The sequence below is a fragment of the Tinamus guttatus genome, unplaced genomic scaffold (genome assembly GCF_059628265.1).
Source record: "Tinamus guttatus ecotype Peru unplaced genomic scaffold, ASM5962826v1 Tinamus_guttatus_pri_ptg000498l, whole genome shotgun sequence".
Lineage (NCBI taxonomy): Eukaryota > Metazoa > Chordata > Aves > Tinamiformes > Tinamidae > Tinamus > Tinamus guttatus.
The window spans coordinates 359,482-431,570 of record NW_028289032.1 but is presented as its reverse complement, the minus strand read 5'-3'; the positions used below and the strand labels follow the sequence as shown (position 1 = coordinate 431,570).

The 72,089-nt window shown below is 43.4% G+C and overlaps 1 protein-coding gene and 1 pseudogene across 1 annotated transcript; one reads left to right on the top strand and one right to left on the bottom strand.

The window, feature by feature from the left end:
* Nucleotides 1-16,136: 16,136 nt before the first annotated feature.
* Nucleotides 16,137-30,540, top strand: LOC104572803 (protein-lysine 6-oxidase-like). Its single transcript, XM_088533426.1, has 6 exons — nt 16,137-16,770; nt 17,163-17,271; nt 18,530-18,667; nt 21,019-21,175; nt 30,149-30,244; nt 30,395-30,540. Exons 1-6 carry the CDS (start codon nt 16,137-16,139, stop codon nt 30,512-30,514), a joined length of 1,254 nt encoding a protein of 417 aa, XP_088389552.1. The 3' UTR covers nt 30,515-30,540.
* Nucleotides 30,541-38,882: 8,342 nt separating this feature from the next.
* LOC104577673 (serum response factor-binding protein 1-like) lies at nt 38,883-39,451 on the bottom strand (annotated as a pseudogene).
* Nucleotides 39,452-72,089: the final 32,638 nt, after the last annotated feature.

Genomic DNA, 72,089 nt, shown 5'->3' with positions numbered 1-72,089 from the left:
CTGGCTCAAATTTTGTCTTCCCTTCCATCAAAGACTTGTCTAATCACTGTAAAGACTTCCAGCTGAATTAAAATAATTCCAAGCTGAATAGCTTGAGTAATTAGAGAAACCCCATCTTGCCTCCATCAATGCAGCCAAGACTCTTCATTGTCCCCCACTCAAGAGCTTAAATCCATGAAGCACTCCAGCATTCACACACTTTTGGGACAGTAGAGCCCACAAAGCCCTTGACTGCTACAGATAAAACATTCCCTGCTGAAGGAATACAGCTATGGATCACAAACAGACTGCTGCTTTTAGAAAACACTGTGGAAGTGCCCTCTTGTTAGAGGCATTTCCTGTTTAAGAATGGTACTCACAGCATGATATATCCTCTACTCAATAAACCAAACACACCAAAAATAGTATAATTTAAAGAAACACATCTTTGTCATGAACCTGGTGAAAGAAAAAACATTTCTGTGTCAAGCCAAAAGAAGCACGATGTGTCTGACAGCTGGAATGAAATACTACCCTTTCCTTTGTGCCCAATGTGACTATAACAGAGTGCCAATACAGGCAACAAGGGCAGATATTATACAGAAATGCACTGGGGGAGGTGTTTTAACATGCTATTTCAAAAAATGTTATTGTGCTACACAGCAGAATCAGTGCCAAAGCACATCAATAAATGGGTTAAACACATAAAGGAGGTAATACCCACTTTAACAACATAGAGGGCACTTTTTATTATTTTACTTATGCTGAAGTTTTTTTAAGTAGTCAGTGACTTATTCAAAATGTATGACAAAATGTAATACATGTCAACCAGCAATGGAGGCTTCCTGAAATGATGAAAGAAACCATATCTCATGTATGTTTTCACCTTCAGGCTTGATTCCCTGCAGCTGGCTGTTATATAATGTGTGACCAATGGGACTTTTCCCAGAGCATTTGTACTTATTGTTGCAATTACTCAAATCAGCTGAAGTGGATGGCTTCACACACACACACACACACACACACACACACACACACACACACGAGTTATGGATACCAGCTCCTTTTCTTTTCCAAGTTATCAAGCTGTGTGATTTGTTGTGTAAGTAAGTGAAATGAGAAGTAATATAATTGTTTTGTTTATTAGAGGAACACTCCTGGCCCCAGTCCTGGTAGACTGTTAATTCAGACTGGGAGAGATACCAGCATTCTTTGGTGAAGATAGTTTCCAACACAATCAATGAGGACCACACCTCAGTGGTCCTTTCATCTTTAGAATGAGAATTCTATCATCTGAAGATGGATATCTTCAGAAGTCAAAGGTTCATTTTCTATTCTGCAGTGCAAAGCTATGTAAACCCTGAAGATCTAGCCTTGTTCGTTTCTCAAATGTAAGGAGATTCCCAGGGGGAGCCAGATCTGTACTGTCTCACCTCCTTTTGGCTGGGAGAATGCACATGACCTGAGGAAAGAACAAGGGCACTATCTGTGATTACTGGGTTAGTTCCTAGGGGCTGTTGGCAGGCAACATATACTACAGGAACATGGAGGCTGTTATAATTTACATCAGGTAATTCATTCAAATGCAACATTTACAAAGCAGGTTTCAGATGTCAGTACAGGAAATTCTCTACTAGAGCGTGGGGTTTTAGCTAGCTCTGATGGACAAATGTGCAATCATCACTCACCCCAGAAGATGGGAGAGGGCTCTCAGTCTCGAGTCTCCTCAGGCGTCGTCCCAACGCAAGGGGAGGAAAGGGGGATCAGCGCATCAACTGATCCAGGATTTATGATGGATTCTTCCCTCTCACTTCTTAGTCTCCTCAGGCAGTGTCCCAGCGCGAGGGGAGGGAAGGGGGATCAGCCTGTCAACTGATCCAAGAGTTACGATGGATTCTTCCCTCCCCCTTTTCATCCTTAGTTCACCTTTTATACTTTTCTTTACATGCAGGTGGAGCTTGAGTGACTGGAGTCATACTTAATATTGTTATTGATTGGTGAAAAAGTTTCTCGCTTTCATTTAAAGGTACAGTCAATGGAAAATCTAGAGCGCATGCTCAGTGAGGGGTGGTCGTACCTCAGAGGCGGGTAACTTTTGGGATGGAGGTGTGGTTTTCACATTATAATGAGCAAAGTTCAAGCAAAGTTCATCTGAAAGGAGTGATTTGCCACCTGTGCTGGCTCAGCACCGGACATGTTATCATATATCTCCCATTAGACAGCCACTGGGTGGCTTAGCAGCAGCCCAGCACAGGGAGCGCAGCAGAGTTTGGCTGTGGTGTCTTCACTCCGCTCCATCCTCCGTTACTCCCCTTTGCAACTGCGAGGAGGGCAGATTGTGTTGCCTAGGGAACTGTGGAGGAGCAGAGTCCGTGCGTACCAATCATCCTGGAAGAGGCAACTGTGTATCACCCCAAGCAAGCTTTTGTAATGCCAAAACTTCTGTTAGGCCCTAGTTTTCCTCTCCGTTCCCCGTTTTCAAGCAATTCTTCCACAAGTAGTAACAAACACTCACAACAGTGCAGCTATTAACCATTCTTTCAACATGGTGTTGCATCTCGCATGGAAATACACAACTTCCTATCTCAAGACTGAAGTATGGCTTCCATGTCAGTCTCGGCAGAAATCAAATGAAGAATTGGAAAGTTGATAGCTGAAGGTGATTGCTTTTGAGCTCCAAACTCACTGTGGGTTCTGTGAAACAGTAGTCATAAAGGCAAAAGACTAGAGAGGTGCTGAGAGGTGCTGGTGAAACCAGTGCCTGCAGGAACTCAGGAGGAGGCAATAGCACTCAAAGAGATCTCAGAGGCATTCACAATGTGACATCCCCTTCCCTCAACAAAACTGCTTGTTCAACTTTCAGAATCACATATCGAAAGCATTGACCTAATGGTGTGTATCACTGCACTTCAAACACTACCAAGGTAGAGCTATCACTCACATCTCCAGTTATTCTGTCATGAGCTTCTCTACTCAGCTTGCCAGCCATGATGATAACCTGCACCTGTGCTGCTAATAGCTAAAATTATGCCTGTAAAATGTACAAAAAGCCAGAACACAGGTTGACAATAACCTGTGCCAGTTGTGATGGTGAGCTCTGTGGCAAGATTTGTCACAACAGGGATTCTTCCCCCCTGCCCCCGCCTCAGCCCCCTGTTTCCTGCTGATATAACACACCTAACTTGAAAGACATGAAAAATGTTTTCCGGTATTTCAAAATTATGACATTCCATCCACTTGCACATCGAAGTGTGCTGCTAAAATTATACTGTAAAATGTACAAAAAGAACATGGGTTGACATGCAAAGTTTAATCATATTATGCAAATGAGTATTCAATTTTAAACGGTAAATACAATGCTTCTCTAATGTTTTAGTTAACCAGTTGAACCAACCAGTTCCAATTCAAGAAAAACACATTTTTGAAAAGCAGGCCTGAAGATCTTAATCAGGCTAAATGAGTTTGAAGACTTCAAAAACAGGACATTAATGAAAGAACCTCCAACTGCATAGTGTATGCTATTATATACTGCATAGTAAATAGGATATGTGAAATGGTATAGTGTAGCAACTTGAAAATGTCACAGTGCTTAAGTTACCATATAAGCCTCAAAAAGCCCCACATCTTCAAGAGCCATAGCAAAAACTGTGTAGTTGACTAACAAAATAGTTCAGTGGACCCTTTTCATTAAAGACTACCAGCACTTGGTAGCTCGAGGAACAGAGACTTGTAAATACAGTTTCTATCTACATAGATAATAAGAATCTATATTGATCTATGAGTTGTATCTACATGGCATAGACCTGGAATAAACATCACACCATACACAAGTTAGGCTTCCAGACACTACCTCCTGACAACTGACACAGCACACACTTAAGCTTTGGTTGAGGTTTTGTAAGCATACATTTGGACCCTACATACATAGGAATCTGTAGGAATAAGTAATAGGAAGGAAGGTTGGCCAGGAATGAAAATAATAATGCTGATTGCTTGAGGGATAAAAGGATTTTCTGAGGCCAACCATTAGAGGTTAACAAGGTGGTGGTTTCCCACAAATGGTGCCCAACGAGGGGCTTAACCTGGAGGATAAAAGAAGCTCTAGAATATTGTGCAGGTGAGCCTCAGAACCTCTAGAAGATTTTGCGGAGAAGCAAAGTCTACAGGATAAAAGGGAAACAACATAAGTGGTAAAAATCTCTAAGCTACGCGGGATGGGTGTGGGCTGCAGAAGCTCTGGACACTTGAGAAGGCAGGCCGAGGAAGCTCTAGCCACGCAGGAGCGTGGGCCATGTAAGCTCTGGACACTAAGAACAAGTGTGGGCTGGGGAAGCCCTGGACACGTGGGGATACGCGGGAGGGAAGTGAGGGCCGGGGAAGCTCTGGACACGTGGGAGCAAGTGGGACCACGCGGGGATGGGGGAGTGAGGGCCAGGGAAGCTGTGGACAGGTGGGACCACGCAGGGATGGGGGAGCGTGGGCTGGGGAAGCTCTGGACAGGTGGGATCACGCGGGGACGATGGAGTGAGGGCCGGGGAAGCTCTAGCCACGCGGGAGAGGAGTGAGGGCCATGGAAGCTCTGGATACTCGGGACGAATGTGAGTTTTAGAAGCTCTGGACACTGAGGAATACGCGGGAGTGTGCGCCGAAGAAGCGCTGGACGCTCGAGAAGGCGGGCCGGGGAAGCTCTAGCCATGCGGGAGGGGTGTCAGGGCCATGGAAGCTATGGAAACTCTGCAATATGCGGGTGTGTGCACCGAAGAAGCTCTGGACACTAGAGAAGGCAGGCGGGGGAAGCTCTAGCCACGCGGGAGAGGTGTGAGGGCCATGGAAGCTCTGGACACTCAGGAATATGCGTGAGTTTGGGGTGAAGAAGCTCTGGATACTCGAGATGGCGGGCTGGGGAAGCTCTAGCCACGCGGGAGAGGCGTGAGGGCCATGGAAGCTATGGAAACTCTGTAATACGCGGGAGTGTGGGCCGAAGAAGCGCTGGACATGCGAGAAGGTGGGCCGGGGAAGCTCTAGCCACGTGGGAGAGGAGTGAGGGCCATGGAAACTCTGGACACTCGGGACGTGGGCCCAGGAAGCTCTGGACACTCAGGAATACACGGAAGTGCGGGCCGAAGAAACTCTGGATACTCGAGAAGGCAGGCCGGGGAAGCTCTAGCCACACGGGAGAGGAGTGAGGGCCATGGAAGCTCTGGACACTCGGGACAAGTGTCAGTTGTAGAAACTCTGGACCCTCAGGAATACGCAGAAGTGTGAGTTGGGGAAGTTCTGGACACTTGAGAAGGCGGGCTGGGGAAGCTCTAGCCACATGGGAGAGGAGTGAGGGCCATGGAAGCTCTGAACACTCGGGATGAATGTGAGTTTTAGATGCTCTGGACATCAGGAATACGCGGTATTGTGAGCCCGGGAAGCTCTGGACACTAGAAAAGGTGGTCGAGGGAAGCACTAGCTAAACGGGAGAGGAGTGAGGGCAATGGAAGCTCTGGAGACTTGGGACGAGCATGGGCCCAGGAAGCTCTGGATACTCAGGAATACGCGGGAGTGTGGTCCGAAGAACCTCTGGATACTAGAGAAGGCAGGCCGGGGAAGCTCTAGCCACGCGGGAGAGGAGTGAGGGCCATGGAACATCTGGACACTCAGAAATACACGAGAGTGTGGGCAGAAGAAGCTCTGGACACTAGAGAAGGCAGGCGGGGGAAGCTCTAGCCACGCGGGAGAGGTCTGAGGGCCGTGGAAGCTCTGGACACTCGGGACGAGTATCAATTGTAGAAACTCTGGACCGTCAGGAATACGCAGAAGTGTGAGTTGGGGAAGCTCTGGACACTTGAGAAGGCGGGCTGGAGAAGGTCTAGCCACGTGGGAGAGGAGTGAGGGTCATGGAAGTTCTGGACACTCGGGACGAGTGTGAGTTGTAGAAGCTCTGGACACTCGGGAGCAGTGTGGGCCAAAGAAGTCCTGGACACTCAGGAATACGCAGGAGTGGGAGTCGTAGAAGCTCTGAACACTCGGGAAGGTGGGCCCAGGAAACTCTAGCCACGTCGAAGCGAGCCTCAGAAGCTTTAGTTACAGAAAAAGTCGTCGTCGTGGTCGTCTTCGTTTTCTCTCTGTTTTCCCACAGGAATCAAATCCCACATTGGCATAAGGGTACAGGATGGGCCCAGAAAAACAAAAAGGATCAGTCAGATATTACTATATTTGTTTAATCAAATTATTTCTTAGTGTTTTTTATAGTGATGCACAAGCTTTTATGGCTTGTGTTTAGTGAAAGAATTTCACTATTGAGGACTAAGTTCATTTTCATTACTCAGTTCAAAGAAGTGATTAGGCACAGGGAGTTCCAGAGAGGTTTTCATTTGAATCTGTTTTCTTAAAAAGCAGTATAATTTTGCTTCACACTTAAGTGGGATAGATTTTCTTGAATTCTGTATTTCTGAATTATATCAACTGAAGTGGGTTGAAGTGATTTCATTCTATCATCTGGGGACCTGACACACTCAGCAACATGATAGGATCATGCAAGAAAAATACTTAGTGGGGACATAAGCCCCACAATGAGACAGACCTTACAAGTCTGGAAAACTCTCCCAGAAGTAGCCTGAGGAAGTTCTGCATCTGGGACTGGCAAAGGTAATGGTGTCAGCTTCATTGTTTTGTTTGTTTGTTTTTGTTGTTCTCATTCCATATATTCTATCTTCTGTGCAGATTGTGTCTCTGTTGCAGTCCTATTTCCTGTCACCCCAGAGTCTCTTCACCTTAAGCTTCATTCCTTTGTCCTTGATGCCTTTCACATCCTCTCCTTTCAAATTCATACAGATGCTATTCCATCTATATCCCTTTGTCTTTACATTTTTCTTACAAAACAAATTTGTTTGTTTCTTTACTATTTATTTCCAGCAAAAAATAAGCTTAACATTATAATTATGTCAATGATGTGACCTTTAGAGATGATTACTCTTTTCTCTGTTGTATCAGTTTGTTGCATTCTGTGTCTGTCTTGACCATTTAGATAGTTAACCTTTTGGAACCGAGACTGTGTTCTTATATGTTGTTCCTTGTCATCTTACTCTCTTGTTCCTCAGTCAATCTCATAACTGATGTGCACAGAGCAATATTGATACCAGGGCATGCAAGGTCTGGGGACCCATCCTAAATCTCTATTATTTACAAAAGGAAAATTTCTGGCACTGTCAGTTCAAGAAAAATGTTGACAGTCTACAGAGGGTTGAGACACATCATTAGAGGATTAAAAAATCTACCTGGTAAGTGAGACTCCAGGAGCTCAGACTACTTATCAAAAAGATTAAGAAGTGGCTGACTGTCAACCCGCACATACCCAGATTACAAGTACTTCTTCCCAGATAGAAGAAAGGGTCGAATGACTGGAATTTGGTGCTAGACAAACTCATATTAGAAATAAGGCAGAGAACAGAGATTTTTAAAAGAACACAAAGTTTATCAAGATTTGCTGTAAACTGTCTGTGAAAGAATATTTATAAATTAATCATGGATTTTAAAAATCCATGAAATTCTGATGGCAAGAACAGTTGGTCTGGGATAGGATTTTTACCTGGATAGGATAGGATTAACTGGATTTGGAAGGTAAATCAGACTCTAAACTTCCATTTGGATTAGACGGTCTTGAGAGCAGCAGTGAGAGTGTTCACCGGACACAATCTGAGCAGTCTTGAATGGAAGAGAAGCTACCAATCTGGTCAGAAAGAGGAGATTGATTGCAAACCAGGTAATTCTTTCTCTTTCTTGTTTTTCCCTCTAGCCCTAAGTGGAGAAATATATTCCTATGCTAGCTTGTAGGACAGGCAAATGTGTGTGGTTAGCAAACTGACTCAGGTTAATTCCATGCTCTATTTTTGTAATACATCTAATTTAAACCAAGTTATACTAACTACTGTCTATTTATACCAGGTCTAGAGTCCAGAAAGGCTTAAAGAAAGGGCACCTCCTGATGCAGCTTGTGACAAATGCAGATTTTTAAGACCTCTTCTGCTGTTCCCCTCCAACTTTTCAGGAGCACTGAGTATGTATTAGCTTGGGGGAGGCAGTAATATTTCAGGAGCAAGATCAGAGCATAGACTGCCACACCAGGCCTTGGCCGTGACGTGCTCCATTGGGCAATCTGGGTAGGTTGCCTTATAAAACAGACCCCAATAGAGCAGCCTAGATTCAAGTGCATACAAAGAATGCACCACTGAAAAGGGGCGAGCACCATCCTCCTCATTGTCTCCCTTGAGGTACTTAAAGACACCGATTAGATCCCCTCTCAGCCTTCTCTTCTCCAGGCTGAACAGGCCCAGCTCCCTCAGCCTCTCCTCATAGGGCAGATGTTCCAGGCCCCTAATCATCCTTGTAGCCCTGCGCTGCACTCTCTCCAGCAGCTCCACATCCCTCTTGTACTGGGGAGCCCAGAACTGGACACAATACTCCAAATGCGGCCTCACCAAGGCTGAGTAAAGGGGCAGGATCACCTCCCTCGACCCGCTGGAGACGCTCTTCTTAATGCACCCCAGGATCCCATTGGCCTTCTTGGCCACGAGGGCACACTGCTGCCTCATGGTCAACTTGTCGTCCACCATGACACCCAGGTCTTTCTCCGCAGAGCTGCTCTCCAGAAGGTCGGTCCCCAGCCTGTACTGGTGTCTGGGGTTATTCCTCCCCAGGTGCAGGACCTTGCACTTGGCCTTGTTGAATTTCATAAGGTTTCTCACCGCCCAGTTGTCCAGTCTGTCCAGGTCCCTCTGGATGGCAGCGCAGCCCTCTGGGGCATCAGCTACTCCTCCCAGTTTGGTATCATCAGCAAACTTGCTGAGGGAGCACTCTGTGCCTTCATGCAGGTCATTGATGAATAAATTGAACAGGACTGGACCAAGGACTGACCCCTGGGGGACCCCGCTAGCTACAGGCCTCCAACTAGACTCTGCACCACTGATCACCGCCCTCTGAGCTCTGCCATCCAGCCAATTCCTAATCCACCTCACTGTCCACTCATCTATCCCACACTTCCGGAACTTGCTCAGGAGGATGTTGTGAGGGACGGTGTCAAAAGCCTTGGTGAAGTCGAGATAGACGACATCCACCGCTCTCCCCTCGTCTATCCAGCCGGTCATTTCATCATAGAAGGCTATCAAGTTAGTCAAGCATGATTTCCCCTTGGTGAATCCATGCTGACTACTCTTGAGCACCTTCTTGTCCTCCACATGCCTGGAGACAACAGCCAGGATGAGCCTTTCCATCACTTTTCCGGGGACGGAGGTGAGGCTCACTGGCCTGTAGTTGCCTGGGTCCTCCTTCTTGCCTTTTTTGAAGACTGGTGTGACATTGGCTCTCCTCCAGTCCTCTGGCACCTCCCCTGCTCTCTTTCAAAGATGATGGAGAGTGGCTTAGCTATGACCTCTACCAGCTCACGCAGCACTCAGGGCCCATGGATTTGTGGATATCGAGTTTCCTTAGGTGCTCTCTGACCCAATCTTCCTCTACGCGGGGCAAGTCTTCCTCTCTGCAGGCTTCTTCTCTTGTCCCTAGGGCCTGGGGCTCTAATGGGCTGCCCTTGGTAAACACCAAAGCAAAGAAGGCATTCAGCAACTCTGCTTTTTCTGTGTTATTTGTAACCAGGGTACCCACCCCATTCACCAGCGGACCCACATTTTCCCTGATCTTCCCTTTGCTGTTAATGTATTTGTGGAAGTTTTTCTTGTTGGTTTTAACACCCCTTGCCAAATTGCGTTCCAGACGTGCCTTAGCTTTCCTTGTCACATCTCTGCATTCCCTGACTACGTTCCTGTATTTCTCCCAGGGGACCTGTCCTTTTTTCCACATTCTCTATACCGCTACCTTCTGCTTGAGCATTGCCACAAGCCTCCGGCTCATCCACGCAGGTCTCCTGCCACCTCTGCCTGCCTTCCTACACACAGGGATGCACTGTTGCTGCGCGTGGAGGAAGTGCCGCTTGAACACTAACCAGCTCTCTTGGGCCCCCCTACCTTCTAGAGCTCTAGCCCATGGGATTCTTCCGAGGAGGTCTCTGAAGAGGCTAAAGCTGGCCCTCCTGAAGTCCATTGTTGCAAGGCTACTTAAAGCCCTGCCACCTCCTCGTTGGATCCTGAACTCCACCAACTCATGGTCACTGCAGCTGAGGCTACCCCCCACCTTAACACCTCCTACAAGTCCCTCTCTGTTAGCACGAGGTCCAGTAGCCCACCTCTCCTCGTCGGCTCCTCCATAACCTGCGTCAAAAAGTTATCGTCGACGCTCTGCAGGAACCTCCAGGACTGTTTGTGCCTGGCTGTGTTGTCCTTCCAGTTGATGTCGGGGTAGTTGAAGTCCCCCATGAGAACCAGGGCCTGTGACTGTGAGGCAATATCCAGCTGACTATAGAAGGCCTCATCAAGCTACTCATCCTGGTCAGGTGGCCTGTAGCAGACACCCACAACAGTGTCTCCCACATTAGCCTGCTCTCTAACCCTTACCCACAAGCTCTCAAATCTCATCATCCACTCCCAGGTTGAGCTCCATGCATTCCAGTTGCTCTCTCACATAAAGAGAACCTCCAACACCTCGCCTTCCCAGCCTGTCCTTCCTAAAGAGCACATAGCCTTCCATGACAGCCCTCCAGTCGTGTGAGCTATCCCACCTCCAATCCTGACTTCCCCACTATCATACTCCCGCTGGATCCCATCTAACTTTGGCTGTGTGGTACTGATTGCCCTGTCTGTGTGACACTCCCCTTCCCCCTTCCCACCTAATTTAAAGCCCTCCTAACCAGCTTGGCCAGCCTTTTGGCAGAGACGTGTGCCCCTCTTGCTGAGGTGGATCCCATCATTCCCCACTAGTTGGTGGTCATCAAACAGAGTCCCATGGTCATAGAAGCCAAAACCCTGTTGCCAAGGCCAGAGGCGCAGCCAGTTGTTCATCTGCCATATCCGCCTTCTCCTCCTTGAATCCATTCCCCTCCTTGACAGGATAGAGGAGAACACTACCTGGGCTCCCATACCTTTGATGGCCATCCCTAGGGCTCTGAAGTCATGCTTGATATCCCTCAGTTTACCCATAGCATCGTTTTTGCCCACGTGAAACTGTACCGGGGGGGTAATAGTCAGACTCCTGGACAAGCCTTGGGAGCCTTTCTGTAACATCCTTTATTCGGGCCCCTGGCAAGCAGCAGTCCTCTCTGGATGAGGGGTCCGGTCTACATATCGGTGCCTCCATGCCCTGCAGCAGGGAGTCACCCACGACAATCACCCGCCGCTTCTTCCGGGTGCTCCTTTTCTCTTTAGGGGGAAGCGGCCTCAGGGCATGGACCTGACTGCCTCTCTGTAGACAGCCCCCTAGATGGGCCTTGGTCCATGACCTCCTCTATCTGATCCCCAAGTTCCAGAGCCTCGTACCCGTTGGACGTGGTCACTGGTGGAGGTGAGGCGGGCCCTGGAAGGGTTCTTCTGCCACCTCGAATAGGGACCTGTTTCCATTGTTGTGCGTCCCTCGATACTGTTAATTATGCTCCCTCTGCCCTATGGCAGGAGGGTACTGGATTTTCAGACTGAGTTGGGGGGTTCTCTGGGTGGCTTTCCTGGGAAGACTGCAGAACACAGCTCCACCAGTCTATTTCTCTTTCACATTCCCTGATGGCCCTCAGCCTTTCTACCTGTACACCAATGCGCGAAGCATGGGGAATAAGCAGGATGAACTGGAGCTCTGTGTGCAGTCCCAGCATCATGATCTCATTGGAATCACAGAGACATGGTGGGATAGCTCGCACGACTGGAGCGCTGCCATGGAAGGCTATGTGCTCTTTAGGAAGGACAGGCTGGGAAGGCGAGGTGGTGGAGTTGCTCTTTATGTGAGAGAGCAACTGGAATGCATGGAGCTCAACCTGGGGGTGGAGGATGAGCGAGTTGAGAGCTTGTGGGTGAGGATTAGAGGGCAGGCTAATGTGGGAGACACTGTGGTGGGTGTCTGCTACAGGCCACCTGACCAAGACGAGGAGGTTGATGAGGCCTTCTATAGGCAGCTGGATATTGCCTCACGGTCACAGGCCCTGGTTCTCATGGGGGACTTGAACTACCCCGACATCAACTGGGAGGATAACGCAGCCAGGCACAAGCAGTCCTGGAGGTTCCTGCAGAGTGTCGACGATAACTTTTTGACGCAGGTTGTGGAGGAGCCGACGAGGAGAGGTGGGCTACTGGACCTCGTGCTATCAAATAGGGAGGGCCTAGTAGGAGATGTGAAGGTGGGGGGTAGCCTCAGCTGCAGTGACCATGAGTTGGTGGAGTTCAGGATTCAGCGAGGAGGAGGCAGGGCTATAAGTAGCCTTGCGACGATGGACTTCAGGAGGGCCAACTTTAGCCTCTTCAGAGGCCTCCTCGGTAGAATCCCATGGGCTAGTGCTCTAGAAGGCAGGGGGGCCCAAGAGAGCTGGTTTGTTTTCAAGCGGCACTTCCTCCACGCGCAGCAACAGTGCATCCCTGTGTGTAGGAAGGCAGGCAGAGGGGGCAGGAGACCTGTGTGGATGAGCCGGGAGCTTGTGGCAATGCTCAAGCAGAAGGCAGCGGTATACAGAATGTGGAAAAAAGGACAGGTCCCCTGGGAGAAATACAGGAATGTAGTCAGGGAATGCAGAGATGCGACAAGGAAAGCTAAGGCACGGCTGGAAGGCAATCTGGCAAGGAACATTAAAAATAACAAAAAAAAAAATTCAAATACATTAACAGCAAAAGGAAAATCAGGGAAAATGTGGGTCCGCTGGAGGACGGGATGGGCACCCTGGTTACAAATAACACAGAAAAAGCAGAGTTGCTCAATGCCTTCTTTGCTTCGGTGTTTACCAAGGGCAGCCCATTAGAGCCCCAGGCCCTAGGGACAAGAGAAGAAGCTGGTGGAGAGGAAGACTTGCCCTGGGTAGAGGAAGATTGGGTCAGAGAGCACCTAAGGAACCTCGATATCCACAAATCCATGGGCCCTGATGGGATGCACCCCAGAGTGCTGCGTGAGCTGGCAGATGCCATAGCTAAGCCGCTCTCCATCATCTTTGAAAGATCCTGGAGAACGGGGGAGCGGGGGAGGTGCCGGAAGACTGGAAGAAGGCCAATGTCACGCCAGTCTTCAAAAAAGGCAAGAAGGAGGACCCAGGCAACTACAGGCCAGTCAGCCTCACCTCCGTCCCCGGAAAAGTGATGGAACGGCTCATACTGGCCATTGTCTCCAGGCACATGGAGGACAAGAAGGTGCTCAAGAGTAGTCAGCATGGATTCACCAAGGGGAAATCTTGCCTGACTAATCTGATAGCCTTCTATGATGAAATGACCGGTTGGATAGACGAGCGGAGAGCGGTGGATGTCGTCTATCTCGACTTCACCAAGGCTTTTGACACCATCCCTCACAACATCCTCCTGGGCAAGCTCCGGAAGTGTGGTATAAATGAGTGGTCAGTGAGGTGGATTAGGAACTGGCTGGATGGCAGGGCCCAGAGAGTGGTGATCAGCGGTGCAGAGTCTAGTTGGAGGCCTGTAGCTAGCGGGGTCCCCCAGGGGTCAGTCCTCGGTCCAGTCCTCTTCAATTTATTCATCAATGACCTGCATGAAGGCACAGAGTGCTCCCTCAGCAAGTTTGCTGATGACAGGAAACTGGGAGGAGTAGCCGATACCCCAGAGGGCTGCGCTGCCATCCAGAGGGACCTGGACAGACTGGACAACTGGGCGTTGAAAAATCTCATGCAATTCAACAAGGCCAAGTGCAAGGTTCTGCACCTGGGGAGGAATAACCCCAGACATCAGTACAGGCTGGGGACCGACCTTCTGGAGAGCAGCTCTGCGGAGAAAGACCTGGGTGTCATGGTGGATGATAAGTTGACCATGAGGCAGCAGTGTGCTCTTGTGGCCAAGAAGGCCAATGGAATCCTGGGGTGCATTAAGAAGAGCGTCTCCAGCAGGTCAAGGGAGGTGATCCTGCCCCTCTACTCAGCCCTAGTGAGGCCGCATCTGGAGTATTGTGTCCAGTTCTGGGCTCCACAGTACAAGAGGGATGTGGAGCTGCTGGAGAGAGTCCAGCGCAGGGCCACAAGGATGATCAGGGGCCTGGAACATCTGCCCTATGAGGAGAGGCTGAGGGAGCTGGGCCTGTTCAGCCTGGAGAAGAGAAGGCTGAGAGGGGATCTAATCAGTGTATATAAATACCTCAAGGGAGGGAGTGCAGAGGACGGTGCTGGTCTCTTTTCAGTGGTGACCACTGATAGGACTAGAGGAAATGGCTGGAAACTGAAGCACCAAAAATTCCATAGGAACTTAAGAAATTTTTCCTTAACAGTGAGGGTGACAGAGCACTGGAACAGGCTGCCCAGCAAGGTTGTGGAGTCTCCTTCTCTGGAGATCTTCAAAACCCGCTTGGATGCCACCCTGTGCCACGTGCTCTAGGTGTCCCTGCGTATGCAGGGGGGTTGGACTAGATGATCTCTAGAGGTCCCTTCCAACCCTAAGCATTCTATGATTCTATGATTCTACCTCCTCCTTCAGCTCCACCACCAGGCTGAGCAGGTCATCCACCTGCTCACACCTAAGGCAGACAGTGTTTTTGCTACTCCCCAGTAACATTTAGAGGCTCAGACATTGCCCACAGCCAGAAACCTGGACCACTGCATGTTTCTGTGGCAGTTCAGTCTGTGTCGCCACAGTCTTCCTGGTGGAAGCTCTCTGCTGAGTGGAGACCATGGCTTTACCTGATCTCCCGCTGCTGGAAGAGGCTGTGGAGAGAATTCTTTTCCACACCTGGGAGGAGACTCCCTGCACCTCCTGCCTAATGCTAACTACCACACCACACTCCCAAGCACTCACACTCCCTGGAGGCAGCTTTTAAAATCCGCCTGCCCTGCTGGCTCCGCCCCCGCTGAGTCAGAGCCGCCTTTGGCCCGGAGCTCAGCACTGCCCGCACCACGGGGGTCGGCGCTGGGGCTGCTTCTCGCTGTTTACGCTTTCTCGTTCGGCGGCTTTCGCCGCAGTTGTTCGCCTTTAGACAAGGTGCTCCGGCACGAGCCTCTGCTCCAGAGCCCTTCCCTTCGAAGGAATAAAAGGGGGCTGCGCCCTCCAGCAATTGGAGAGACCCCATAGGACTATGCCCGGTGGACTCTCCCTTTATTCGAATACAGTTTTAGGACTCCTCTGACCCCTTTGTGGACATTCGGTTCTTGACAGAGAGATTTTCCGCACAATGAGAACTTACTCTGGATGGAACGCTGCTGGCATATTTCTCATGTGATTCATATGCAGAAAACCAAAATCAATAATCAAGAATTTATTTGATTGAGGTTTTCTTCTAATTAAAAGGCCATTAAGCGAAACAGACGGCTGCTCAATGCTAAGTGAAGGTCCCTGGCAGGTTGCTCCAGTCTGTGCAACACGCAGGTCAGCGCATTTTTCCAGAAACATGTTTCCTTTCTTACTAATGCCCCCCCTCCCCACCGCCCCCTTTCTAGTCTCTCCAGAACTGATGAGCTAATAACATTTTTCCTTTGCATATTTTGGCGCTGCCCCGCGACCTGGCAGGGCTCCCACGTCTGAGTGCACTCAACTGCCTGCGTATGCGCGGATTGGGGAGGGGGAAGCCCAACGGTCGTTGTCGTTATTGCTCGCTCAGGCTGGGATTGGAAGTGGCGGCGGGGGGGGGCGGGACTTGCTGGGTTCTCACCTTTGCAGCCACGTTATGTGAAGGAAGAGCCGGGGGGAGAAGCCAGACATCCAGAAGGGCTTGTGTAACTTTGCACATGTTCCAGAAAGTTTAAAGTCTTTCATCTCTCCACCTCCCATCCAGACAGCAGCACGGGCCGGAGGAAGATGAGAGGCTGATTGTTTGTTTGCTCCGGCTCGTATTCGCGTCCCCTGCGCCTATAGATAGCGGGGAGAAAGACAGACTTGCTGTCCGGCTCCTTGCCGCTGCTCTTCCTCCGGCCCGCCGAGCCCCTTATGGCATCGCCTGGTCCTCAGCTCGCCAGCCCAGCCTGAATCCCTGCTTCCTGACTTCTCCTCCCAGACGCGCGGCTGGGACCATCTTCTCCCCTCGGGCAGGAAGACGCCCCCCCTCCTCTTTCTTCCCTTTTTGTCCTTTTTATGTTGCCTCCCCGGCGAACACCAAGGAAAGAGAAGATGATGCATCTCGCGTCGCTGGGGCTCCTGCTCGCCCAGTTCCACGCATACATCTACTGGAGCTGCCTCTGGCCGGCCGCCTGCCAGCAGCCGCCGCACCGCAACTCACCGCCACCCGCTGCCTGGAGGGAGCGGATCCAGTGGGAGAACAACGGGCAGGTGTACAGCCTGCTCAGCCTCGGCTCCCAGTACCAGCCGTCACGCCGCAGGCAGGCGGCCGAGCCTGTGAGCAACCCCATCCTGCTGCTGCGAAACAACGGCTCCTTGCCGCTCCGCAGAGCCGCCGCCGCACCTCAGGCCACCAGCGCCGGCAGCAGCCGCGGCTCTGGCGCTCGCCACTGGTTACAGACGGGCTACCAGGCTCCCACCGGGGGTCACGGGACCGCCACCCCCACGGCTAAGAGTGCCTCCTCCTCGGGGGCATCGTGGCTCAGCGTTCCCACCGGCGGCCCCGGCAGCCCGCCTCTCCTCCACAACATCAGGACCGGGCGGGAAGATGTCATGGTAGGAGACGACCCCTACAACCCCTACAAGTACACGGACGATAACCCCTATTACAACTACTACGACACCTACGAGAGGCCGCGCCAGGGCAGCAGATACAGACCTGGCTATGGCACCAGCTACTTCCAGTATGGTAAGAGCCCTCCTTGCCCCGCAACGCCGTGCACCCCTTCCCCCCTCCCGCCGCTTGAGGCCCGCCTTGGCCTGCGTTGCACTGCACGTACTCGGGGGCTGTGGCGGGAGGGTCGCGTTGCTCCGCAGGAGCCGGTCACCCCCTCAGGCTGAGGGGTGAGCTACTGGTCCTGTTTGATCAGTTGTGCTTGTGAGGCAGGTTTTGAATGAAACGTGAGGCAGATGGGTCTGACCAGAAGGCAGAGAGTTTCATTGGAGAGGGACGGGGGGGGGCGTAGGGGTAGGGGTCCCCCTCAGAAAGATGGCTCCTAAAGGTTGGGAGTGAAACCGAGTGCTTGTAGACATGTCCTGGGGTTGATCTTGCTGTTATGTGCTTGGTTGGATGAACTGCAGGTCTCCCTGACTTAGTGCCAGATCCCTATTACATCCAGGCGTCCACATATGTCCAGAGGATGTCTATGTATAACTTGAGATGTGCGGCTGAGGAGAATTGCCTGGCAAGGTAGGCAGTGCCTTGGCTCTTTTCTTTCCTCTGTGGGCCCTTGTGCCTGCACTCATGCTGGAGTATCTGAGGACACAGAGAGAGAACAATATAGAAAAGTAAGACTTGAGTGCCTCATAAAATACCCCAGCTTGTAACCCTTTCCTAAGTCTTTGCTTATATGCATGTTTTGTCATTGGTTTTGATGACAAAACAGCCCTATTGGAGAAAAAAAAAACTTGCTTTGAAGAAACTACACTTTAAAGAAATTATACTGCACACTTCTATCACTAGGTTTCTTTGAACACATCTGAATTATGCAAAACAATGGTCCCCAAAACCCCACTTGAATGTGATCATTTTCATCTTCTTCCTCGAATCCTAAAAAATCACATTCTACTCTTTAAAAACATTCTCAACCAGCATAAGTTACTATTAAAATTGTTTCTGGACATATGTATTGTAATGTCTCTTAAATACTTTTCAGATAGATTTTAGTCTTTTCAAAGTCTTTTAAGAGCTTGAAATAATAGCTTTGCTATCAAGTTAGGTCATATCCACTGGGCAAAGAAGGATTTTTCCTGTTTTGTTTGGAATTAAATCACTCATGGCTGTTAGCCATTTTTACTTTCATGATACCTTATAATACTTAACAGATTTGTTTATTTACCAGCATCATAAATTGATGTCGGACTGTTTCCAGGGTCATGCTCTTGTTAGTTTGTGCCAGCAAGAAAAAAGGGCTTAAGAAACAGCATATTTAATGTTAACCTTAAAGACTATTTGAAATATTCTTGTTGACCAAGACATCAATTTATTAAAATATTCCAATATTTAAAGGACTGTAGTTTATAGCTATATAAAATAAAATAAGCTTGGGACTTTTTTTCCCTAAAATTACAACAGAAAAAAAGCAGTTTGTGGGTATGAGATTGTCAAATAAGTTGTTTTGTTTTATAGCAACTAGTGTAATTGCTTTTTTGTTACCAGAGCAATTTTAGAGCTAACCAGTTGCTCTGCATAAGAGCTAGAGCCAAAGAGTCAGTGATCAAACTCCTGTCTACCTTATTAGAAGCAGATCTGAATCTTACTCAATTCTTGGTCTGATACTAGAAACTTCTGAACACCTCATGTGGAATTCTTGTGTCTTTAATGCTTGAGATTTAAGGGTCTCATTGGGGTTACTTAAAAGATCTATGCTATTAGTTACTTCTGAAACAATATTTTTAAAAGTTTTTTTTTGCCTATACTTATGCTTCTTTTTTTTGCATTATTATAGTTCAGCTTATCGAGCAGATGTTAGAGACTATGACAATCGAGTGCTCCTGAGATTCCCCCAAAGAGTGAAAAATCAAGGCACATCAGACTTCCTACCAAGCAGACCCCGATATTCATGGGAGTGGCACAGCTGTCACCAGTGAGTGAAGTGCCCAGTATGGTACCTTCTAATTATAATTAACATTTTGCTATTGAAAAAGATAATGTGACATGTTCTAGAATTGCAGTGAAATGGGGAAGAAGTAAGGAAACCTTATTTTACTGGCTCACCCATTTTATGGTAGTGGTAATTATTCTTTACATAGTTGCATGTTTCAAATCAAAATGGATGATATGAAGTTTATCTATAAATATAAAATTCTAAAAAGTATAAATTTTGTATCAATATAAATCTCAAATTAGTTTTGACAATGGGACCATCTCCATTTAATTATATTTTATATAGATTACTATTTGGTTACATTTAAGTGAAACCAGTAAATAAAAATCTCCATGTGTTAATTACTGTGTAGGCACCAAAATGTACATTTACTAACATGTTCCCTATAATTCATCATTTTAAACATGAAACTATTCCTCTTGGTCTAATTTTCATGGGTTAGTTTTTGACAAGCAACATTCTAATCAATATAGGAAAGAGAAGGTATTGAGTTGATTGACTTCATTATCAATATCCATATCATATGATATTTCCACATAGCAGTATTGCTCTTGAAAGGCAAAATTTCTGGAAACAAGGCAAGACAAACATAGGAGAACATTCCCAGTGTTTTGGGAACAGATAACACTGCAGGCTTATATCATTTATGAAAATTTGTGTGCAAGAGTTTGCAGTTTAGCTCTAAGTTTAGCCATTTCATAGCAGGACCAATTGTAAAATACTAGAAAGCTTACCTTATTTCTAACTTACTTAAAATATTATCCCAATGTCACAGGTGTATAAGTGATTATTTAGTATTACTCTACTGTAGAAATAAATGTGTAATGTGGGCTTGATCTAAAGCCTGCTGGAGTCAATGGAATATTTCCCCCTTAAAGCATTAGGGATTTTAAGTTTATAGGGTTGTAATCAAACTCAGATGAAAAATCATTATAATTCAAACACTGTTTCAAAGAAAGGATAATATTGCTAGCTTACAAGTCTTGTAAGGATCAGAGAGCTAAAACCAAATCAAACAAACAATAAGTCTCTATAAATGCTTTAGTTAACACTCCCCCATCACCCTGTAAACTCTTACCTGGTGATTACAAAGATGATAGTGGATAAAATAGAGAGAAATTGAGAATTGTTTGTAGAACAATTGATTGTAGAAATTGATTATTTGTAGAAAAAACACTTTCTTACTCTGCCACTATAGCCCAGCTATAACTACCTAGATGTAAAGCATCTCTGATGTTAATTCAGTTCTCTGTCAGAAAACACACTGCCAACAACAACAACAAAAAAATCCATCTCATACTCATTTCCATGACACTAAAGTCCATTTAGAAATGAACTATAACTATCAATTACTTTGGCCAGCCATCAGATTTCAGTGTTAGTCATCTTCTGTAGACCATTCTTAGTGATCTTGTCTTGGAAACTTAAGACTTATATGCTTCTCTTCATTTAAAAGAATATGATTGAGTTCTATTTAATTACATCTTTTTCATATACTTGCTGGGCTCATAGTGTCCATAGTCAACAGTAGTCAAATGCTACACAGACAAGGTGCTGTGATAGTACAAATTTACTTTTCCACATATTTGGAAAAAAGCAAAACTTTAAGAACAACATCTGTTCAGGTTCACAGTAAAAGTTAAAACTTATATTTTTCTAGCTTTCATATATAATATCAGCTCAGGCTGAAAGTATATATGCTTTTCAAGCAATGAAACCACATTAAGTACAGATTACAGTAAATAGTATCATTATACAGTTTCCATTAGTTCTTAATAGTTAACAAGTTAAGAGATCTGTAATGTCGGTACACAGAGGTGGATTTTTTTATGCAGAATGTGTTTTCTCTAATATTATAAATGCATTAAATGTGTTGAAGACCATAGAAATGGGACAATAATTAACAAGCTAACTTCCCTGGAATTTATAATATATAAGGTAAGCATTTCTAATCAAACTGTGCCCAAAGGGAAAGCTTAAGATACACAGTCAAATATGAATTATTTAACGTTACTGTAAAAGAAAGAAGGGGAAACTTTGAAAGAAAGCGTGCTATACATAGTCTTTCCCTCAACAAAATAAAACTTGCTATTTTTTTCTTTTTTCTTTTTTTTTGTAGCAGATAGCATTTTTATAGTCCCTGCAAATTAGAATAATGAAAAAAAAAACTTAATTGAATGGTTTGTAAGAGGAAAATATACTAACACATCAGTTCTGCATAATAAAGAAAGTTTGGTCAGATTTGTTGGAAGGTCAATCAGATAGTAATATAACAGAATGATATTGGCAACATCTGATCCATCTTTAATAACATATCCATGGTCTCACAGACATTATCACAGCATGGATGAATTCAGCCACTATGACTTGCTGGATGCAAGCTCACATAGAAAAGTTGCTGAAGGACACAAAGCAAGTTTCTGTCTGGAAGATACCTCCTGTGATTATGGCTATTACAGACGATATGCATGTACTACACATACGCAGGTAAGAGGTGGTTCAGAGATAACCAATTTTTTTTCCATTAAAGTTTATCTTCGTGTATTTTTCTATACCAATTCAGTCTGAGTCATCTGATGCCCTAAATATCTCTGAAATTCTCCATCAGAAAGGCCAGGGTAACAACCTGGAGAGTGTTGCCTGACATTGGCAATCGACTCCGTCTGCCGAGGCGGCCAGGCACGCCCAAACTGTGCCCGGGCCAAAGAGCACAGACACCAATATGAGGATGCTGCAAATGGCGTTTATTGATGGATAACAAGGTGTTATATAGCTAAGGTTTACAACGTCACATCCGCCTGCTTACATCATAGACTAAACACTATTGGCTATTAGGGGCCCTATCTTTCTGTACAGCACGATATCTTCCGGCCGCCGGACCCTAACTATCTGCAACATCTCCCCCCTCCCTATGCATAACAAAACTAGCTAAAATATAACTATCTTATTCTTACTTATTGTTATCTTATTCTACTTACTTACTCTTATTATTATATTACTCTTACTTATTCTTAGTATTATATTATTCTATGCTTATAGTTTATAAAAATCTCAAAATTATGTATCATAAACTTGACATAAAAACACAAGGCACAAAGTGTAGAAGGTAGGGGATGACAGGTAATACCGGGGGTGTAGGAATAGGGTGTACCTTGGGATAACTTGAGGGTAATACTGAGTGGATATATTCTTAAAGCAGTTGTCGGCGTTCTACTAACATGATGTTAACCTTCTCTAGCCGACTCTTGACAAACCGCATGAGCTTATTCAACATACAGGGTCCAAAGATCAGTGTCATCATGATCATTGCTATCGGCCCTATCAAGGTGGATATCAGGGTGGTTAACCACAGTGAACCGGCGAACCAACCCTCGTACCAGCTGCGTTTTGGAACAGGGTTCAACGGGCACCGGCCGGCAAGGCATGGCATCGAAGATTGGTGACCCTGTAGTTACTTTTGTACTAATTGCTCGAGATTGTTCCATCTGTTCAAGTACCCATTTAAAGGGCTGATGTGATTCTACCTGTCCTATAGTGACAAGCTGCAAAATTAAGATAATGCAAAGGCATCGCGTCCCCCTCTTGTGAAGGCTGTTTTGTTGTTTTCTGGATTCGGTCGGCGTGGAACTCACAGGCTCGGGCGGGACGCCTGTCACCAGGGCGTCCGATGATCCGGTCCTGTGAACAGAAACTCACAATTTTCATTAGTTTTATCTTGAAGGTCTGGTTTAATAGACTTAAGCGGGCACCACTTGACTCTGCCATCTTTCCTGACAGTGACCTTTGGGTCGATCTTGGCATGGGGGGAGCGCTGCCAGCGAGTCCCCCAGCCAAGGGCAGTTTGCTGCAACATGGCCTGCCTGGCCACATTTAGAACATGTCATTACGTTGGCTATTGCGGCATGAACAGCCGCCTGAATTGGGGTCAGATGCTCTTCCTTTGCAACATGCTTAACCATGTCTGCGATACTTGCCCCTACCGGCAATGATCACAGGATTTCTTTGGTTGCGGAATTGCATTGTTGGCGTAAACATTCCGCTACGACCGGGCTTTTTGCCTCCGCAGGCAGGGCCGAAGAGTTGACCGCTGCTTGGAGACGATCTACAAATTGTGTAAAGCTCTCACTTTCACTTTGCTTTATTGAGGACCATGGTGATGGTCTGGCAACGACTCTACAGGCTGTGCGAATAGCTTTTCTGGCCGCACGAGTAGTTGCCATAACTTCATGGGCCCGCAGGCCATGGGCCTGCGCCTGGGGGGTGATCATTGTTGGATCTGTACCCATTAACCGCTGCAGGCTGGAGCCGTGTAATGGATGATCTGCCCCAGTTACTCGGGCTAAACACTTTGTACAGTTCTCTTCCCATTCTTGTCTGAAAACAATCATCCCTGCTCCATCAAAGATTAGCCTACAAGTTTGCTTTATATCAAACGGGAGCATATCGTCCCCCCCGAAGATACCATCTATGAGGGTTGAGACCATGGCAGAATTAATCCCTTTATCCGCAATTGCTTTAACAATCGTTTGCACATCCTTAGATTTTATCAGCGAGTAGACCCTCTGCCCCGCCTCCGTCACCCGGACTGGGAACGCTAGCGCGGTCGATGGGGCCCACTCGGCACACGCGATCTTTATTTCCTTCCAGTCCGTGAGAGGGGCTTCTTCCCCTCGCGGCTCCTCTCCAATTCGAATGGGAATACCCTGCCTCCTAGTTCTTTGGCTCCCAGCCCCGTTCACCTTCCTTCTCTCCCTCCCCAAATTCGAATCAGTTGTGGGCCACCCATCCTCACTAGTGTCTGAGCCGGAGCTCGAGCTGGAACTTGACTGACTGGTCACTTCCGGGCTCCGGTACTTTTTCGTTGGGCTCCAGCCCCGCCTACTTTCCCCCCTCCTTAGCTCGCCCTGCCTCCTACTCACGGAGGCGCGTTTTTTCAAACGGTCGCTCCGATTGGTTCTCGGCCCCTCACTCGGTCCTCCCTCACCTGACCGGTCATTTCATCATAGAAGGCTATCAGGTTAAGCATCAGAAAGCATCGGACAGACTCACTGACATAGGCCGGACCGTTATCCGTCTTGATGTGCTCGGGCGAGCCTATGACTGCAAAAGATGTGGTTAGATGCCTGCAGACATGTAGGGCCCTTTCACCGGTCTGCGCTGTGGCCCACACAAACTTAGAGTAGGTGTCTATGGACACGTGGACATACTTGAGGCGTCCAAATTCAGGTACATATGTGATGTCCATTTGCCACATCTCTAATGCCTTCAGGCCCCCGGGGTTCACACCAATGTCCAGACCTGGCCCATGATGACTACACTGGGGACAGGCCTGCACAATTCCACAGGCATCGGATACAGTTATATCATACATCCAGGTCAGGCCTTTGGCATTAGCGTGGAACTGTTCATGAGCAATATGGGCGATTTCAAAACGATTCAGTGGCCCATGTTCACGCACCAAGCTCACTAACTGGTCAGCCCGATTGTTACCCTCTCCCAAACCTAGTGTCCATTGATGACTCCGGACATGGATGGCACAGAACGCCGTCGAGCGCCACCTCACAGCTCTTTTGATTTGTAGAAACAGCTGGAACAATCGCTGGTTACGAGTTTCTTTCAAAAGAGCATCCTCAATTCGCTGTACTACTCCAACGACGTACAGGGAGTCCGATAAAATATTCAACGGGGTGTCCTTCCAGTGCATCAGCGCCCATGCGACAGCTGCCAATTCTAAAGTCTGCAACGAGTCACCTTCCACCGCTTGTAGGGTGTGGGCTTTCCATAGGTCCTTCTCCTTCCAGGTGATGGCCGCCCTTCTGGAGGTTTTCTCTGCATCCGTGAATACCGTGAGGCCATCGCCCAGAGGTCTTTCTACACACTTTGGTCTTCCTACCCACGAATAGCTGGTGAGGAAGTGGCCAAGCTTTCCTGCAGGCCTTTCCAAAGTCACCTCCCCAGGGAACTCCAGGAGCGCTAGCTGCAGCACAGTGGAGTGCCACAGGGCCCATTCCAGATCTGCCGTCTGCAGGGGAAGGTGGATCGCCGCTGGCTCACCCCCCGAGACTGCCAGCACCCGAGTTCTCCCACGGCAGACCATGTGAGCCACCACTTCCAACCGAGGGGTCACGCTCTTGTGCGGTTGAACTGAGGAGAAAATCCCTTCTAAAACCCCAAGGTAGTCTTCTCCCCCTTTTTTCTTCTGCCACTGCATGATGAGGGCAAACACCGAGATTGGGTTGGAGATGACCGTGAGGTGCATCGGGATTTCAGAGCATTCCTTCCATTGCGACATTCTCCTGTGTGCACTGATATGATGTATTGAGTAGGCTATATGGATTCAGGTCTGGCCAGTTGCTTTGAGGAATACCTAACACCAGTGCATCAAGTTGATCTGCTGTTCCACAAAGCCAACAACTCTTAATTTGGGTATAATTAACAATACGCCTAAGAAGCATAACATATCCATTAGTGTTAAAAGTAGCATCAGCTTCTATAACAGCGTTAAAAGCAACATTACCTCCTAAAAGCCACAATATACAGCTAATAATAACAGTAACACTTCTTCCTCCCATGTTGTTCTTCTGCAGGCTCACACTTTCCACAGCTAGGGTACCAGCTGCCTGCCTGCTACGTTTGATGTATCCGAGTTTGCTTCCAGCCAAGGTCTCACCCATTTTGCTGGCACCCATCTGGTTCCAGTATCTATAACGACACAAGCATACCCTTTTCCCCAGGTTATTAAGCCCAAGGGTCCCATCCAGTTTCCCGTGTTCCAGTCTCTCAGCATCACCTTACACGGACCCGTTTTTACTTCTGTCAGGGCTCCCTTTAGCCCAGCCCTGTGTTTGACCATCAGAGGGACTAGGCTATCCTGGGGCAAGGCAATCTCAAAAATTTTAAAACATACACTGCTCTTGCCAATTTTTCGTCTTTTGTAGCTGGCATTTCTGCGTTTGGTTCATATGTTCCACTATGTCATGGTCCTCAGGATGCGATAGTATGGTGAAAAAACAATCTTTTAAATCAATTAAGTATTCCCCTAAGCTCTGTCCAAGGATATAAGTCAGAGTACGGCTCCCAGTCCTCCATTGGTGGGGGGGGGGTGGGCGAGGGAGGTGGGGGGGGACGCCGTAGTCTGAGTTATTCCTGGCTTTCCCGTTTTCAAATTCTGGACTTTCTTGTTGTGCTTATTTAGCCCTCTCTGCTGATATATATTACACAATAAAGATCTAAAGACCACAGATACAAACAGCACAAACACAATTTCCATCCAGTGGCACGACCTCACGTAGCTGTGCACTCCACTAGTGAGTTCCACTGGTTGTCGGCAGGACACTGAGACCGAACATTCTCTCAAGTTGGCAGATTAGAGGGTTGCTGACAGGCTCCTAACTCGGCGGGCGTCCCCGCAGAGACAATGTGGGTCTCAGTGTTAGGAGTCTCACCCCTCCTTTCTCTCTGCTCTGTCTGTTTATGCCCGGTGCATCCTGCCACGTAGGGCCAGTACGTGCCAGCAGGCAGACCAGGGGGTGGACAAACTCTGCCTTCAGTCACATAATCTTCCCTCCTGGCTGCGCAGGTGCGCATGTCAGTAAATTGTCCCAGTCGTCAGTCTGAGGGTCCTGCCTTTCTCATCTCCCTCCCTCTCGGGTGTGTGACCTTCAAACTAATTTAGAGGATGTTTGCAGTTAAGTTGGCTACAAGCCCGGTCGAGCAGCCGCCTTCAGCTGCTTTTGGAGGAGGTCGGCTCTGAGCCTGGCTGGGCAGCCGCCTCTGCACTCCTTATCGCTCAGCCTGGGCAGTCAAATATCTTCTTTCTCAGGGTCTTGGATTCTATTTCGCACAACAATTTTATGACTCTACGGATTGTACAAATTTCCAGCTTTCAACCATACCTCGTGTCGGCATCAATATACAAAGGATACAACACATAATAGAGATGAACATAGCAAATAGAAACAATAGCCCTAATAACGGTTTCTGTCCTCACTTAAAGCATTACAGTTCTTCAACCCCCACTTTTAAAAGATGAATCAAATTCCTCTGCACCTCCCTCCTGGCTTTCATCAAGCCTTCAGCAACATAAGTTTCCTTGATCTCATTCGCCTTCTCTTCCCCAGCCCCCCTTTCTCCTTTTTTCAAGGTGATCTAACAAGCGGAAGCGGGGGCACAGACGGTGTAGGCGCCGCAGGTGCAGGCACAGAGGCAGGCACGGGCGGGGGGGTTGGCGATGGATCTCCAAACACCAGCGGTTTTCGGTGGCGTGGCGGTCCCGGTCCTGAAGTGCTTGCAAAGGCTGCGGTGGCTCCGATGGCCACTTTGCTTTTGGCTTTCACATCGGGTTTGAATACTAGGTGGGGCTCGGCTTTGAACCCATTCTCTCTGCACCAGATCAAAAGCTTGCAGAGGGTCTGTTCATCAGCCTCCGTCTGCACTCCCACTGCTTCGTTCTTCCCGAGCGCCTCCCGTGCTGCCCTCCAAGTCTCCCTCTCCTCCCTTGCTCTCTGGAGGACCTGCCGTATCACTCCCCATGTCTTTAGATCTTTCGCACTCCCTTTAGACATACCATATTCCGTTAACGCGGTGGTACATCTCTGCCAGCGCTGAGGGAATAAAACTTCCCCGGCACTGTTAACCGCCCCTTCTTCAAGGAGCCGCTCAATGCAGCTCTTAACTGCGTTCGATTTCATAGAAATCCCCCATTCCCGAGCACCAGATAGTACGACCTTGACTATCCCTTCCATGATCCGTGGATCCCTCGACCGCCTGCGGTCCGCCGCCTCGGAGTATCACGTCGGGGTCACCACTTGTTGCCTGACATTGGCAATCGACTCCGTCTGCCGAGGCGGCCAGGCACGCCCAAACTGTGCCCGGGCCAAAGAGCACAGACACCAATATGAGGATGCTGCAGATGGCGTTTATTGATGGATAACAAGGTGTTATATAGCTAAGGTTTACAACGTCACATCCGCCTGCTTACATCATAGACTAAACACTATTGGCTATTAGGGGCCCTATCTTTCCGTACAGCGCGATATCTTCCGGCCGCCGGACCCTAACTATCTGCAACAGAGAGTTATGATCAACTTAGGGACTGCTAAATGTAGGTATCTGAGGACTCTCCATCTCGAGTCACTGGCAGCTGACCTAAGTTTTTGCAGTTTATAGTTATAGTACTAGACAAGTAAGCTAAAGTGAGCTCCAGACTGAGTCAGTAAAGAAGTGGTTTTGGTTTGTCTTCCTCCTCAAACTGCTTGGCCATGTCCTTGGCCCAGAGTTCATAGCTAGGCTAGTATTCTCTCCTTCTCAGAGCATGAGGCTACAAGGTACAGAATTTCTTTAATACCTAGAGCTACTGGGTGGCAGTCCAATACAGAAAATCTATAGCTTTGTTGAATGCATGTATAGAAGGCCATTGAAGAGAATGAGGGCCATGTGAACACTGTTAGCCATATATAAATGATGTTAGGGCTTATTAAAGTAATGGATAAAAATGGAATACATCATTATAATACCATACAAGCTTGTGATAGACTTTCACTCTATTACATACAGTTCTGGTCACATATCAAAAAGGTTACAGTAAAGCAACCAACCCCCCCCTCCCACCACCACCACCACCACCACCACCGCATGTGCACACACACCCACCCTCCTCAGGAGAACAAGGATGATCAGGAAGGTAGTATGGTTACCACACTAGGAAATTTCATAGACAATTTCATTTGGAAAAAATGGGAATTATACCAAATCTTGAATAGTATTGGATGGCAAAAGGAAATTGTTGAAAATTTACCATTTCTCACAATTTAAGGCTATCCAAAAGAATTAGCACAGCTAATTCTTAGCACAGCTAAAAGAATTAGTAACAGCTTTAAAACAGAGAGTGCTTTTGTCATACACAAGTAATTGTTAAACTTTCCACAGGATGTTGCAGAGACCAAAACTATATACCAATTTACAGTAATAGAGGTCTTTTAAACACAATCTGAAGGCATTCTTTCTCTCAAAATCTATTAAATGTCTGATGGAAAGAATTTGCCTAGGTAAGAGATATCACACATCCCATTTCTTATGTTCTTTTTCCTCAAGCATTTACTGCTGACTGCTGTCAGGGACATGACATTGACTTGATGGACCTGTGGTCTAACTCTATGTGGCCATACTTGCACATAAATTTATATTCCTTATTCCACAGTTCTTAATCTAGTAGGTAGTTATTGCAGAGAAATGCCAGCTATGCTCTGCGGTTCACGTGTCCACACTTTAGTTTTAGATATAGTGAAATCAAAAAAAATGGGTTTAAAATATAGTGAATCATCTACAGTGCTTTGAAGAGGTTTTAAAAATATCTTTTCTCCCTTGTGTAGACTATGACATCTAACTAAACAACATACATATTTTACAGCTGGAGTACTTGTGTCACTAGAATCATGGCTGTGTCATCATTCCACTGGAAGCCCATATTTCAGGGGTTTGTAATTGGACCATAAAACTTTCCTCCAGCATCAGACTTGGCACATATAAGAGAGTCTGAGCTGATCACCAGCTGGGCCAGGAGGGAATTCCTGAAGGATTTTTTGTGCACTCTGTGTATTTATCGGAACATACTGGCTTTGCTTAAAGCCAACTATGTTGAACATTGTTTAAAGACACCAGATTTGAACCATTGATACATTTGTGTATGGAATTTGTTATAATGTTCCTAACAGCAAAGAAATTTTCTGAAAATATATATCTGGAAGAAAGGTTACATTTTAAATTCTCTCAGAATTCTTCTGTCATTTCTTGTAGTTTTCCAAAGTCTGTATTTGACTAAACAGAACCCCACCAGGCCATTTCCTTACAAAGCTAAATGTGAAAATAGCCCTTGAGTTCCCTGATTTTCCTATTCAAAGAAAGCACATCTAGGGCAAAAAAAAAAAAAAGGCATTATGCCTAAAGATAATGACAGGTTCCAGCACTGGTGATCAAGTTCCTACTAGACAACTCCAAAGCGATTTACTTGAGATTTGCAAATGCTCATTCCTACTGCCAAATAACCATTCTTGCACTACACTAGATATGCAACTAGAATGACTGCATGGACTCCCATTCACCAGAACTCTGGTTTATGGGAGAGTGGAAATTACACACATCTAAACACTTCTCAGAGCACTGCAAGAGCTTTTCAGAATAATGTATTTCTAAAATATTTTAATTTTTGACTCTAAACAGCAGATAAATACAAATATCTCACAGAAATACAGCTAACAATAGTATAGCTGTTTTTTATATAGCAGTAATAAAGTGGTGTCAGTTAGGCATTCCAGTTTAGACAAAATGCCCCCAAAAATGAAACCTTAGTATTTTTTCTTAGTGAAATGCTGTGATGGTTAAGTGTATTTCAGTCTGTTATTAATTTCTGGAATGTTACTGTCCCTAGAAATTCTTTGATGTCTATATAACTTCATTTTTAAGGGACTGAGCCCTGGCTGTTATGACACTTACAATGCTGATATAGATTGCCAGTGGATTGATATCACAGATGTAAAACCTGGAAGTTACATTCTGAAGGTAATGTTTTCTGAAGGTAATGACTTTCGGGGAGGAGATGGGTTGTTTTTTGCTAAGTAGTAATCATATATGTATATCCTTTTGAACTGTTTTGCTACGTTAGCAACTCAAATTTAGAAATAAACAATACTATGCCTTTTCCCCCTCAAGGTTAGCGTAAACCCCAGCTATTTGGTACCTGAGTCTGATTATTCCAACAATATAGTACGCTGTGATATACGCTATACTGGCCACCATGCATATGCCTCTGGCTGTACAATTTCACCGTAAGTGCATTCCTTTTTCTTTGCTACTGTTTTATAGTCATAATACTAAGATTAACAGATTTATAAAGCTTAGAGATTAATTTTATATTGAAAAATAATTTCCACTGAATTCTAGTGATAGCATTTTTTACTATGTCATTTCATGAGTTTCAGAAACATCTAGTATATTAATTAGAAATAGAGCTGGTATTTTTCAAAGGACTGTTTATGGAAGGAAGGATGGGAACAGTTACTTTCCTGATAATTGCATAGCTTTCAAATACTTAACTCTGGTATTTAAACTATTTCTGTAATGAATTTTTGAAATTATTTAGGCTTGAAAAATGATCTTTCCAGAATTCATCCTTCAGTCAGTGCAGGACTCTTACCAAAAGTCTTTGATGGAGAATTTTGCTTTTGCAATCTTGCTATCAGAAAATATAGTACTTTCAAAACTACTGCTGCTGCTGTCTGAGCTCTCAGATATTACCTCTGGCTCAAGTCTTCTTTATATTTGTCCTGAAACTTTCCTATGCTCATTCAATATCCATTATAGCATTTACACAGAACTGTTGAGCAGTGACAGGACTCTTAAAACATTTCATAAGAACCCACACACAAATCTTTCTTTGCTGCTTCTGCCACTGTAGCCATCCTTCCTGAAACAGTTCTTCCAGACACACTCCATTTACAGTTTTCCCATTAGCTCCTCAAATGTTTGAGCAATGACACAATTGTACCTGTCCCCCCCCCCACACACACACACACAGAAGAGCAATCAGTAGTTTGTAACACAGAAGTAACACATATCAAGTTGTTTCATCTGAATGGCACAAATGATGCATTAACATTGGGTACAGATCCATGTAAGATATATTCTAAAGTTGTGAATGAACAAAGTGTAAAACAAATTGTGAAGTCTGCTAGAACAGCATTAAACAATTATACCGCAATTATACTGCATTAATGATAATATTGCTTACTTAGCCTTTAAAATAGTCCTTCCTCACTCTGTATTAGGATACCTGTGATTCAGTGAGGCTAAAATGAGAAACATTTTTTCACCTGTGTGTTGAGAGCTGTATTTATAATCATACTTAGGTCATAAATGCAACAAGGTAAATGGATTCAGCATAATCCTTTACTTGTTCTCACCGTACATTGGTTGTGCTTGCAAGAAACAAAGCAACAGCATTCTGCAAGTCATGAGCACTCATTTTTGGCCTACCCCTGAGGAGGAGCTTTTAAAGCATTTCTCTAACGGGCTAGGACTGACTTAATAGGTCCTTCCATAAACACCTGTTCACTCACATTCAGGTTGGAGGGAAATTTATGCTTTGTTCCTTTAAGTTATAACCTCCCATCTTACTCCTATAAATATAACCAAATAGATTCATGCAGGTGAGAAGATGAAAACTTCTCTTTTAGCCTTTGTTAAGCTGCATCTTCAGGTTGACAAAGAAATAGTTAACAGGTATTTTTATATTGTATTTATTTGGTCATGTGCATAACATTTACTTTTTTTTTTTTTCCCTTAACAGATATTAAGAAAGATGCAAGAAAAGGGATGAGCAGTGCCAAGCGTTTTGAACTGAAGGATCATTATATAAACTTCAAGAGGATATAAACACTATAGAAACAAAGCTACAGAACATGCATGCATACACCCTCATACCTTATGTGATTTTGAAGTACTTCAACTGCTTCTCAAAATTTGCGATGGGATTTTAAGCATTTGAATTGGCATTCCTTTTTAAACTATTGAAATGTGTGGAACTGGTGATTCATGCACAGATATATATATATATGTATATAAAATCTAATTCATAGTAATTTTTTAACTCCTGAAAATTTGGAGTTCAGATGGTAGATGTCAGTCAGAGTATTACTGGTGAATGAGTTGAACATATTCTAAAAAGGTAGCAAAACTTTATGCAAAGTGCATTAAATAAAATATGATAGAAAGTATAATGCCAGCTATCCAGAAAATACCAGAACATTTGAGAATAAAAACTTTGAGAGTAATACTACAATGCCACTAAAATAAAACTCACTGGGACACATTGATATGAATGAGAGAAGTATGATCGGTTTTCAAGAGATCAAAATACAGCAGAGAAATATATATCTATTAGTTATACCCCTGTGAAAAAGTTACATTTGTATTTTTAATACATTAGAAGGGTTTTTTGTTTGTTTTAAATCAAACATAGATAGGTTTTTGAAAGAAGCCTTTTTATCTTTGGCAACCAAATTAAAGAACTGATCCACCTTTTTATGTTGAACAGATTTTTCAAGGTGGGGCTTTTTAAAATATTTCTGCACACATAATGGTAATTAAAATAAAAACCTGTCAAGAAAAAATGGGCCTTTAAAGAGTCCCTGATGTAGTCATCTCTGGAAAAGCAATCAACTTGAACAGGTTAACCATTAAAATAATGCATGCAATTTACTCAGGTGGCACTACAGGCAAAAGTAGGTCAGAATCTCTAACATGGAATTTCTATTGTGAAAAGGCCTACCACCTGCTTCACCTTAAGTACTGTACTTGATAGAAAATGCATATCTCGGCATTCAAATAATGAAGTGGAAATTATACTATATATAGAAGGAGAACAAAAGTGAACATATTCATCCTATTCTACGTTAGGTAATTCAGGAACCAAATACAACATTTTTAAGGGGAAAAACCTCAGCCCAAGTTACTTACTGGTGCTGGATATACCACCCCACCTCCCTTCCCCAAATTATTTTAATTATTTTGCTTTTGCAGTGCACCCTGCTGTAAGATAAAGTAGCTGTGATTTTGTTTTTAAACTGTGAAATGACATATCACAAGAAGATCTAGGATTTTTTTATTATTATTATTATTTTAAGAAGATCACAGATCATATTAAATGAAGGATTTACTTTTGGAAGAAAGTGGCTTAGAAATAATTGATTTGATTATGTTTTACTGGCAGTTCAGAACACCAAATTTAAAAAAGTTCAAATTCATATTTTTTACTATATGCGCTATTGATTATAGTTAAAAATAAAAATCTGAGGAATATGGAAAGGCATTATTATCACTTCTGAGGTTTCATTAAACAATATTTGTCAAAAGCATTTTATGCAGTAGAACCACACAAATTTAATCTGGAAGTTTTATGGATTACCATAATATTTTTGAAGGATCAGCTTTTTTTAAAAAAAAAAGTATATTTATTTCATGAATATTAAGTACTTCCATCTCAGCTGTGCCAGAAACTTGCACAACTAGAAAATATACCTAAAGCAATGGAATCTAAGAAAGAACCATCGACCTAGTGCTTACTACCCCAGATTAGATGTGGGTACAGAATGAATACAGTTTACACCTGCAGGTCCCCTCTTGTTTGTTCAGAGATCCATTTTAGTAAACAGTCATCAGTATGGGCACCTAACAGGAGTGAAATTTGAAAACTGTGTTAGAAGTCAATTTTTTTATATCCTGCAAAATGATGGTTTGTTAGGATTTTAGACTTTTGAAATCTCAGCCCAAAGGCTTTTTAAGATGAAAAGGTTGGAAGGTAATAGTGTGTTTCCTTCTGTTACCTTTCTAGAAACTTAGGTCAAAGTTGATTTTAAAAATTCTGACAGCAGCTTGGGCAACAGATCCAGAAATTCCTGCAAACCAGGCTGTGAGCACAGGCTGTTTTCTAGTAAGAGCTCACACATACTTCTACCTTCTGCCCAACAGTGAGTGTGGGATAAGAAAATGTCAATTTGCCACAGTGACCAGCAGAAATTGAATTTACACTGCAGCTTACAAGGCAATAACCTGTTCATGCGTCAATACTCTAACTGCCTGCAGAACTCCACTGAAGTCAGTAAGGACTAGAGGAGCACAAGTAGCTGCGTAGCTGGAGCAAGTTGTAATATTGGACTTAGTCCTTTTAATGGGAACAGCCTTATTTGAAAAGTGTTGGGTCACCAGGAGCTTCAGAAAATTGTTGAGGCACATTACATGGGAGTAAGATGAACTGAGTTACTGGGGGAAACTCTGTTCTAGGCAAGCGGTATCTACTCACTGGCATTTGTGGGATGCTGTAGCTACAAAGATATTCTTAGCAAAATACAAAATTTGAAAGGTATGTTAACATGACACCTATGTATAAAATAACACAAAATTGCTTAAGGTAACATGAACCATCTATTTAAAATAACCAGGGTTTTTAGAATAATAATAAAAATAATAATAACACAAAAACACAGAAATGCATCTTTAACTTCCCCTATGGATCGATAGTAAAGGTAGGAAAAGTTAGAGAGTTGATTATGTACCACATGAGGAAGCTTTCTAAATGGGGGAGTGCCAACCAGTATTTTCAATAATTTGGCACTCTTTTGACCCAGACACCTTAGCCTACTTTTTCATACTGGAATACTATTTAAGAGATTACTTTATTTTTTTTTTTGTGGAAAAATATTTCTAAAAAACGGTTTTGGTATGAGTTTATTTTATATAAAAAAAAAAGCTACTTTGAAATTCTTTTTAACCAGGCATAGGGTTTGTTCCTATTGTCTATGCAAGGGGTCTTGCCATTGGTCTGAGAGCAATATCAAGACAAAGTTGCTGTCTTAACAGTCTCTCATTTCCTTTGAAATGCCAGTTTAAAAATCTGCATGAAGCAATTGCCTCCCACATTTCAGCTCTTTAGATAAAAAAAATGCACATAAGGATTATTCTGAACACTAGATACATTACAGAAGGGCTTTATTATATTTTTTAAAATCCTGAAATACGTGTGATATTTGCATATTTTTGGACAAAAATATAACAAAAATGAAAGACTGGTCACCAACTGAACCAACATACTGTGTAGATTATGTTTTTATGATAGTAAAAGCCTATCCATTTTCTCTCTGCTTCAGAGTTTACTATGCAGCATTGAAGGAGTACAAACACCAACTGTACCCTCTTAGTCATTCATACATGGTTTCTATTGTACTTATTCAAACCAGCAGGGCAAATTTCATAAATGAGACATTGAAAAATGGTTTATCCTGTGTCTCACATTTATGCAAATATGGCATTTTCCTATTCTCCAAATTCTAGAAGGTGCTGAAATATTTTAACTTGAATTAAAACTGAAAAGTATGCTATTGGTAGGTTTTTATTATGTAACTAAATGCTATAGATACAGTGAAATGCCACTTTTTTCAGCTTTTTAAAGGGTTTTCATTATTTCCTTTACTTCTTCCAAGAGTCTTAATTTCAAAATCTTTGCATCTTTATCTGAAGTGCCTTTATTTATAATCAAACACTAACTTTGTATTTTTCATTGCACTTTCATATTCTTGTGTTACATACCCTTATTATGGTTGCAAAATTATGTGAAAATGACTTGAATAAAATGTTTCAAGTGTTCAACTCATCAAGTTCTTCAATAAATACAATGCTTCAACAAGAAGCTTGAGCCACCTCTCAATGAAAACCTTAGAGAAATTGTGTGCATCTGTAGAGAAATAGAAAGACTGCCTTTTGACAAGTATTAATTGAAAGGTGGGTCTCAGAGTATGAAATGCCAAAATTGACTAAAGCCTTAGTCATAGTGTCTGTTGATTTGAATTAGACTCTATTAGAAATCTTTACAAATGCAGGATGTTTGTTTAATGATTGTGTTCAAGTTACCAAGCTTTCCAAGTGCAGGAACTCATTTATAAGAGAGTTATGTTTTTCTTAAGTTTAGTTTAGTTAGTTATTTCTGCTAAACCTTTGTTTCAATGGTCTTCCTCTGTAAAAGAAAACACCCTTTGACATATGCAAGAAAAAGGAATATGATGTAAACACCACATTCTTGGAAAATAAATATTAGAACAATATTACAGAGCAGGTTTAGTTTAGATAATTAGGCAAAAGACTTCATCATTTCTTCAAATACGGAAGCCAGGGGCATTTAATAAACCTAGGTCTCCACAACACGCTATATGAATTGCACAGTACATTATCTTACACTCATAGCAGTCAATTACCAAGTTTCTGGATTCATTTTTTAAGATTCTCAAATAAAATTATAGTTAAATAAACCACACAGCTGAAGATTAATTACCAGCTCAGAAATTTGTTTCTATTAACCACTAGCGAAAGCCTCTCAAGAAAAAATACAGTGAAGATTCTCATATCTCAAACTTACTCCAAAACTGAGAAATGCCACTTAAATCAGTCAAACATTCCTGAGTGTGCAAGAGATCTTCATTTTCAGCATTCTTTAGGAAATAACCAAATCATTTTGACTACCAAAGGTAGTTATTACACTACCTTTTCATATACGTTCAATTTTCTTAAATATCGGCATGAGGAATAAGAAAGACTACTTTGAATTATGCAACAAGTGCAAGACATACATATTGGAGCACTCTGACATTTTCCAGAACAAGAACATTTAATACATTTTTTTCAGTTCTTCAAACTGCCAACATAATCAAAGAAAGGGATCACAATTTATACAGGTCAATATTTTATTGATATCTAGAATTCTTCATATCATGAATATTTCTGATCTACTTCTCTAGCTACTTAATAAGTGTATGAATTTATGAAGTCTGTTCAAGTTTAAGAGAACTCTTACCTTTTCTCAACTGAAATGCACATGGTAATATATTCTTAGGATTATTTCTTCAGTAGTGATATTTTACCTTCTTTCCTCTCTTGTATCCAAGGCCTCTAATATATTTTTACTCAAAACTCCAAAGAATCCATACTACTCTTGGAGGGCATAAATGATGTTCCTCAAAACATTCATTCACGTTAGAGTGTACTTCATTAATGTCAAAACTTTAATAGAGCTTGCAAACCAACACTGCATAACCTCCTGTTACTCAAGACACCACACTGCATTATTTAGCTAATCTTCATTATAAACAGATGATTAGTTCTAGCAACAAAGCTTTTAAATATCATCTCAGTGAAGACTTCTAGTTTATCTTCTATTCTTATCGGGAGGGGGGAAGTGTTCCAACACCAGTTGTTGCTCCATAAGAAAATATCACCAGATGCGAATCTACATGAATTTTCTTTTAAAATCTGAGTTTACATAAAGTCTAGTCATCAAATGTAATCCTTTTCCCTTGGAACACTGTAATTTGAGACATTTGGCCCTGATGTTTCTTGCTTGCTTCCCACGAAGCATGAAAAGGCTGCTCCAAACATGCTTTTTTACTTTTCCATTTAGTACCTGCAACTTCAGCAAATTGATGCTTCTTGACCCGTGGTACCTTTTTAGGAAAAGATGTACAGGAAATACAATATAAAACATTAACTATATCATGAATGTTTATAACAAGGTGGTAAAATTACCTTATGAAGGTAGACATTTACAAGAATTTTCTAATGAGATACAGGTAACATTAATCTGAGTGTTTAAAAGAAATTACTAATACAGGTTTCCTCATCTTGCAACTGAATAAACTGTCACTTGGTAGACTGTAGATACTTTAGCTTTATTATTACTGACCACATGCAAAATTTGTGTAGACTAATATTCATCACAATCTCTACTTTTTTTTCTGTGCATTAAACCAATGCAACTCAATATGACTGAAACACTGATTTAATGAGTTCAAAAATGAACTATATAAATGTAGTAAAATATTGAAAGAGTCAAATAATTATAGGCTAAAAACTACACGTTAGGGATAAATATCTGACAGCCTTGTTTGTTCACAGGTAGCACTAACTGCTCAATATAAAGACAAATAGAAAAGCACTGTCCCTTGTGAACCCTACTTTAAATATTTAAAATATTTCAAAATAGGAAATAGCATACAATATCCACAGGTTAAAGCTCAATAATTTTACCATGATAACAACAAATGTTAAAATACATACTACAGTACTGAAACAAAACAAGAAATAGCCTATTGTGATTAGACTACAGAAGTAACAAAATCAAGATGTCTTCACAATCAATTTTATCAGATTAAGTAATACAGACCTGTTCTCCTGTTTTTGAGAGGCTGGTCTTCAGTATTTCTAAAAATATAAACATTATTTAGGATTTCTCATGAAATTAGTAAGAAGCAGCATTTGCCAATAAAGGGTTATCATTAAAGTACTTGTGTAGTGACTCCAAGCATTATAACATGCCAAAAAATCCTATTTGTTAAAAAAAAAAAAAAAAAAAAAAGTAAAAATAGAAATATTCAGATGTGGTTTAAATTTAGACCCAAGTTTACTAAGGAATCCTAAATGTGAATATGAAAAATGCATAAGGGTCAAGGAAGCACAGAAAGAGTGGGTTAAGAGAAAACATTCTAAATTGTAATTGGCTGAAGTTCTGCTTGTTTGCTGATGGCTGCTAAAAAAAATAATTACAATAATTCCCATTGCTGGGAGGAAAGTAGGGAACAGAACAAAACAAAACAAAGGTTTAACTTTTATTGTGAGGTTTCTGATTAGAGGTAGACAGCGAACTGCAGAACATTGATTCTAACTTCCTTGCTTCTGCATGTAGCTTGTTCTCTGATCAAATCTTGCATCGTCCTAGGCATTGTGTTCTTTTCTTTCTTCAGTGTTGTTTTCTCTGGTCTGTTCTTTTCCTTTATTGAAGAAAGGTTACTAACTGCTGCTATATTTTTCTTTCTTTTTACTTTGCCAAAGAAGAAATCATGATTGCTATTACTATCATAGTCTGACATCTGGTTATAAAACCTTTCTTCAGTACCATCATCCAAGTATTCTTCATTATATTGTTCCCTGTCACTAACATCACTGATTATTTGTCGCAGTGAATTTGATCATGCTTATAGGTGGGTTTTTTTTTTCTTTTTGGGCAGTCAAATTTCTTTCCTACTTTACTCTGAGCGACTGCTTGCCTTTCTGCTGCCTGTAATGAAACTTCTTTTGGAGTATATACTTTCTCACTTTCCCCAATTCTTTTTGCTCATAATCACTCTCACCAAGTTTTTTCTCTGCGTTAGCTCCTGCTTTCATACTCATTTTTGTTTTTCCTTCACATGCTTGCTGTTTTTGAATTACTTTAAGAATTTGGTCATCCACATTGCTATTGAGATGTTGTGCTGATTTACGGCATTCTTCTAATTTATCTTTTATTTAAAGTTAGATTTTGTCTGGTGTCTTTCTTGGATCCTCAAAAGCTTTTATAGCAGCTGTAAAAAATGGCAGAAAAAACATATTTTTTGCACTTATACATGACAGTACATGCATTATCTTAACAAAACATTTTTACAAGTTAAATTTATTGTATTAAGTATATTTTGAATGTTTATCAATCAGTTACTGAACACACAGGGCAAAGAATGCCTTAGAGAATAATGGAAATGAAAGTGGGGAAAGGCAGCTTGAAATTATTACCGAGTCAATACACTGTTTTTGAACTTGGGTTTAACTATGAGCTCATCTTTCAACAAGTAAACTGCAGTTTATAACCATGCTTGTTTAGGGCAATACATTGTGTGTAAAGTCTTCAAAGAAATAGTAAATTGCTCTAATATAGTTGAATGGGTATTTGACATAGTGGCCCTCCCACTAGGACTTCACCCTTTTTAACATCAATTTTCATTGGAAAATGAGTTTACAGAGATAAGCAGATATCCTAAAGGACCTCAACAATAGTTTCCAAAGAAGCTTACAGAGTTATTTGTGAAATAAAGTTGAAAACTCAGGTTAACTTGTTACTATTCTCATTGCCAGTTCAATCTGTCTTATTTTAGAGATATTCCATTACATCCATTGGCTTTTTAGCATCCCTATTATGAGCCCTGTATGTCCTACAGTCCATATCTTAAAATGTCATGGCATACTGTCTTATATAGGCCCATTTCAACCAATTCACATGACTACAAACTTGTGATATTATTTTAACTGCAGCTAGATAAGGTAGTAGCAAGAACTGTTATACTTACTGTGCGTTCATCTCAGGAATATATAGGAGCAAGGTAACATCCCTGTAAACTACACAGTCTCAAACAAATTAGTATACTATTTCATACCTTTAAGGTCCTTTAAGGTTCATACCTTTCAAGTTTGTTGTAAGTCTTGCAACAGCTCACTCGGTTGCAGTAGAATTTGGCTTTACAAAATAGATTAAAGGGAATGAACTCATAATAGTGAAGACTTGCTTAGGTCTGTATGAGGTAGGCTACTATACATAATAAAGCGATTCTCAACCAGTGATTGAATAAGAGAACAAGCTTGTGACGCTATCATGCTTCAATATATCAAAAGACCATTCCCTCCAAACCATTGTATTGACAGAAGGCATTCTATATAAAGGAATAAAGCAGCTTGAGAGTCGCGCAGTTCACATTAAAAATGTTAAAGTTGGCAACATGTTATAGCAGATACTGAAGGACTGTACATTAAGTGTGGATAAGTAAGGAGGAAAGTCAAATCTGATCTTAAAGTCAAACAACTTTGAATGTGATTTGGTAAATACTCGAACTCTACAGACTAATTCAAAGATTAAATGTTATCTTAAGGCTTTAATTTGAAGGAAAAGGAGAAAAAAGGAATCACGTCCCTTTTAGACTTCCTCTCATCTATTAGAGGTCACAGGTAACTACATATTGGAAAAGCTATTTCAGTTTCAGGTTCTTGTCGTTGCTTTGCTTTAAGAGCAAAATGAGTTATATGAGATGACTACAAATATACTTGTGTCTTCTCTTTTGAGAAATTGAGCAGAAAAGTTTCTTAAAGCCTGCAATAGAATTCTTTGGGAGAAAGGAGAGGGAGAAAAAAAAAAAAAGGAAAGGAGGGAAAAAAAAAAAATCCCCTGCTCCTCCAAATGGTACAAACATGACCTAGCAATGCATGCTCAAAGTATCTGCTTGACATAAGAGCGCTTAATGGGGAATTTTATCACACTATATGGACCTTTTTCCCCAGTGTAATTTGACACTTAATATGAACATTAATATGAACATAATATAATCATTAGTTAGAAAGAGATGGACACTTGATGTCAAGCACTGATGCAGGAGATTGTGCTTGGGTCTGAAGGATCTTGAAATTTAGACTCTTGCATGGTCCTGCTAAATTTCCTAACAACAAAGACATTATACCAGAACTGGTCTTTCTAAATATAGAAGTGTTAAATTTGGGGCAGAAAGGTACATCTTGTTTCTCCATCAATATGAAGCACATTTAATTTATTTTATTTTTTATTTTCTTACCTTAGCTCTAGAGCTTATGAAATATATTCTGGATATGTTCCTTTCTCCTCAAGTCCTGTTGTTACAGAATTATTCAGGTCAAGGAAATAGAATTAAAAAAAAACAAACCCTCACAAACAGAAAAAAAAAACACAACAAAAAAACTCACAAAAACTGTTTCCTTCGTAGCTTGTCTACAGTGCTCTAAACACTGGCCAGAGAAGATGAGTCAGAGATGGGTCCATTTCCAAGGGGCCACAGGCTGGCTTTCTTTCAGGCTAGCCTAGCTTTGCAAACTTGGTTTGAACTTTGATTCCCATGTGAAAGTGCTGCATACTGCAACCAGATTCCTGGAACAGCAAGCTCACATTTCTACAGATCAAACAGTATTTTCTTTTGAGATTTCTCTATAACTAGAAAATGTATTTCTGAATTTAACATGCTTTTTCCCTCAGCTACTTCCTGTGGATTTTGAAAGAATATACCATAAAGTTCAGAAAGTAGCAGCTTCTGTGCAACATCTGGTGTCCTTTAATTCAAGTATTTAAAGAAAGGGTTTAAGCATATACATGCCAATTCATATGGAATAAGCACATTTTTTCCTTACAGCAAAATACTTCACAAACACTATTCACACAGATCCACAGCAGCCAACAAACATACAATGTGACACAGACATTCTTAAAAACTTCACATTTTTCTGCTCTTTGGTACATACAATGTTGGAATCATTTTTCCTTAAGTATTTTCCAGTACATAAAAATTGTCAAAAAATATAGTAGAAAAATGTCAACTTTATCTACAGCAAGAACAACCTCCTGCCATGTTTGTTTATGCAGACGCTGGAATTGTACATATTTATTCTGACGAGTCCATGCTACTGCTTGTATTATTTTGCACTAATATTTTCCTTTCATGCAAGAATGTCCTAATACTTTCCACAGGAACTCTTCCTCATTCAAAGTCCAAGTGAGAAGCTGTAAAATGAACAAAGCAAATGAGAATTGTATATTTACATTTTCCAGTGAAATATTTGAAGCTACTTACAGAGGAACCTGAAAGTCAAAGTTTCCTCCAGCTTTTTATGTTGGTAAGCAGTGCAGTATTTCAGCAGATAGTATTAAAGATGCCTATGTGTAGGAGAAAGGGAGACTGCTGACACCAGTTGGTCATCAACAAGACTCGTTTATTAGTCGTTTTAGCTTGCTTCTTATACATTTTGGTTGTTTACTCGACCGGTATTTTGGTTGTTTATTCGAAAGATAACTTCTGTCTGGCCAGCCCAGATTACGGTAGATAAGCAAGCAGCTTCCTCATTCTTCCTGCCTTATCCCCTCAAAGTTGTTTACGAAACTAGCCAAGGACAGAGTGTCCTTGCCTTACCAGCACGTCCTCAGCACTTCTCTCCTGAGGCCTAATCTCCCAGAAGCCCCTGCTTGCTCAGTTGCAGGCCTGAACCAAAGTCAGTAGAACCATACTCACGTCCACGCTCTCGTAGCCAATTCCCAACAATTCCCCCTTTTTCTTTTTGTGTGAGCAGGACATCCCCCATGCTCTTATTTATCATGCGTTTTACATAGGATAAGATACAGCTTAAACATAACAATACAACTACAGCTACTACTAAAAACATTAGCAAGCTCTGCAAAATATTGCGGAGCCACCCAGTAACTCCCATTACAGCAAAGCAGGCCGTCAGGTGACAGATTACATGGACTACCTTTTTTCCCGCCTGGGGAGTTGCCCATATGAAGTGGCTGAATGTGTCAATAGTGACATGAAGGTACTTCAAGCGGCCAAACTCTGGAACATGGGTAACATCCATTTGTCAGAGCCCACAAGGGCCTTGACCATGCGGATTTACCCCAATCCCCAGCCCCGGTCCATGATGGCTACATTCGGGGCAGGCGCGCACGATTCCCCTGGCCTCTTCCATTGTTATATTAAACTGACTTTTAAGGCCTTTAGCATTCTGGTGGAACATGTGATGGGCTTCCCTAGCCTTAATGAAGTCATTGAGAGGCACGGCCGTGGCCACCAATTGATCAGCCCTGTGATTACCCTCGCCCAGACCCTGAGTCCACATGTGACTCCTGATGTGTATCACAGCATATGGGCACAACCGTTGTTGCAAAGCGGTTTGCAACCTGCGTAAGAGCTCATTCAACCGCGGATTTTTAACATCGCGGACCCTCGCTCCCTCTATTCGCGTAACAATTCCAGCGACATATAAAGAGTCCGTGACCAGATTGAGCCGCTCATTTTGCCATCTAAGTACCGCCCAAACCACCGCAGCCAGTTCCAGCGTTTGTAGTGAGTCTCCTGCTTCTGCTTCTAGCAGGTGGTGATGCCATTCCACTCCTTCCATCCAGGTGATAGCTGCTTGTCGTGATTTCTTCCCTGCATCCATGAAGGCGGTGACTGCGTCCACTAACGGTACTTCACTTCTTTTATGTGGCATAATCCACTCATTTCGGCTCACCCATTGTAGTTTCGGTGACTTTATAGAGTCTACTTTGATATCAGCAGCTGTTGATAGACTCGCTTGTAATTCTCCAGAATGCTGCAGGTACCATTCAAGCAGATCTCTTTTTATTGGAATTCTAATTACACCTGGTTCCATTCCCGTGATCTGCACCACTCGTGTTCTCCCTTTCATAATCAGTTCCACTAAGTTTTCTACTTTCTGCTGAATAGTTGTGTGTGGTTGCAGTGATGTATACAACCATTCGAGATGGCATTTCAGTGTTTGGTTCTTCATTCTTACTTCCTGTGCTGCAGTATTTCCCTAGTCTCTTTCCAGGGATACAAGTCAGAGTACAACTCCCAGTCCTCCACTGGTGGGGGTGGGGTGGAGTACACCGTAGTCTGAGTTACTCCTGGCTTTCCCGCTTTCAAATTCTGCACTTTCTTGTTGTACTTAGTCAGTCCTCTCTGCTGATATATATTATACAATAAAGATCTAAAGACTACACACACAAACAGCAAAAACATAGTTTCTATCTAGTGGCACGACCTCACGTAGCTGTGCACTTCACTAGTGAGTTCCACTGTCTCAATTGCCAAAGCCGATCCTTGTCGCCAATTAGGTGCGAATGGGCTTGGGATTTGGCAATAATCACCCAAAACAATGTGGCTACTGCGAGCCTCTATTCAGGTGAAAGCACCTTTAATAAGCAATGTATGAATAACTACTCTTGAGGTAATACTTGTCGGCAGGATACTGAGACTGAACATCTTCTCGAGTTGGCAGATTAGAGGGTTGCTGACAGGCTCCTAACTCGGCGGGCGTCCCCGCAGAGACAACGTGGGCCTCAGTATTAGGAGTCTCACCCCCCCCCCCCCCTCTCTCTGCACTGTCTGTTTAAGCCCGGTGCATCCTGCCACGTAGGGCCAGTACGTGCCAGCAGGCAGTCCGGGGGGCGGACAAACTCCGCCTTCAGTCACATAATCTTCCCTCCTGGGTGCGCAAATGCGCATACCAGTAAGTGGTCCCAGCTGTCAGTCTGAGGCTCCTGCCTTCCTCATCTTCCTCCCTCTCAGGTGTTTGACCTTCAAACTAGTTTAGAGGATGTTTGCAGTTCCTGGGCAGGCAAACATCCTCTTTCTCAAGATCCCATTATGACTCTACAGATCATACAAATTTCCTCCTTTCAACCATACCTCGTGTCAGCATCATTATACAAAGGACACAACACATAATACAGACGAACATAACAAACAGAAATAATAGCCCTAATAACGGTTTCTGTCCTCACTTAAAGCATTACAATTCTTCAACCCCCACTTTAAAAGACAGATCAAATTCCCCTGCACCTCCCCCCTGGCTGTTGTCAAGCCCTCAGCAACGTAAGTTTCCTTGATCTCATTCGCCTTCTCTTTCCCGGCCCCCCTTTCTCCTTTTTTTTTTCAAGGCGATCTAACAAGTCCTGGACGTAGCCGGGCCGTTCTTCAGGTGCCACGGGGCGGGGTCCGGAAGCGGGGGCGCAGACGTTGTAGGCGCCGCAGGTGCAGGCACAGAGGCAGGCACGGGCGGGGGGGTTAGCGATGGATCTCCAAACACCAGCCGTTGTCGGTGGCGTGGCGGTCCCGGTCCTGAAGTGCTTGCAAAGGCTGCCGTGGCTCCGATGGCCACTTTGCTTTTTGCTTTCACATCGGATTTGAATACTAGGTGGGGCTCGGCTTTGAACCCATTCTCTCTGCACCAGATCAAAAGCTTGCAGAGGGCCTGTTCATCAGTAGCTTGCTCCAGGGATTGCACGAGCCTATTCACCAAATTTCCGTAGGACTTCCACAATCCCTGCTTCACCATGGTAAATGATGGGGCCTTTCGTTCTGACAGCACTAAAAACAGCGCCTGCTGCGCGACATTTTGCCACGCGTCCTTTCTCTCCCTTACTCTTTCTTTGATCAAATCCCCGTCACTGCCCTCCCAAGGGTCCGTTATTGAGGCTGAAGACTGGGGGTCCCCCGATTGCTCCTTTTGCTGCGGCTCTTCTGGAGGGGCAGCGCTAGTTTCAGGTGGCAGTGATGCCATAGGTAGCATTACTCTAGTCACGGAAGGAGCTCGTGGCTGATAGCCCCCCTCCGGGTACTGCAAATTTTTCTTATGAGCTTCAATCGCCTGATCTGCGGCCTTTTTCTCTGCCACCCGTTGTAGTAGAGTATTGTGTACCATCCTCCACAGTTTTCCTAGCTTTTTAGCTGTCTTATCATCATCTAACATTGCATCCCATAGCTTATCACCCAGTTTTCGCCACTCCGATAATTCATGCACTGTATGTGGGACAATAAAGCAACCTTTCGCATACCCCCAGGCTAATAATCCCGGTAATTCTTTCTTTAAGTCAATTCCCTGCACATTATGCTGCTGTAGGGTACGAATAAATAATTCATATGCCACTTGCCTATCCATTTATATCGTCGGTGCCGTTGCAGCTCTCCAGGCTTCGGTGGCACGTATGGCCTGAAATCACCTATATGATCTTCGGGGGTGCCGTCTTTCCAGCGTTTGCTCGGCGGACTTCGCACCGTCCCGGCTGCAGGGGACCCAACTCCTACTTTCTCCACCGTGGTGCGTCCTCCCCCGTTTTCTTTTCAGTCCGGGAGGATTTCAGTCCTTTGCTGTATCACGTCGGGGTCACCATTTGTAGGAGAAAGGGAGACTGCTGACACCAGTTGGTCATCAACAAGACTCGTTTATTAGTCGTTTTAGCTTGCTTCTTATACATTTTGGTTGTTTACTCGACCGGTATTTTGGTTGTTTATTCGAAAGATAACTTCTGTCTGGCCAGCCCAGATTACGGTAGATAAGCAAGCAGCTTCTTCATTCTTCCTGCCTTATCCCCTCAAAGTTGTTTACGAAACTAGCCAAGGACAGAGTGTCCTTGCCTTACCAGCACGTAGTCAGCACTTCTCTCCTGAGGCCTAATCTCCCAGAAGCCCCTGCTTGCTCAGTTGCAGGCCTGAACCAAAGTCAGTAGAACCATACTCACGTCCACGCTCTCGTAGCCAATTCCCAACACCTATGTGTCATCATTGCCATGCTTCATTAAAACTCCACGTAGACATTTAACCAAGTCAACTGCACCAATCTTGGTATTTTCAAACCTCTCAAAACTGAAAAGCTTGCTTCAACAAGCATTTCTCACTCTGATTGTTAAATGTTGACAGAAACACAAACCTCAAAACGTAACTTGTCACTTACACTATGATAAGATAGCACATACTTTTATTTTAATCTTCAATTGATTTTTGCACAAGTGATTGTCTGGCTACAGAACTTATCTGATGCAACTATGTAGACTACTGCTGGGATTTCAGCTAGATCACGGGACAGTGCTGCCAAATGTGTAACGCTTGGTGGCCCTGCATCTGTCACTTAATTATCTCCATTATTTAAAATAATATTTAAATGCAGCCAGCTGGAAACCCCACAGATAAGTATACAGTACATACTACACAAGAAAACATATCACACACACACAAACACTTGAAGCATGTCACATTCAAGTTTCAAAATTAACTGTTAAGGTAGTCTAACAGAGAGCATAACAACAATCCCAAATTCCCAGCCAAAATAAGATATTTCAATACGCCTTGTAGCAGTTTAGGGGAGGAGCTATTTCTCTACTAATCATACGGAAAACTTATTAATCCATATGCTCTTCCCAGAGCTGTAACTAGTTACAGTTGTCCTCCATAATAGCAGCACAGTTGTGGCTGATGTAAAGTGAAGGTGCTGAACCATAGCTGTCATCCAAATCTATCCTCTGATCCCATACTTTTAGCTGTGGAATAAGACCCTTGAGAAGCAGTTATTTTCTGACCGTGAAATGCTGCTAGATCTCCCCCTTATGTCTGTAAGATACATGGTATGCAACTTGGCCTATAAGCCCAAATTAAACTTTGGTGTAAGAGGCACTTGGTTATTGATACCAGTTGTAGTAACAGCTTCTGGCACTTTGTTGACTGTGTCCCCCTCAATAGTGGGAGGACAGATCAAGCAGGGAATGAATGAAACTAATCTCTATTGAATGCAGAATCAATAGAGATTCAGAGATTTAGCAAAAAGAGAGAGGAATACAATAAATACAATAAAACATATTTCCTTTTTTCTGTCCTCTATGAACAATGAAAAAAACCTTCTGTCCAAGCAGTTTAAAGAGTCTAAAAAGTCCTTTAAGAAGCCCAATACAGCACTCCAATGTTACAAAACCAAATTTATTAGGTGTAGAGAAGAGTCAATAGGGTTTCTCTGGATTAGCCTGTCACAACTAATTTAACCAAACATACAACTACGTGAGGCAAATGCTTATTTTTCAAATTAGGAAACGGTCAAAAAGAAACAGAGCATTCCATCCCAAATTGCCATAGCGGTCTACAGCAGTTTGGCATGAAACTGAGACCTGCTGAAGTAAAAATTATACTAAAGTACAAATGATGCACTTAGTTTACTACTAATTCTTTCTTCTTTTTATCCCTAAAATCACTTGCATGATTGTTTCAATAAAAAGATCCAGAATAAATTAGCCATGGATTCTTAATAATCTCTTCATGGTGAACAGGGTAAACTAGGTGTAAGTTGAAACTGCAAGATTGAGGGGAAAATGCAGTTACTACTGACTCCTCTTTGCTTCTTCCAGGGCTAGTAAGAAGGTGTCTCTAAAAGCACTAGATGCATTTTTGAAGAAAAGAAATGCCAGTTTCTCAAGGTGACAAAAGCAGTCATAGAGCAAGCACTATGCCAAATCTGAGCAGTTGCCAGGATCCAACACAATGTGACCTCCAACACTGAAACCTCTTTTGACCGTTAGGAAAATCTAAAGTCACACTGAACAGCATTTTATGCTGTTGCATAATGGGGATAAATTCACACTCCAGAGCAGCCGTGAAGAGAACATTTTTCATGAGGGACTGCAAAGATTTCTCAATGTTAAATGTAAACATTACCTGTGGGATTCCTGAAGGCCAGTGGTCATGCTGTGAGCAAGCCAGATAAGGGCAGAAGGGCGCCAGACCTAGATGAAAGGGCAGAAGGGCGCCAGGCCTAGCTGAAAGGGTGGAAGGACTGCTGACTAAGAGATAAGGAGATCTTGCGGAGAGTCAGATAAGGAGGCAAAGAGTTGACGCAAATAAGAGCTAACCTATCCTGAGCTCAAGCCTTGCAATATGCATGAACCTAATTAAGTTGTGTATAAGAGTGCACACTGAATGTTCAATAAACGAGTCTTGTCGATGACCATATGGTGTCGCAGTCTCCCTTTCTCCTACAAATGGTGACCCCGACGTGATGCAACGAAGGGCAATCCTCTCTCGGACAGAAAAGAAATCGGGGGAAGGACGCACCACGGTGGAGAAAGTAGGAGTTGGGTCCTCTGCAGCCAGGACGGTGCAAATCCGCCGAGCAAACGCTGGAAGGACGGCACCCCCGAAGATCATATAGATGGTTTCGGGCCATACGCGCCACCGGAGCCTGGAGAGCTGCAACAGCGCGCTGACGTCAGGAATGGATAGGCAAGTGGCGTATGAATTATTTACCCGTACCTTACAACAATGTAACGTACAGGGAATTGACTTAAAGAAAGAATTACCGGGATTGTTAGCATGGAGGTACGCGAAGAGTTGCTTTATTGTCCCACATACAGTGCATGAATTATCGGAGTGGCGAAAACTGGGTGATAAGCTATGGGATGCAATGTTAGATGATGATAAGACCATGGTGAAGCAGGGATTGTGGAAGTCCTACGGAAATTTGGTGAATAGGCTCGTGCAATCCCTGGAGCAAGCTACTGATGAACAGGCCTTCTGCAAGCTTTTGATCTGGTGCAGAGAGAATGGGTTCAAAGCCGAGCCCCACCTAGCATTCAAATCCGATGTGAAAGCAAAAAGCAAAGTGGCCGCCGGAGTCAGGGCAGCCTTTGCAAGCACTTCAGGACCGGGACCGCCACGCCACCGACAACCGCTGGTGTTTGGAGATCCATCGCCAAAACCCCCCGACCTGCACCTGCAGCACCTGCACCATCTGCGCCCCCACTTCCGGACCCCCTGTCGAGCCTGAGGAACAGCCCGGCTGGGTCCAGGACTTGTTGAATCGCCTTGAAAAATTAGAGAAGGGGGCCGGGGAAGAGAAGGCGAATGAGATCAAGGAGACTGACGTTGCTGAGGGCTTGACAACAGCCAGGGGGGAGGTGCAGGGGAATTTGATCTGTCTTTTAAAGTGGGGGTTGAAGAATTGTAATGCTTTAAGTGAGGACAGAAACCGTTATTAGGGCTATTATTTCTGTTTGCTATGTTCGTCTGTATTATGTGTTGTGTCCTTTGTATAATGATGCTGACACGAGGTATGGTTGAAAGGAGGAAATTTGTATGATCTGTAGAGTCATAATGGGATCTTGAGAAAGAAGATGTTTGCCTGCCCGGGAACTGCAAACATCCTCTAAACTAGTTTGAAGGTCAAACACCTGAGAGGGAGGAAGATGAGGAAGGCAGGACCCTCAGACTGACGGCTGAGACCACTTACTGGTATGCGCATTTGCGCACCCAGGAGGGAAGGTTATGTGACTGAAGGCGGAGTTTGTCCGCCCCCCGGACTGCCTGCTGGCACGTACTGGCCCTACGTGGCAGGATGCACCGGGCTTAAACAGACAGTGCAGAGAGAGGGGGGGGTGAGACTCCTAATACTGAGATCCACGTTGTCTCCGCGGGGACGCCCGCCGAGTTGGGAGCCTGTCAGCAACCCTCTAATCCGCCAACTCGAGAGGATGTTCAGTCTCAGTATCCTGCCGACAAGTATTACCTCAAGAGTAGTTATTCATACATTGCTTATTAAAGATGCTTTCACCTGAATAGAGGCTCGCAGTAGCCACATTGTTTTGGGTGATTATTGCCAAATCCCAAGCCCATTCGCACCTAATTGGCGACAAGGATCGGCTTTGGCAATTGAGACAGTGGAACTCACTAGTGAAGTGCACAGCTACGTGAGGTCGTGCCACTAGATAGAAACTATGTTTTTGCTATTTGTATGTGTAGTCTTTAGATCTTTATTGTATAATATATATCAGCAGAGAGGACTGATTAAGTCCTATTATTAGCACACGGTCATGGTTGCGAGGAACTAGAGGGAATGTGCTGTATGAACCTTTCTGATCATTCAAATTCCATACATAAGCAATTGGAACAATTGCATGAATTGACTACACATTTACAGCACGATACAGGATACAGGATTCGGCCTTGACAACTGGATAAAAGGTCTCGGTTTGGGCCCATGGCTAACATCAATTGTGCAACACTTAATTACCATAGGGATTGTGTTTATTGCAATTTTGCTTCTTGTACCATGTATCTTTAAATGCTTGCAAAACATGCTTACGCGAATAGTTAATCAAGAGTGGAATACAAGCTTAGTAGCCCAAAAAGAAAACGGGGGAAGTGTAGAGAGCATTGTTCAAACCTGGTTAATGGAAAAAGGACATAGCCAGGCAGAGCTGATACGGAGGGCTTAAGTAAGACAAAGGACAGAGTTTCCTTGAGATAAAGAAGTTGATGCAGCTGCACAAAACAAAGGCAAACAGGAACCGGTTTGATACCGGAAGAATGAAGAACCAAAAGCTGAAATACTGGCTACAAAACAAAACAAAAACAAAAACAAAAACAAAAAACAAAAAAAAAAGAGGGGGAGAATTGGGAATTTTTTAAATTTTTTGATTTATAGATATTGGAACCAGATGGGTGCCAGCGAAATGGGTGAGACCTTGGCTGGAAGCAAACTCGCCTAGATCAGATGTAGCAGGCAAGCAACCAGTACCCTAGCTGTGGAAAGTGTGAGCCTGCAGAAGGAAAACATGGGAGGAAGAAGTGTTACTGTTGTTATTAGCTGTATGTTGTAGCTTTTAGGAGGTAGTATTGCTTTTAACGCTATTATAGGGGTTAATGCTGCTTTTAGCGCTAATGGATATGTTATGCTTTTTAGGCAGATTGTTCATTATAACCAAATCAAGAGTTGTTGGCTTTGTGGAACAGCAGATCAACTCCATGCACCGGTGTTAGGTATTAAGTGTTGGGATGGCGTTGTTGATTCTATGTTGCATTCTACTAGTTGTGCCTTGCTTATTGAAATGTGTATCCAATACGATTGAGAATGCTGTAAAGAAGGTTTGGTTGGCTACAATCACTGATCAAAACGGGTTTGATGATTCTACTGATTTTCTTGTGCATTTTGGTGGTCGTTCCCTGCCTGATTAAGTGTCTGAGACAGACGGTAGACAAGGCGATCAAAGACATATTTTGGGTGAACCATCAAGAATCCTGGCTTGCTCAAAAACAAGAAGGGGGAATTGTGGGATTCCTGAAGGCCAGTGGTCATGCTGTGAGCAAGCCAGATAAGGGCAGAAGGGCGCCAGACCTAGATGAAAGGGCAGAAGGGCGCCAGGCCTAGCTGAAAGGGTGGAAGGACTGCTGACTAAGAGATAAGGAGATCTTGCGGAGAGTCAGATAAGGAGGCAAAGAGTTGACGCAAATAAGAGCTAACCTATCCTGAGCTCAAGCCTTGCAATATGCATGAACCTAATTAAGTTGTGTATAAGAGTGCACACTGAATGTTCAATAAACGAGTCTTGTCGATGACCATATGGTGTCGCAGTCTCCCTTTCTCCTACAATTACCTAATTTAATTGTACAGATCATAGAATCATAGAATGCTTAAGGTTGGAAGGGACCTCTAGAGATCATCTAGTCCAACCCCCCTGCACACGCAGGGTCACCTAGAGCACGTGGCACAGGACTGCATCCAAGCGGGTTTTGAAGATCTCCACAGAAGGAGACTCCACAACCTATCTTGGCAACCTGTTCCAGGGCTCTGTCACTCTCACTTCCGAGGAGGTCCACAACCTCCACAACCTGAGTCAAAAAGTTATCGTCAACGCACTGCAGGAACCTCCAGGACTGTTTGTGCTTGGCTGTGTTGTCCTTCCAGTTGATGTCGGGGCGGTTGAAGTCCCCCATGAGAACCAGGGCCTGTGACTGTAAGGCTACTTCCAGCTGACTATAGAAGGCCTCATCAAGTTCCTCATCCTGATCAGGTAGCCTGTAGCAGACACCGGCCACAGTGTCTCCCACATTAGCCTGCCCTCTAATCCTTACCCACAAGTTCTCAACTCTCTCATCCTCCACTCCCAGGTTGAGCTCCATACATTCCAGTTGCTCTCTCACATAAAGAGAAACTCCACCACCTCGCCTTCCCAGTCTGTCCTTCCTAAAGAGCACATAGCCTTCCATGGCAGCCCTCCAGTCGTGTGAGCTATCCCACCATGTCTTTATGATTCCAATGAGACCATGATGCTGGGACCGCACACAGATCTCCAGTTCGTCCTGCTTATTCCCCATGCTTCTCTCATTGGTGTACAGGCATTTCAGGGAAGTAATCGAGCCTGCAGGTTCCCCAGGAGGGGTGAAAGAGGACCCTCTATAACCGTATCCTATCCTCACTTCCCCACTATCATACTCCCGCTGGATCCCATCTGACTTTGGCTGTGTGGTACTGATTGCCCTGTCTGTGTGACACTCCCCTTCCCCCTTCCCACCTAGTTTAAAGCCCTCCTAACCAGCTTGGCCAGCCTTTTGGCAGAGACGTGTGCCCCTCTTGCTGAGGTGGATCCCATCATTCCCCACTAGTTGGTGGTCATCAAACAGAGTCCCATGGTCATAGAAGCCAAAACCCTGTTGCCAAGGCCAGAGGCGCAGCCAGTTGTTCATCTGCCATATCCGCCTTCTCCTCCTTGAATCCATTCCCCTCCTTGACAGGATAGAGGAGAACACTACCTGGGCTCCCATACCTTTGATGGCCATCCCTAGGGCTCTGAAGTCATGCTTGATATCCCTCAGTTTACCCATAGCATCGTTTTTGCCCACGTGAAACTGTACCGGGGGGGTAATAGTCAGACTCCTGGACAAGCCTTGGGAGCCTTTCTGTAACATCCTTTAGTTTGGCCCCTGGCAAGCAGCAGACCTCTCTGGATGAGGGGTCCGGTCTACATATCGGTGCCTCCATGCCCTGCAGCAGGGAGTCACCCACGACAATCACCCGCCGCTTCTTCCGGGTGCTCCTTTTCTCTTTAGGGGGAAGCGGCCTCAGGGCATGGACCTGACTGCCTCTCTGTAGACACCCCCCTAGATGGGCCTTGGTCCATGACCTCCTCTATCTGATCCCCAAGTTCCAGAGCCTCGTACCCGTTGGACGTGGTCACTGGTGGAGGTGAGGCAGGCCCTGGAAGGGTTCTTCTGCCACCTCGAATAGGGACCTGTTGCCATTGTTGTGCGTCCCTCGATACTGTTAATTCTGCTCCCTCTGCCCTATGGCAGGAGGGTACTGGATTTTCAGACTGAATCAGGGGGTTCTCTGGGTGGCTTTCCTGGGAAGACTGCAGAACACAGCTCCACCAGTCTATTTCTCTTTCACATTCCCTGATGGCCCTCAGCCTTTCTACCTCCTCCTTCAGCTCCACCACCAGGCTGAGCAGGTCATCCACCTGCTCACACCTAAGGCAGACAGTGTTTTTGCTACTCCCCAGTAACATGGAGAGGCTCAGACATTGCCCACAGCCAGAAACCTGGACCACTGCATGTTTCTGTGGCAGTTCAGTCTGTGTCGCCACAGTCTTCCTGGTGGAAGCTCTCTGCTGAGTGGAGACCATGGCTTTACCTGATCTCCCGCTGCTGGAAAAGGCTGTGGAGAGAATTCTTTTCCACACCTGGGAGGAGACTCCCTGCACCTAATGCTAACTACCACACCACACTCCCAAGCACTCACACTCCCTGGAGGCAGCTTTTAAAATCCGCCTGCCCTGCTGGCTCCGCCCCCGCTGAGTCAGAGCCGCCTTTGGCCCGGAGCTCAGCACTGCCCGCACCACGGGGGTCGGCGCTGGGGCTGCTTCTCGCTGTTTACGCTTTCTCGTTCGGCGGCTTTCGCCGCAGTTGTTCGCCTTTAGACAAGGTGCTCCGGCACGAGCCTCCGCTCCAGAGCCCTTCCCTTCGAGATCATATATACCTTATCAATTTCTAAACAGTATAAAAAAATCTGCAGTTTTTCTACTGACTTATAACATATGAATTCAAGTAAGTAAAAGAAGTAACAGCGTAAAGGTATATATAAAATGCAAAAATGTGTAGTCTATCTATATAATATTATTTTGATATTTGAATCACTCTATCAGGAAACATTTGAGTTTTGCCAAAATGTGTAGAAAACTTTAGCGTATAGCATGATAAAATAAAGGCCTGTAATAACAACAACAACAAAAAAAAGACAAAAACTAATGATATTGAAAAAGCAAACTGGTAAGTCAAAATACAATGAAATAGAAACACCAAAGCAAAATAGAAGAGGAACAAAATGAAACTCAGATAACAGGCAGTAGCTCTGAACAATACATAAAGGTCTATGCTACATATTTCAAATAGAATTCTTCAGAGGAACAGCATGAAATTTGGAGGAAAGCTTAAGTTTTATATAGAGATTAATTTGACAACCACTATATATCACATCTGAAACCATGCTGACCGTTTCTCAGAAAATAAGCATCTTGAAAAATTCAGACCATTTGTTAGTAACTAGCCACCTATATTGAGGGTCTGGATGACTAAAATAGTCATTTTTTTTTTTTAATAAAAGTTAAACAAGCTAGCAAAAAAAAAAAAAACCCAAAAACAGTTTTGACCAGTTTTGTCAAGCTGGTGACAAACCTCTGAGATATCACTACAGTATATGGAAGCCCTGATATTGCTTAAGCATATTAGCAACAGATGAATACAAAAGTAAATGAATATCCTGGATGATCACATTTTATAGCAGGTATTTCACTATATGGCACACAAAAATCAACTTTACATTTAGAGGCTCTGAGGCATCTTCTAGGCCATTGCACTATTAGTTAAGACTAGAAGGCAGAGGATTTCCAGTATGCAGTCACTGAGCCATGTTAATCATCATGGAAAAAAAAAAAAAAAAAAAAAAAAAAAGGATAATTATCCTTTAAATTGGGTTCTGTTGTACTTTCACTAAGTGGTTAGTTACCTCATGTTTCCCATACAATCCCTTACCTATTGATCTTATCACTGAGTACTCACTGTAAACCTGTGCTGTTTACTTCACAATAGCTTTTTATATAGCTAGTCTTAGCAGCTAAATTCAATGCCATCACATCATTTTTTTTCATATTTCCAATAATTCAAAAACATCTCTTTTTCATCTTCTACAAAAAAAAAAAAATTCAAGCACTAGTGCCTCCACCACTTTTCATTTGTTTTTTTCCAGTGTTGGCAGACTGATGGGTCTCACATTGAGCTGAAAGAGCCCTCTTAATTCCATAACTTAATTTCTTAATTTAATTTTTAATTTAAATTCTTCTTTTCTTTCTCTTAATTTCTTAACTCTGAGTTACAGCACTTTAAAAACTAATCTGCATAGGAAAGGGAGGGGAAGAAATGACATTTTTTTTTAAAAAAAAGTTTCACTTAAAAAGAGTGAAAGAGCAGCAGCTGTTTTTCATTTTAAAAATATCAGGAATGTCAGATTTTGTTTTGTGATTTGTAATGCAATTCTGAGTCACACTACAAAGTGTATATACAGAAAGGGCTTTATCTGTAATATTCGAACAGCTTAAATTTTTTAACATAGTTTCAATTATTTATACAATATCAGAATTAAACATACCTTGACACAATACATTCTACCAGCAACAGAAGTAATGGAACACTTAATGTATACTCCATTTTATGTCCTATTTCCTTGCAGAGATCATCTGTGCCAACTTTATGGTGTCTCTCAAAATAAGATGAACTATAGTTACCTCTCCCTCAGTGGCAACTCTGATGTGGATTTCTCACCCTATTGAGATAGGAAATGTCACACACAAATAACCTGATGGAACTTACCACCCTTAAAACCATCTTTATTAACCTTGGCTGACACCTATCAATGGATACCATTATTTAGAGTATTGACAGAAAGGCAGACAATATATGCACATGCCCTTTTTCCTTAGAAAAGCTGTCTGAGGATGATATTTCCAATGAATTAAGACCCTTTATCATCAGATGTATTTCAGTTGCTTGATATCTGACAGGAGAATTCTGCCAGTTCCTCAGTTGTCTATACAACACTAACAGATGGACAAAGAAGAAATGATTGGTAAGGTAGGGAAAGCATTTTGCTTTCTTATTTGGTTGAAATGGAGATTTTCTTCTCCTAAGGGCATATTCCTGCCCACTCCTTCCAACTCCCCCTGTAGATCCACTTTTCCTATGGCTACATAAAGGATGCAATTTTAAGATTTCTTCTTTAATACATGAATGAATGAAGGGTAACCAAAATCTTGCACTATTACTACTTGTCCTAAATCTGTAGCTTCTTTCTAATCTCACTTAATGTTTTAAGTGAGATTGTTAATTAAATGTTTTCAATTTGCTATCATCATTCTGACTGTGGGCTGTAGTACAATACTAGTATCACACTTCATTATTGCGGTTGGAACTTCCATTCATAGCGCTTCTCTTTCCCTGTGTTAATTTTATGCTGATACACAATTTATTCCTTCATAACACAGCACCACTCTCCTTTGCATACATCCTAATTTATCATCCCTGTTAAGATGATACTTGGCAACACTATTTCATTAATCATCCTCCTTCTACCACGTCTTCAGGATATCTAATACCCACACCCACTTACTTTTCAGGTTTAGCAGATTATCTAATTTGCCTTCATTATTTATTAGATCAGGCTGTTTATTTCCTTCCTTAATCTTTAAGGGACATGCCCCTTGCTGGTTAAATCATTGCAAATCAGGTGCTCTTCTGTGCATAGAGTCTTTCACCATCCTTTTAGTTTAAATATTCTTTTATGACTATTCTTACTCATCTAAAATGCCAGTCTGGTTAGCTTTTGATCAAGAGTCAGCTCCTCTTTGCTATACAGCTTCCTCTTGTCCCTGAAGTTTCACTGTTTACTAAAGCATCCAAATCTCTCCTTCTTATAGCATGCATTCATCCATGCATTGCAGTTCTTGATCTCCAGCTGTCTCTTGGGTATTGCACAGAAGTCTGAACAATGTTTCAGAGGATGCTCTCACAGAGATCCTGGACTTAAGTATCTCGGCCTTTTTAAGTCTTTTTTGTGTTGTTCCCCTGACAGCTCATGTGCAGTAAAATATTTATAGATATCACAAACACTCATTTAAAACATGAATGAATGCTGACTACTTTCATGGGTACTTGATAAGCATCTTTCTGGGATGGAAACAGTACAGCCATGTACTTGAAACACGCTACTTCAATTCCTCACTAGCATGAGAATATCCCTGCTTAAAACATTGCTCTTCCCCATCTTCCTTTTTGTCTATTTATACTCTTATAGGAATATTTTGTCCAACTTATCTAGACTATCCCAGACACACAGTTTGGAAAAATGAGTACTGACTGCCCTCTGAGCCTTACTGACAACAATATCCCTGCCCATATTCTGCTCTGACAAAAATAGCTGAAATGAGCACATTCAAATCAAGAGCAATCACATCACTTTTGAGACCGATCCTTGTTTAAGGATAGGAATATCTTTTAATAATTTTGAACAATCACTTTGGATGGGCAAACTTAAGTCATATAGCTTCTTCATATAGATGTAAATGACTGATAGAAAGATCCGTAGATCGTCAACTAAAATTTGACAGGATCAGACTTCGTGTGTCAGAAGTACACATACTGTCTCCATGAAAAATTGACAAAGCTACTAAAGTTTATTTCAAAACTAAAAAAATACATTTGAAGACTTTAAAAAGATTGTTTTGATAATGGACAAATCCTAGCCTGAATTCATTGAATTCAGGTGAATTGGCCCAGAAAAAAGAGAGAGAAATATTGAGTGGGGGAAAGAATGGCTAACCGAAAATGGGAGGGCAGTGGACAGAACATGGGATGAACAGAAGGAGACTGAACTCTCCCATAGGAAGTCTGGGAAGAGACTGATACTGGTTATACTAGCAGATAGACAGAATCGGTGAAAAAAGAGATGGAAGAAGAATGGAGAAAGATTTGTCTAAGACTGACAGTTTTATACTGGCACAAAACTAGAGCTGCAACCATAGCAGTGGGTTATGGCTAGACTAGTCTCTACTATGGCTATACTAGAGTAGGCTCTAAAGTATAGAGAAGGACTATATAAAAGTACACATAAGTCATGCTAAGCATCTCTCAGTTCAAATGATCAAACTTGGAAGACAAGGAGCTCTTAGGGAAAAACGATTGCACAGAGGAAGAATTTATGCCTGAATGTGATGTTGTGGAAAATTGCTTGAGAAGGGGTAAATTAGAAAAAAAATGGCTACCAAAAATGCAAATGGCTACCTTTGTTTCCATCCTGATATAAGAAAGAAACTGCAACATATATCTGTAGAAAAATGAACAGATAAGTATTATTTTAGTACCTTCAGTATAAAAAGATTTTTGGAGAATGGACACTTCTTGGACATAACAGGCAATATATATTCACGCTGAATTAAAAGTAAAAATGCTAATCCATAAATGTGATGGTTAAAACTTCTTTTAAGTGGATAATAAAGTTTGTAATAATTGTTGCTTACTAAGAGGGAAATTAGAGCAAGAGAATTCTCATGATTGAAATCCAGGTAGATGAGCACTAAGTTATTAAATGCTCAGAAACACATTCTTATGCTAATTGCACACTGACTATCCACACAGGATTTCTAATTTAAGGAAAGTGTTAGCAACAAAAATTTAGATAATGAAAAACAGGAAAAAAAATGTTCATAGATCCTTCAAAAACAACAGCTACTTTTCCCCACCATTGCCAATGTCAACCTATATACAAAGAATTAGTGATAAGCATACAACACAAAACTGCTGGACTATCACATCAGTATTATACAAAGACTGATTCATACAGTAGCCATTTTGCTACAGCTTATGGATTGCAAGCAAAATATTTTCATAATCAAAGTGTTAAATATATTCATAAGTAATTATCTAGTTAAGCTGTTAATAAAGGCACTAACAACAGAAAAAAGTTTTTTATCAGTTATAAAATCTATTGTAATCAGATTTTTTTTTTTGTAGCTAGAAGAATTCTTGGATGGGGAGAGGGCAGGGAATGAAAGGAGTTGTGGAAAAATCCTCAGAAGACCCACACAAAAGACAGTAACTATTCTGTGCTCAATCCAAAGCCTTTGAAGTTAAAGTCTTTGACTAAACTTCAAGGGACTTCCCATCAGGCCCCTTCTATGTCTTACTTCCCTTTCTAAGATTAGATGCATGGAAAATGCAGAGATTTTGAATTAATATATTTTCCATTACAAAATAAATATTTTAATGAATTAAAGACAGGTTCCTAAACATATATTTGTGAACATTGGGTAAAATAGAAACTTTTCTTTTTTAAAATTAGAAAATACAGATACAACTGTCCTCCTTGGATGCAGCTGAGTTTTGTTTCAGCTACTGATGAGACAAATATTGCAGATTGATATACAGCCTAATCTCAGGCCATCACTTGTACAGTTTAACAAGCTGGTAAGACAAATCTGAGAACTGTTACTTTGATGGTGGTAATTAAACACTCTTTAAAAGAGATAACGGTAATAAATATGTAATCACGCCTATAACTTCATCTTCCTGGAGAAACTACAATTTGAAGTTATGTTTTTAGAGACTAGCTTCTGTTGGTTTGCTGCAATTTTCTTCTTTTTGAATGTTTGTAATATACACTGCAATGTAGAGAAAGCTTTATCCTTTTGTTCCCATGTCGCGCTATCTGTCATTAAAGGAGACAGTAAAATAATCCAGAGGGGCAACAACCACTGGGCTTTAGTAAGTTGATTTTATTCACCAGCACAAGATCTTTTCAATAACAACATCCACTATTAACTGGCTGCCCCCATAAGGCAGTCTAGACTTTTAATGATCAAAATCATACCATACCCTATGCTGCTCAGTGAAATCCTGACATTTGTCTATCACCCAGCATAAACTGCCTGAGAACCTGTTCCTCAAGCTTTAGAAGTCTTTCCAAATTGAGAGCAAGATCAAGTTGATTCCTGAATACCAGGTCATCCCAAACAAAATTGCCAATTTTTACATTTGGCAAAAAGGCCCCTTAGAGCTAAACACAGGTTAAATCCTTGGTCTACTAGAAATTTCTCAACACACTCAGAAATTGTGGCAAGTTTTTCAATAATCTTAAGACTCAATGGAATGCTGCATAGCCCTAAAACTTCAAGGATAACAATATATATATTTGCTGTGCAGAATCCTCTGCTCTACAGACAAACATCTAGAAAGCTTCAAGACTGACAGGACTGGAGAAACAGGTGAAAGTAGGTGCTCTTAGCTCTCAAGGACCACAGGGTAGAGCTCAGAGCAAAAATAGAAAATTATACTACTGAAACACATAAAGAAAAAAACAGACAAACCATCAATACATTTATCAACTGCAAATTGATTTGCAGAAATATTAGGCATATGCTAAATTTAAGTTCTGACATTAATGTATACTAGCTCTATATTCTTATGGAAAGTTGGTTCTTTGCAGCCTCAGTATCAAAATATTTTTAATATATGAGGTGTTGAAGTTTGAAGCATATAGATTTTATTATTTAGAAATTATAACATTTCGATTTAAGACAAGATGGCACTCCAAAGCTTTGCTTAAAGAATGCCACTGTGCTGTAGTAGAATTCTCTAGCTTGCTGTTTTTAAAATGAATTTTAGTGTCTTTTATACCAAAGGCACATAGGAAAAAAAATAAACTAGATACTACAGTAAAGTAATTACTTATTACTTTCACTACTTCAAGTGCAACAGAAGCAACTGCAGTAAAGCTAGAAGTGTTCACAAATGGAGTAATGTCTCTTTTTTTTGGCAAGATGGTACAAATGATGCATATAGTTTCTCTTATACCAGAAAAACATTACGGATATTACAGATCTGTCCATCTTAAACCTATCTTAACAGGAGGCTGAAGGTAACAGTTAAGACCTTTACCAGTTCCTAATTCAATCCCCTAATTGTAATGATTTACACTTTGAGGTACTGTATTAGGCATATTATTTGGCAACATAACACCAGTAAACTAAGCCACCCTTACCAGTTCAGGTACATCATCTACAAGGAAAGCTTTAAAATGAAACCACAGCTGGGAGCAGGGAAGCTTAGATAATGGATATACTATCCTATTCCCCCCTCCCTCCTTTTTTAAAAATTATGTCTGGCAAATACACACAATGTATATATAAAAATCTATACATTTTATACACACACACACATATATAAATAAAACAGAAAGCAAGTTTAAAACAAAACCTTAAGTCAAAAGCAGGATATATGTTCCCATTTTTCAACAGCTATACCTAAACACCACCACCCATGTCTAGTTAAAGACACATGACAACATTTTTATTATCTGTAGAGCAGACTTTATCACCCATTGATAGCAATGGCACCACCTGCAGCAGTATTAGAATCATAGAATCATAGAATACTTAAGGTTGGAAGGGACCTCTAGAGATCATCTAGTCCAACCCCCCTGCACACGCAGGGTCACCTAGAACACGTGACACAGAACTGCATCCAAGCGGGTTTGGAAGATCTCCAGAGAAGGAGACTCCACAACCTCTCTGGGCAGCCTGTTCCAGGGCTCTGTCACCCTCACTGTTAAAAAAATTTTCCTTAAGTTCCTCTGGAACTTTTGGTGCTTCAGTTTGTGGCCATTACCTCTAGTTCTGTCAGTGGCCACCACTGAAAAGAGGCCAGCACCATCCTCCTCACTGCCTCCCTTGAGGTACTTATAGACACTGATCAGATCCCCTCTCAGCCTTCTCTTCTCCAGGCTGAACAGGCCCAGCTCCCTCAGCCTCTCCTCATAGGGCAGATGTTCCAGGCCCCTGATCATCCTTGTAGTCCTGCGCTGGACTCTCTCCAGTAGCTCCACATCCCTCTTGTACTGTGGAGCCCAGAACTGGATACAATATTCCAGATGTGGCCTCACCAGGGCTGAGTAGAGGGGCAGGATCACCTCCCTCGACCTGCTGGAGGCACTCTTCTTAATGCACCCCAGGATGCCATTGGCCTTCTTGGCCACAAGGGCACACTGCTGCCTCATGGTGAACTTGTCGTCCACCATGACATCCAGGTCCTTCTCTGCAGAGCTGAATTAAAACAGATTATTAATTATTAAAACAGATTATTTATTATTAAAACAGAGTATTAAAAACAGTAAAAACAGTATTGAAAGCAGTGTTAAAAACAGATTGAGCATGTTTTAGGGAAGGTACACAAATAAATGTCTACCTACTACTTCTTGTCTTATATTAAGGTGGTAAGCCCTATAATGTTTCTATAAACTAACAGGGAGAAAAAATAGCAATGTCATATGGCTGGTGACTCAAAAACTCAGTTTTCAATTATCATAATTTGATTATCTTACTAGCAACCATCAGTCACAAAAGTTTGTACAGTAGTCTTGAGAGCTAAATTATAAAATCTTCAGTTAGAGTGCAACTTGCTAAACACCTGGATTCATTTTATTATACCAATTGAAAAATATGCAGCCTCTGAATAAGAAAGTATGTTTATTTTACCCTGAAAAATACATGGGAAAACATGGCAATGAAACAAAAATCTCAGCAGGCAGGCAGAATTAAGCAGATGTCTTGACTATATGTCCACTATGCAAAACTAATAGTCAGCATTCCACAGGGAATTAAAAGCAGATTGGTTTGTTTTCATTGATAAAAGGCTATTCCAAAAAGGAAAGTAGCTACAGGATGTTTTCCTGCAAATATTCTGAAAGTCAAGTTAATGAAAAGGTAAACAGTGTGTTCTGAGTTTCATGTGACCTACAAAACACTCATGGGGATAGAAAACCACCTCATAATTAGCAATAATAATAATAATAAAGAACTGTGGGAAAAGTAGAAGTAATACACCAGAGAGAGATTCTGTTACAACATAGTAGTGATACATTATTTGGTAGTATGCTATAGTCAAACAGTAGCAAGTAATAAAGTTATGATAGCTTAGCCACTGTTTGTCAACAGAACTGCAATAAGTACTTGTACATGTTCTCATCCTGCAGTGAGGTAAAACCCCTCCATAGGTTTCAAATAACCTCAGCATGCATCCAAATACTTGTTTTAGAATAAGAGGCTCATTCATTACAAAGCACAATATTAACAGACTCTCCTACCACTGAAGAGCAGGACAAGCAGATGAAAGTAAAGGAAATAAATGCAATTCTAAAAAATGAAACAATAATTTCATGAAAATACCTGCATTATTTGCTTATTATTATAGCCAAGTAAAAGCTTACTTTATGTAAATATTAAAAGCATAAAGTCAATCACAACTATGAAAGTGTGAAGCCAATTATTTGGGAGAAACCTGTATACCCAAGGTTAAAGAATTTTAACCAGTATTTTAACCAGTATTTTAACCAGTAAAGAATTTTAACCAGTATTTTCTCACATTTCATCTCTTCTCCATGAATAATGAATTCCTCTAATATGAAACATACTGTATTACTTTTCTAATAACCTGATTTTGCTCCAATAAAGCACAAATACTGTTGTACATTATGCTGATAGCATTTCCATTGTTAAGTCTGTTAACTTCATCTAGCTTTATTTCCTGTGGATGAAAGATACATTTATTCTTCTTATGATGGGCCTTCACTAAATCTTTCTAAGAATCACCTTCCTCAAACATTATGGCTTCATGGCATCTCCTGCTGAATTCTTAAATGAAGGAAAAACAATTTCTCATATACAGATTTAAAAAAATGGAAATCCTACATAAAAATCAATAGATTGTAATTAGAAAGAAAGAAAGAAAGAAAGAAAGAAAGAAAGAAAGAAAGAACCCACACAGCTATTAACTGTATCCAATCTGAGTGCAAAGGAGATTTTCAACACCAAGATATGCAAGATGGTGATAGCAGCTGAAATAGAGGAATGGAAATCTTGGACAAGCAGAATTCTTTAAAAGATGCATATTTCAATGAAACATATCCTCAAAACAGGCTTTTCCCTTATTTTTAAATATGTAAGGTATTTGTATTGTATTACTAAATGCCTTAGTAACCTTATCAAATGAATACACTGCATTTTAGAAATCTTATATTTGTCATGCTAGAGCACTAAGTCAAATCATGTTACATACCAGTTGTTTGCCAGATAGCAACTTTAAAAGCAGTTTAAGTATGAGTTCATGCAAGATCTAAAAAACTTCCACATATTCATAGTTCTAGAAAAGAAAGATTGACTAAACATTTTTTGTATGAAATTTGATAGCTGTCATCCACATTGTATCTCAATACTGCCAGTTTCAACATCTGAAGAAAACAATGTATGTGCTGAATTTCTGAAGCTGCAGGAAAGTGGATGACAAGCTTAAGAGGCAAAAAAGAGCACATTTGCAATATTTGCAGTCAATAAAGAAGAAAAAACTAATTTGGTGTTGTATATGCAAATGTATTACAGTTGGAGAAAATGAGACAACATGTCCGCCTTTGTGCTGCACCTGCAATGATACAGTTGAGATAGATACACTAATTGAAAACATCTAAAAACAAATACTATGATTAATGGCTTAGAATAATTGACATATTAGCAAAGATTCAAATGTAATTCAAATTATGGGAGACATGCTAACTTACAAGTATCTGAAAAAAATAGTATTACATTAGGGACTTTCATGTTCACCAACTAAAACTATTGTTCTTCTCTCTCAAAATCCCTACTTAACCATCTTTGATAGGCATTCCAACCTGCAGGCTCGATTACTTCCCTGAAATGCCTGTACACCAATGCGCGAAGCATGGGGAATAAGCAGGACGAACTGGAGATCTGTGTGCGGTTCCAGCATCATGGTCTCATTGGAATCATAGAGATGTGGTGGGATAGCTCACACGACTGGAGGGCTGCCATGGAAAGCTATGTGCTCTTTAGGCAGGACAGGCTGGGAAGGCGAGGTGGTGGAGTTGCTCTTTATGTGAGAGAGCAACTGGAATGCATGGAGCTCAACCTGGGAGTGGATGATTGTAGAGAAGTGCTGTGCTGAGAATCTGCACCACCTGCGCCTTGCTGATAATGTACAGGGGAGTGTTAGCGAATTGTCCTTGGCCGGCTGGGAATGAGGAGCTAGCTGGGAAAGAGTAGCTAGCCATTTCAGGTAAACAACTTTGCAGGGCTGAGAAGAGCCTATGCGGCAGGGACCTAGCAACCTCCCTAGCAACCAATCATAGCTAACCTGGAAATCCCTCAGATGCTTGTAGGTATAAATATACGCGCACTTCGGCTAATAAACGGAGCAAGACCTAACCTCATATTGAGTCCGTGTCTTGTAATCCGGCTCAGCTCCCGGAAGGCCTGTGCAGTTGTCCTGCGCTGGTTCCAACATCTGGCGCCCGAACAGGGACCCAACGGCAGGGACATTGGGACCTGACGGCAGGGGACTGACCGCAGGGACGTCGGAACCCGACGGCAGGAAGGTGCTGTGGGTGGGCGGAAGATCCTGGGTTGCCACGGCTTGACGGAGGATTGGGGAATATCCTGGGTCGCTACGGCTTGACGGAGGATTGAGGAGCTGGGAAGCGGTGTCTGGTGTGAGGTACCCACACCGCCGGGTACCGGGCCCAGGATCCAGGGGCTGGGGCTGTTGAGCCGCCAGGTCCCCTCCGTGAAGACCGCCTTAACCATGGACTGGGGGGCGGCAACACAGCTGCTATTGCATATTCTCACCAAGCGAGAGGCGGCTGTGAGTACAAAGAAACTCTATGAGCTGTTACGATGGGCACAAGAGAAGGGACATCTGCAAACTCTCGAACTTATGATTAGTGCCACCGAGTGGCAGGAGATAGGGGACTCTCTCTGCGACGCCACCATTGGGGGTAGTAAAACGGCTAAGGACTTGAGTTGTACGTGGCGAGAAGTAATGATAGTGAAGGTCCTCCTCACTCCCGCGCAATATCTGTTATGGGAACGGGAGTGGGAGAAACAAATCCAAAAGGTGGCAAACGCATATAACATCTCAGGAGTTCCGTTGCATGGTGTAACTCTGCAGATGCTGATGGGATGGGGTCTCTATGGGGACTCCGCCACACAGCTAACCTACTCCATGCTCATGCATAATGCTTCGCGGAAGCAGGCACTGTTTTTAGTGCCGTCAGAACGAAAGGCCCCATCATTTACGATGGTGAAGCAGGGATTGCGGAAGTCCTACGGAAATTTGGTGAATAGGCTCGTGCAATCCCTGGAGCAAGCTACTGATGAACAGACCCTCTGCAAGCTTTCGATCTGGTGCAGAGAGAATGGGTTCAAAGCCGAGCCCCACCTAGCATTCGATGTGGAGACGCGGGAGAACGTAGGGCGGCAGCTCTGGGATCATATCACTGACAGGGATAAGCAGGCCAGGGACCTTGCTACTACATGGCAGCTGGTCCTATCTACCTTGTCCGATGTGAAAGCCAAAAGGAAAGTAGCCGTTGGAGCCACGTCCGCCTTTGCGAGCACTTCAGGACCGGGACCGCCACGCCACCGAAAACCGCTGATGTTTGGAGATCTATCACCAACCCGCCGGCCCGTGCCTGCCTCTGTGCCTGCACCTGCGGTGCCTACACCGTCTGTGCCCCCGCTTCCGGACCCCCCCCCGTTGCACCTGAAGAACGGCCCGGCTATGTCCAGGACTTGTTAGATTGCCTTGAAAGAAAAAATAAGAATAAAAAAAGGAGAAGGGGGCGAAGAGAAGGCGAATGAGAGATCAAGGACACTTATGTTGCTGAGGGCTTGATGAAAGCCAGGAGGGAGGTGCAGGGGAATTTGATCTGTTCAGGGGGGAATTTGATCCGTCTTTTAAAAGTGGGGATTGAAGAATTGTAATGCTTTAAGTGAGGACAGAAGCCGTTATTAGGGCTATTGTTTCTATTTGCTATGTTCATCTCTATTATGTGTTGTATCCTTTGTATATTCATGCTGAAACGAGGTATGGTTGAAAGGTGGAAATTTGTATGATCTGTAGAGTCATAAAACTATTGTGCGAAATAGAATCCAAGACCCTGAGAAAGAAGATGTTTGCCTGCCCAGGCTGAGCGATAAGGAGTGCGGAGGCGGCTGCTCATCCAGGTTCACAGCCGACCTCCTCCGAAAGCAGTTGAAGGCGGCTGCTTGACCGGGCTTGTAGCCAACTTAACTGCAAACATCCTCTAAATTAGTTTGAAGGTCAAACACCCGAGAGGGAGGGAGATGAGAGAGGCAGGACCCTCAAACTGATGGCTGGGACAATTTACTGGTATGCGCACCTGCGCAGCCAGGAGGGAAGGTTATGTGACTGAAGGCGGAGTTTGCCCGCCCCCCCCGGTCTGCCTGCTGGCACGTACTGGCCCTACGTGGCAGGATGCACCGGGCATAAACAGACAGTGCAGAGAGAAAGGGGCGGGTGAGACTCCTAACACTGAGACCCACGTTGCCTCTGCGGGGACGCCCACCAAGTTAGGAGCCTGTCAGCAACCCTCTAATCTGCCAACTCGAGAGAATATTCAGTCTCAGTGTCCTGCCGACAACCAGTGGAACTCACTAGTGGAGCGCACAGCTACGTGAGGTCGTGCCACTGGACAGAAATTGTGTTTGTGCTGTTTGTGTGTGTGGTCTTTAGATCTTTATTGTGTAATATATATCAGCAGAGAGGGCTGACTAAGCACAACAAGAAAGTGCAGAATTTGAAAGCGGGAAAGCCAGGAATAACTCAGACTACGGCGTTCCCCCCCACCTCCCCCACCGATGGAGGACTGGGAGCTGTACTCTGACTTGTATCCTTGGGCAGAGATTAGGGGAATACTTAATAATTGATTTAAAAGATTGTTTTTTCACCATACCATTGCATCCTGAGGACCATGACATAGTGGAACATATGAACCAAACGCTGCAAAAGCAGTATATGTTTTAAATTTTTGAGGTTATCCCAGGACGGCCTAGTCCCTCTGATGGTCAAACGCAGGGCTGGGCTACAGGGAGCCCTGACAGAAGTAAAGTCGGGTCCTTGTAAGGTGATGTTGAGAGACTGGAATACGGGAAAATGGACGGGAGCTTTGGACTTGATAACCTGGGGGAAAGGGTATGCTTGTGTCGTTACAGATACTGGAACCAGATGGGTGCCAGCAAAAATGGGTGAGACCTTGGCTGGAAGCAAACTCGCATACATCAAACGTAGCAGGCAAGCAGCTGGTACCCTAGCTGTGGAAAGTGTGAGCCTGCAGAAGAACAACATGGGAGGAAGAAGTGTTACTGTTATTATTAGCTGTATATTGTGGCTTTTAGGAGGTAATGTTGTTTTTAACGCTGTTATAGAAGCTGATGCTACTTTTAACACTAATGGATATGTTATGCTTCTTAGGCGTATTGTTAATTATACCCAAATTAAGAGTTGTTGGCTTTGTGAGACAGCATATCAATTTGATGCACTGGTGTTAGGTATTCCTCAAAGCAACTGGCCAGACCTGAATCCATATAGCCTACTCAATACATCATATCAGTGCACACAGGAGAATGTCGCAATGGAAGGAATGCTCTGAAATCCCGATGCACCTCACGGTCATCTCCAACCCAATCTCGGTGTTTGCCCTCATCATGCAGTGGCAGAAGAAAAAAGGGGGAGACGACTACCTTGGGGTTTTAGAAGGGATCTTCTCCTCAGTTCAACCGTGCAAGAGCGTGACCCCTCGGTTGGAAGCGGTGGCTCACATGGTCTGCCGTGGGAGAACTCGGGTGCTGGCAGTCTCGGGGGGGTGAGCCAGCGGCGATCCACCTTCCCCTGCAGGCGTCAGATCTGGAATGGGCCTTGTGGCACTCCACTGTGCTGCAGTTAGCGCTCTTGGAGTTCCCTGGGGAGGTGACTTTGGAAAGGCCTGCAGGAAAGCTTGGCCACTTCCTCACCAGCTATTCGTGGGTAGGAAGACCAAAGTGTGTAGAAAGACCTCTGGGCGATGGCCTCACGGTATTCACGGATGCAGGGAAAAGCTCCAGAAGGGCGGCCATCACCTGGAAAGGAGAAAGACCTATGGAAGGCCCACACCCTACAAGCGGTAGAAGGTGATTCATTGCAGACCTTAGAATTGGCGGCTGTCGCATGGGCATTGATGCACTGGAAGGACATGCCTTTGAATATTGTATCGGACTCCCTGTACGTCGTCGGAGTAGTACAGTGAATTGAGGATGCTCTTTTGAAAGAAACTCGTAACCAGCAATTGTTCCAGCTGTTTCTACAAATCAAGAGAGCTGTGAGGTGGCGTTCGACGGCGTTCTGTGTCATCCATGTCCGGAGCCATCAATGGACACTAGGTTTGGGGGAGGGTAAGGATTGGGCTGACTAGTTAGTGAGCTTGGTGCGTGAACATGGGCCACTGAATCGTTTTGAAATCACCCGTATTGCTCATGAACAGTTCCACGGTAATACCAAAGGCCTGACCTGGATGTATGATATAACTATATCCGATGCCTGCGGAATTGTGCAGGCCTGTCCCCAATGTAGGCATCATGGGCCAGGTCTGGGCATTGGTGTGAACCCCGGGGGCCTGAAGGCATTAGAGATGTGGCAAATGGACATCATACATGTACCTGAATTTGGACGCCTCAAGTATGTCCATGTGTCCATAGACACCTACTCTAAGTTGTGTGGGCCACAGCACAGAGCGGCGAAAGGGCCCTACATGTCTGCAGGCATCTAACCACATGTTTTGCGGTCATGGGCTCGCCCAAGCACATCAAGACGGATAACGGTCCAGCCTGTGTCAGTGAGTCTGTCCGATGCTTTCTGATGACCTGGGGAGTAAGACATACCACCGGGCTCCCAAACTCTCCAACTGGTCAGGCTATAGTGGAGCACACAAACAGGACACTCAAGGACTATTTGCAAAAGTTCAATTCAATAGTGGACCCAAGAGAGTGTTTGGTTAAGGTTCTATTTGTATTAAATCATCTCTGTGTCTTCGGGGACAATGTTGATCCGCCTGTTGTAATCCATGCCACCTGTGTTAATGCAGCCACTCCCACTAAAGAAATGATGGTTAATTATTGTAACCCTAGAACGGGGATCTGGGAGGGCCCCGCCACTGTCATATTCAATGGTCGAGGGCATATGTGTGTTTCTACACCCACAGGTCCACTATGGGTTCCCAGCAGATGGACTCGCCCTGTGAAAGGAGTCGCGGATGTAAGGGAGCGTCCTGTCGAAAGGGACATGCAGGTGAGTGGTGGACAGCAGCGTTGCTGATGTTCTGGGTACTGGGCTTTGGGACGGAAGGGGCTCCAGGGTACCATCCACGGTTGTTTGATCCTCGACAGAACATCTGGGTGACCTTAGCTCAAGAGCTAAATACCACGCGTTTCTGTGCTAGTCTGGCCACCCCTAGTACCCCCTTTGTAACATGTCTAGTTGGGGTACCTGTAAACGAGACCACGTGGAAGTATTTCTGGAATGCAGTAAAGGTAATGCCATCATTGGGGAATCCCCAAACTTTGAAAAGATTGACAGCACTCGAGAACTTGGCAACAGGAATTAACCGTTTCGATCTTTGGAGCCACAACTTGCCTGTAGGGCCTGAACCGCAGGAGATAGAGCTATTAGACTCCCTTAATGCTTCTACTTGCCTTTATCTTAATGCATCGCAGAAGGGTTGCGCTTCGGGGGGTTATAGTAATAATTGTCGCAGTAGCTCTCAGGCGCCCACCTGGTTGTACCCAATCGGCAACGGTAGTAGTTGGGATAAATGGTGTGGCAAGATGTCCCACAATTCCTCACATCCGGGATCCAGCCCTGTAACCCCTCAGACGTTGCCTGCAGGATACTTCCTCATATACGGCAACCGGGCTTGGTCCGGAATTCCATCAAGGCCCATAGGGGGTCCATGT

Bases quoted from the DNA above. Each gene is read 5' to 3' on its own strand.
- LOC104572803 (XM_088533426.1), top strand. From the start codon at position 16,137: ATGCATCTCGCGTCGCTGGGGCTCCTGCTCGCCCAGTTCCACGCATAC. The intron at 16,771-17,162 runs GTAAGAGCCCTC...GATGAACTGCAG, and splicing joins CACCAGCTACTTCCAGTATG to GTCTCCCTGACTTAGTGCCA. The intron at 30,245-30,394 runs GTAATGTTTTCT...TTCCCCCTCAAG, and splicing joins CTGGAAGTTACATTCTGAAG to GTTAGCGTAAACCCCAGCTA.